The sequence below is a fragment of the Gigantopelta aegis genome, chromosome 11 (assembly GCF_016097555.1).
Source record: "Gigantopelta aegis isolate Gae_Host chromosome 11, Gae_host_genome, whole genome shotgun sequence".
Taxonomy (NCBI): Eukaryota; Metazoa; Mollusca; class Gastropoda; order Neomphalida; family Peltospiridae; genus Gigantopelta; species Gigantopelta aegis.
The window spans coordinates 5,166,821-5,224,320 of record NC_054709.1 but is presented as its reverse complement, the minus strand read 5'-3'; the positions used below and the strand labels follow the sequence as shown (position 1 = coordinate 5,224,320).

Genomic DNA, 57,500 nt, shown 5'->3' with positions numbered 1-57,500 from the left:
GATGTCAGACATTTGGTAATTCTGATATATAGTCTTAAACAGGAAACCCGCTACATTTTTCCATTGGTAGCAAGGGATCTTTTATATGGACTTTTACAAGCAGAACAGTACATATATACCACGGCCTTTGGTATACCAGTCGTGGTGCACGAGTTGGAACGAGAAATCTATAAACCTTTGTGAGTTGGATCATGTCTGTGGGAGGAATAATTAATTAATGAATGAATGAATGTTTAACGACACCCCAGCACGAAAAATACATCGGCTATTGGGTGTCAAACTATGGTAATGCAAATAAATAAAGTGATGATCAACATCAATATAAAAATTCAAGACAAACAAAAACAGTGTAAAGAACTGTGCAAAAACACAAATATCACAGAATTTTTACGGATACTGAATTTTACTTAAAACTTCAATTTTGTGCTGTATTGGCCATTCTCAAAGAGAATGTTACACCCCTGCACCACGGTGAGGTTACAGCACACGCAGGGGTCTGTGGGAGGAATAACCGATGCGGTAAAATCGGGATTCTTCTCTAAAACTAGACTATCTGTCGGACGTGATACCATTCTGTTAAATATTTAACAACCTCTGATTCAACAGTGTTCTGAGGTGGTATAAATCCGTTAAATATTTAACAACCTCTGATTCAACAGTGTTCTGAGGTGGTATAAATCCGTTAAATATTTAGCAACCTCTGATTCAACAGTGTTCTGAGGTGGTATAAATCCGTTAAATATTTAACAACCTCTGATTCAACAGTGTTCTGAGGTGGTATAAATCCGGCTAAATATTTAACAACCTCTGATTCAACAGTGTGCTGAGGTGGTATAAATCTGTTAAATATTTAACAACCTCTGTTTCAACAGTGTGCTGAGGTGGTATAAATCCGTTAAATATTTAACAACCTCTGATTCAACAATGTTCTGAGGTGGTATAAATCTGTTAAATATTTAACTACCTCTGATTCAACAGTGTTCTGAGGTGGTATAAATCTGTTAAATATTTAACAACCTCTGATTCAACAGTGTTCTGAGGTGGTATAAATCTGTTAAATATTTAACAACCTCTGTTTCAACAGTGTGCTGAGGTGGTAGAAATCTGTTAAATATTTAACAACCTCTGATTCAACAATGTTCTGAGGTGGTATAAATCTGTTAAATATTTAACAACCTCTGATTCAACAGTGTGCTGAGGTGGTATAAATCCGTTAAATATTTAACAACATCTGTTTCAACAGTGTGCTGGGGTGGTATAAATCTGTTAAATATTTAACAACCTATGTTTCAACAGTGTTCTGGGATGGTATAAATCTGTGAAATATTTAACAACCTCTGATTCAGCAGTGTGCTATGGTTTTCACGAAGAAATATTCCTTTCCTTTCTGGTTTTTTTTTTTAATATTTATTTTCTGCTGTTCCGGAACGTGGTATGTCGAGTGTTAGTGGCGCGCTGCTTGCGGTGAGTACAAAACTCTCAATGGCGACACTTTGCCTTGTGAACCCGACTCTCCAACGTCGTGTCGCCCACAGTCATCAACAGACGACAGAACAGCATGGTGAAGCAGAACAACGTGTCCTTTAGAAAGCTTTCTTCTCGTGCTGCATCTTCCGTGGATGCGTGGTGTGTGTTTTTTCTTGTGGGTTTTTTTCTTGATTTGTTTTTTCAATATCTGTATTTAAACAGTCGACGATATACGTCCGATGCCTAGTCATTGGCATTGCCAGAGCATGGGAGAGACGTACCTGAACCTTTTCTGGATAGAAAGAAAGAAAGAAATGTTTTATTTAACGACGCACTCAACACATTTTATTCACGGTTATATGGCGTCAGACATATAGTTAAGGACCACACAGATTTTGAGAGGAAACCCGCTGTCGCCACTTCATGGGCTACTCTTTCCGATTAGCAACAAGGGATCTTTTATTTGCGCTTCCCACAGGCAGGTTAGCATAAACCATGGCCTTTGTTGAACCAGTTATGGATCACTGATCGGTGCAAGTGGTTTACACCTACCCATTGAGCCTTGCGGAGCACTCACTCAGGGTTTGGAGTCGGTATCTGGATTAAAAATCCCTTGCCTCGACTGGGATCCGAACCCAGTACCTACCAACCTGTTGACCGATGGCCTAACCTCGACGCCACCGAGGCCGGTCCTTTTCTGGATAGAGGCACATTAAAGGAACATTCCTGAGTTTGCTGCATTGTAAGATGTTTCCGATTAATAAAATGTTTCTACGATTAAGCTTACATATTAAGTATATTTTCTTGTTTAAAATATCAGTGTCTGTATAATGGAAGTTTTTTTTTGTCATCTCAGTATTTGTAAGAAGCCCAAACTGGATTTTGTCTTCAAATAATTTCGTACGTACGAGAAAAATAGTTTTTAGGAAATGAAATGAAATTTAACCTAGTACAAATATAGAACGGTCAGAAACACGTTTAATATACAGCCACTAATATTTTATGCAAAAAATATATTTGATATGTAATTACAATCGTTAAAAAGTCTCTGTCAGTCGATAACATCTTAAAAATTGCAGCAAACTCAGGAATGTCCCTTTAATAAAATTACCCAGTTACCTTGTATGACAGGTCTCTTGATGTGAAATTCAATCTGGGGGTCAGTGACTTATGTGTTAATTTGTTAGGTGTCACTTGTAGAAAATGATTTGTTTTCTAGCCAATAATGTACCTTATTATGAATTTGTATCTGAATATACAACAACCATAAACTAAAATCCTATTAAAATACCCATTTTGTTTACAAGTGTTTTTGTGATTTAGCAGGGAGAAGTTAGCGTTCAGCAAGAAAAACTATTCATCTGTGCGTCTCTATCTGCAATACAAAATAAATATTAATATTAAATTTGACTTTAATACTACTTTTCCATATAATATTAATATACAACATTGATCATGCATGAGGGTGGGTGGGATGGGGTGCGACGTTGGTTTCAACTCCAAGATTTTGTAATGGTTTTGATATTATTTTTTTACCGATTTTATTGTCACTTTCTCATAAAAAATCTCTCCATTTGGAGTTATTCGCAACTCTATTAGCCCTCAATTGAACATGGGAGTTTGATTTGCTATATAACATTTTCAGTTAATTTTTAACAATAAAGCAATACATTTCCATGAGCGACAATTATTTGTGGCAAATATAACCCGCGCACCTAATTGGAGACATTTCGGCCGTTCATATTTCATAAGGCAATTCAATTTTATTACGTTTTCGACTGTTGCCTATTTTCGTACTTTCATAAAATGTCAATAAATAATTTCGAAAATTATCCCTTCACACAATCGAAATTATAACGTTTGTTGCATTTAATACATTTTTTACCGAAAAATTCAAGTCTTATTTCAGGGCGACTTAAATAAAGGTACGGTTATATTAGATGAATATCACTTTATAATAGAGTGTTCACAATAAAAACAACAACATTGTGCTGTAAATATATAAAAGATGTATTATTATGAGCGGCCGTATGTTTATCGTTTGATACAATTATTAACCACCGGTAACAATGAGGACTTGAATAAGCTAGGAAAATATTTAGTGCAAGCTAATACAATTAGATATTAGTTAATGCAGGATGATAGTTATTGTAATCAATGTAACTTATATCACTTTATTTGTCCATGATTATATAAACCACACCCGCCATTCTTTTGTACGTGTGCAGTTGTTTTTTGTTGTTTAACGACACCACTAGAGCACATTGATTTATTAATAATCGGCTATTGGATGTCAGACAGAAAATCCGCTATATTTTTTAGTAGTAAGGGATCTTTTATATGCACCATCCCACAGACAGGATAACTCATGCCTCGGCCTTTGATATACCAGTCGTGGTGCACTGCCTGGGACGAGAAATAGCCCAATGGGCCAACCGACGGGGATCGATCCCAGACCGACCGCACATCAAACGAGCATTTTGTATAACTATATTGTATTACATAAGTTATGTAAGACAAACAAATAACTTGAACTTGAACTTGAACTTGTTTTGATGCGTCAACAAGACTCGGCTCCTTGTCTACTGCGCGTCGAATTTGTCATTTCATGCGTATTTGACTCGAGCTGCCTAGACTGGCCTTAGTGGTGTCGTGGTTAAGCCATCGGACATAAGGCTGGTAGATACAGGGTTCGCAGCCCGGTACCGGCTCCCACCTAGAGCGAGTTCTAATGACTCAATGGGTAGGTGTAAGACCATTACATTCTCTTCTCTCTCAATAACCACTAACAAAGAATAACTAACCCACTGTCCTGGACAGACCGCCCAGATAGCTGAGGTGTGTGCCCAGGACAGCGTGTTTGATCCTTTATTGGATATAAGCACGAAAATAAGTTGAAATGAAATTAAATAAGCTGCCTAGTGATCGAGAATTCAGTTATTGAGTTCCATGTTGAACTTAAAAGTTTGAGGTGCATTGTGAAATATTTTCATAGTAAAAGGAAATGCAGCTCTCGTTGGTAGTATCAATACCGATATAGCTAGCCGACAGTATATGTTGCGTAGTGTGAAATAAAACAAGTTCCGTATCAAGCTTGAGGATGGAGGTTAACCATCAAATACTTTCAGACTAAAAACTAAAAAGAAATACATTGGTGATAAATGCGATATTCATTATTTGGGCAAATACTATTAATGTCTCCAATACATTAATACATTTTTATGTTGTTTAGTTTACATTAGAGGTGGAACCAGTCAGATCAGGTCAAGTCATAGGGTTTAACGTGCACATTAACGTGCACAATTTCAATATAAAATTTTATATAAAATTCGTTTTAAGACGAAAAAAGAAACCGTGATGGTATAGCCATAAAATCTGTTTATACTAGTATACAATCCAGAGTTTATTACTGCACTTCCCCCCCCCTGTTTTTTTAATGTTGAAATAGACCAACAAGTTCGCCTATTACATAAATAGTCTCGCCCGATATTTTTAGAATTTGTATGCTCCCGAATAACGCTATAAACGGCGAAGTGTAATTGGTCGATATTTGAATTGTTATTTATAGATGAAATGTCACCTGGACATGGGAGTCCACGCAATGCTGTTAGATCTACCAGGGTAGACCCAGTAGAGCTAATTTTAATCAGATTGAAGTGTCACAAGCATAAATGTAGCGCGTTTCGAATAACGCCAGATATATATCCTAATTCATGACACGCGCCGGTATGACGTCGATCCTAAAACTAGTTCTTCCGAAATCTAAGTAATACAAGATTTCACATTTAACTTTTTTCTATCTCTCTCAGTATACTAGGCGTCCCATTAAAGAACTCATCCCGAATTCGTTTCGTATCACTACTCGGTAGTTTTTGTTGTCAAGTATTGTTTTCTATGTTTTGTCATAGAGTCTGGGCAAATGTTTTAATTACTAAGTTTACTGAATTCCTAATACTATGTACTATTAAAAACTTATGTAACTCAATCAACCAACCAACCAACCAATCAACTAATCTATCAATCAATCAATCAATCAACCGATCAACTGATCAATCAACCGATCAATCAATCGATCAATGGGTCACTCAATCAATGGGTCACTCAATCAATAGGTCAGTCAATCAATGGGTCACTCAATCAATATGTCAGTCAATCAATCAATCAATCAATCAACTCTTGGTTTATTTATTGTTGTGTGATCACTGAAAGTGTTATTCGGAAATAGTTTGGATCTGTAAAATTGTGAATACGCTTAGGTATATTAGGTTCATTGTTGAAATTTTAAGATCGAAAGTGTACCTTTTTGTCCAGCTATTTTTACTATCCTGACAATACTAATATTATTGTTCTATGTTTGTGTAAGAAAATATTGTGTAAAATACAGTTTATTGGTATACATGTAATTATATCAATATTTACATATTTAGGACATTGCACATTACCACTCATTTTAGTAATTAAATATTGTTATTGTTATTATTATTATTATTATTATTATTATTATTAATATCATCATCATCATCGTCATCGTCATCATCATCGTCATCATCATCATCATCATCATCATCATCAACAACAACATGATTATGATTAGTATCGCACATTATTTTATTATTATAATCATAATAATAAAATAATATGCGATATTAAACTGTTACGTTCTATTGAAATTTAAATTCAAAACCGAATATCCATGAAACATAACCAATAGGCTATTACTAATCATAGACTATTATTGATAACTGCGAGTGTATTTAAGTTGTTATCTAACCAGTTGGACATTTATTGACGTGGGCAGGTATTTCAAAACGCCTTCCTCCTGTTTACCACTCCACATCATTTCGGAATAAATATAGGTTAAAAAAAATTATTGACGCTGTTAAAAAAAAAATTCGTTTCTTTTTAGCTGCAATTTTGCTATTAACAGAAGAAAGTGATCGATATTTCGACAGTTAATAACACATGATCTTTTTTTCTTACCTTATTAAAACATCAAACTTTACAAAGTAAAACAGCCTGATGCAATAGAAAGTATAGCAAAACAAACAAAAAATAATAATAATAATAATAATAATAATAATAATAATAATAACCCGACCAATATAGAAAAAGCAGCATTGATAAAAAGATAGAGCTCCATATAAAGTTGTCGAATAATATCCAACATGAAAGGCCGTGGTATGTGCTATCCTGTCTGTATGATGGTGAATATATATATGATCCCTTGCTAGTAATTGATTTTTTTAGCGGGTTTCCTCTCTATGGCTATATGTCAAAAAGTACCAAACGTTTGACATCTAATAGCCGATGAGTAATACATTAATGTGATTTTGCAAAATAAACTTTAACTTTTTAACTAATATGATATTATTTGTTGCATGAAATAGAGCTTGTAAAAGCAAAAAAAAAACCCAAAACAAACAACAACAACAACAAAACCCAAACAAACAAAAAAAAACCCCCAAAAAACAAAACAAAACAAAAAACAAACCCCAAGAAAAAAACGAAAAAAACAAACAAACAAAAAAACCCACCCCCAAAAACAACAAAACATGCACCCAAAGTCAGTTTCTGCGGAAAACCAAATACCCACGATCGATTCTGCACTTTTGATTACATATTAGGATGTGTTAACTTTCAAAAAATCGCTGATGTCTATTTGATTGGCCACAATGACAAATATGGGAACAACGGCATCATCACGTGCCATGACGCATATGTTCCTTTATTGTAAACACTTTACCCACGTTGGTCTTTTTACCCAACTCACTTTGCATCTGAATTAGAACACACACTGTTGACATTTAACAACAACAATCACCATATACACAGTGAGAACATGCAGGCTGTGTCTTTCTCCGTGGGCCGTGGTCTTCCAATGAACCCTAGGGTAACTACGCTTTGTACCTCTTTGAGGCAGGAAAACGGGTACACGCGTCCCATATTTGTTTTGCACGTGATCTGTGGTCATTTGGGCTCGCATATAAAGATTAAGCAACAAAGGCCCTCCGGTTTTACAGCACCGTGCTGCTGCCATCCCCCCGGTTCCTTTCACAGTGGAGCTAATGAGCCACGAATAGCGGTGCCATGATGTACTTACCGGCGAGCCGGCTGATTTATGACAAGGCACTGCGCGATGTGGGTACTTGGCAATTTATGATGCTCGTGCTGACATCTGCTGGACACGGTACAAGATTGTCAAAAAAAGAGCAACTCGTGTTTGTAGCATCTAAGCCGGCCTCGGTGGATTAGAAGTCATGTCATTGGAGTTAAAGGATGTTCGCATCCCGCATGTGCTCCCCCCCCTCCCCTACCACCACCGCAAAGTGAGATTTTACGGCTCAGTAGTAAGGTGTAAGGCATATACGCTGACTTCATTCTCACTACCAAATAACACATAACCATTAACTTAAAGGGAGTCTTATGTCTGATAGAATTTTGTTGTTGTTGTTATACAAATTAATCGTACATAAAACATTCTTAACAAAACTTACCACACATAAAACCATCTTAACAAACCTAACAAAACTATCAGATATAAAACTCTTAACTAAAAATACCAGATATAAAACTGTCTTAACAAACATACCAGTCATAAAACTCTCTTAAAATCATCCCAAATACAAAACTGTCTTAACAAAACAACCGGATATAAAACTCCCTCTTAATAAACGCACCCGGGCCCGTGCTTGTAAAACGTTTAGAGTCCAGACTCAATCTTTAATGACGTCACACGCATACACTTTGTATGGCGTTGTCATGACATTACTGTCCCTGACTCTATTGGAGTCTTGAGACTAGACTCTAAAAGTTTTATAAGCACCAGGCCAAATATAAAATTCTATTAACAAACATATCAGACATAAACCTCTCTTAACAAACATAACAGACATCAAACTCTCTGTTAAAACGAACCATACCTAAAAGCGTCTTAACAAAACTATGAGACATAAAAATGTCTGTAAAACATAACATTCTCTTCTCTTAGCAAACCTACCAGACATAAAACTATCTTTACAAAGGTCAGTCTGCGTCGATCTGCATCAATCTGAGTCTGATGTCAGTCTGCGTCGAGCTGCGTCATCTGAGTCTGCCTCAAATAACGTCAGTCTGCGTCAATCTGAGTCTGCCTCAACTGACGCCAGTCTGCGTCGATCTGCGTCAATCTGAGTCTGCCTCAAATGACGCCAGTCTGCATCGATCTGCGTCAATCTGAGTCTGACGTCAGTCTGCGTCAATCTGAGTCTGCCTCAGTTGAGGCCAGTCTGCGTCAATCTGAGTCTGACGTTAGTCTGCGTCGATCGGAATCAGTCTGAATTAATTCTGTGTTGATATGTATCAGTCAATATGTGTGGATATGCATCAATATCTGTTGATATGTTTCGTCCGTATTTGCTGATATGAATCAGTTTGAGACAATATGTGTTGATATGCATCAATCTGAGTCAATCTTCGTCGATCTGCTTCAGTCAACATCTACCAGCCTCGGTGGCGTCGTGGTTAGGCCAACGGTATACAGGCTGGTAGGTACTGGGTTCGGATCCCAGTCGAGGCATGGAATTTTTAATCCAGATACCGACTCCAAACCCTGAGCGAGTGCTCCGCAAGGCTCAATGGGTAGGTGTAAACCACTTGCACCGACCAGTGATCCATAACTGGTTCAACAAAGGCCATGGTTTGTGCTATCCTGCCTGTGGGAAGCGCAAATGAAAGATCCCTTGCTGCTAATCGGAAAGAGTAGCCCATGTAGTGGCGACAGCGCGTTTCCTCTCAAAATCTGTATGGTCCTTTACCATATGTCTGACGCCATATAACCGTAAATAAAATGTGTGGAGTGCGTCGTTAAATAAAACATTTCTTTCTTTCTTTCTTTCAGTCAACATCTATTTGTGTCGGTCTGCGTCAGTCTAGATATGTCTCGGCCGTTGCAGTCTGCGTCAATATGCGTCACTTAACTCTTGTATGAGATTCAGACTTTAGCAAAACTCGCATGATGTGGGAGCTCGGATAATGGGGCAGGGTGTAAGAATACTCTGTGGTCACAGGCTGCGGTAAACATATTGTAGAACTCGGGAAAATCTCACGGAAACACACATTGCCAATTAAAGAAATCTGCTGAGCATGAAAATAATTACATCTAATATTCAGTATTTTAGTTTATTTCATGGTAGTCGGAAAGACACTGGCGTTGAAAAACACCATAACAATATTTAAAAAAAAAACCCTATTTACACGCTTTTAAATAGTGCACATTTAATTTAATTTACTACCGCTGTCAACAGAAGAGGGATCAGATAGATAGATATATCAATATCTATCTATCTATCTATATACAATGTATATATATATATATATATATATATATATATATATATATATATATATATATATATATATATATATATATATCTACATCTATCTATATCTCTATCTATCTATCTATCTATCTATCTATCTATCTATCTATCTATCTATCTATCTATATATATATATATATATATTCCAGGAGAACATAATAATAATAATAATAATAAGAAGAAGAAGAAGAAGAAGAATAACAACAATAATAATAGTGATAATAGTGATGATAATAATAATAATAACAACAATAACAATAATAATAACAATATCATTAAGACATCAGCATCAATAATAACAATAACAATAATAATAACAATATCATTAAGACAACAGCATCAAAACAACAGCATCAATAATAACAACAACAACAACAACAACAACAACAATAATAATAATAATAATAATATCATTAAGACAGCAGCATCAATAATAATAATAATAACAACAACAACAACAACAACAATACAACAACAACAACGACGACGACGACGACGATAAAATAATAACATAAACAAACAAATATATAGTATTACGATATCACTATTATCACTACTACTACTACTATTATTCCTACTACATTGCATAGAATAAATTTTCCAATTCGTGTAATACAAAGATTCCTCTATAAGATTTTTACCTTCTAGTACACAAGTGCAGGAATGTTCATAACGGGACTTGCATGTAGAGCAATTGTAACCACCGAAAAAACCCCGAAATTTGAGCCTTTTAATTTAAACTTACTCTTTATAAATTTAAAATGATCCTTTTTAAATTAAAAATTATCTTTTTAAACATTTAAATTTACTCTTTTTTTTTCACAGTGAAAAGGTTTATATATTTCTGTGCCTGTCCTTTTTCTAATATCCCCTTCACCCTCCTCCTCCCCCTTCCCCTGTTCTTTCTTTAGGTACGGCCCTGACACGAAGACAAGTTACACGGCGATAGCGGGCGCCAACAGACTGGTTTTGTTCACTTAGGAGCATTCTCTGTCCCTCATATCCCGGGATTGTTTCACGCCTTCTAACGGCTACCTGTCCACGAAGTGTGAAAACTAGACATTGGAACATGGATTTGGTTTAAAAGACCCGACCTGTAAAAAGCAGACATGGATTTGTTTTGAAAGATCCGACCTGTAAAAACCAGACATTGGAACATGGATTTGTTTTGAAAGAATCTTACTAACGTGTTTGCGTTAAGTATTCAGAATCAGAGACCAAAAAGCGCCGTTAAACTGACCAATTGTTTCAATGAAAACATCATCAGACGGTAAACTGACCAATTGTTTCAGTAAAAACATCTTTCAGTCTTTTAAAAAAAACTACAAACCAAACAACAGAAACGTAAGCTGAACAGTCGCGATCAATCACGCTCGCTCGGTAGAATGAAAATAAATTTAAAAAAGAAACAGAAAAAAAGAGAAGAGAAAATCTTTGGTTGGAAGACCAAGAACAAATAAAAATTGTCGGCTTTTGTGTCATCTCCCTCAGAAGATATTCACTCACGTGGAACAATAAAATACCGTGGACGGTCTCGCTTGTTTCTCCGTCAGTTTATTTTCACAGAGGAAGAAAACCGCGGGTATTGTCTCGCGCTACGTCGACCGCGAAACCGAACAGCAGCCAATAGCCGTCGAGCGACTCATATCGTGGGCGTGGCTTGGTGAGCGAGATCTATGCATTGCTATATTTTGTGGGACGACTGTACTAAATTAAGTGATAGTTAGAAGAGCGAGCTAGTAGCAGCGAAGTGTGTTTTCTGATCGGCATTTTCGACGTATTTATCTGAAAATTACCCGTAATCAGTCGACGAAGAACACAAGCATGTTGAACATGACGGGGCCCATGGACGGGTTGGATCAGGAGATGGTCGGCAAGTCGGCCTTCATGGAACTACAGCAGCAGATGCCACCCGGGATGGGGCACCCGGCCTACCAGATCCGGACAGGATACCCGCCGCAACACGGCCACCACGACGGCTCGTACACGTCGCAGGCGACGCGGTCGCTCGGCTACCCGTTCTCCATGAACTCCATGGCGCCGACGTCGTACAACCCGCCGCCGCCGCATTTCTCGATGTCGCCATACCAAACGCCGTCCCCTCCTCGCGACGGTAAGTGTTCCTGGTTTGGTGGTGTCTTTAAGATTATGATTACGACGATAATGATTACAACGATTATTGTGATTACTATGATGATAATGATGATTACTAAGATTATTATTAGTAGTATTAGTAGTATTGCGATCGTGATTACTGTAATGATTATGCTGGTTATTTTTATGTTTGTTATGATTATGCTGAATGATTACAATGATTGTTATTACCATGATTATGATTACTATTATTATCATTATGATCATTATTTCTGTAATTATTATCACTGCGATCATGATTACTACGGTGATGTCAACTTCAATTATTATTAGTATTATTTATAATGATGATGATGATGATAATGATGATCAACATTATCATTATCAGTACTCCTACTACTACTCCTACAGCAACAACAACTACTACTACAACTACTACTACCACAACAGCTACTAAAACTACTCGTAGTAGTAGTAGTAGTAGTAGTAGTAGTAGTTGTTGTTGCTGTAGGAGTAGTAGTAGTAGTACTACTACTACTACTACTACTACTACTATTATTAGTTCTGAAGATACATTCTGAGATTCTCGAAGCAAATGATATTTTGGTATCTTCGATTTTAGTTTATAACTCAGTTCTGTAACTCTCTAAAATAATTCTAATTAATATAAAGTAACTTCGTCATAAAATACCCGTCTACAATTCTGATCGTCTTTTGTCTCTCCAGCTGGGTACATTTTAAGCCATACTTCGGCTTGTTCCGTGCGTTTCGTAAATATCTCGCCCCTAAATAGACTCAGTATTTTGTTACACTGCCGTCCGCGTTTTATACGCGGCCACTGAACCGATAAATGAATATTTCTTCAATTTAAAGGTTAGGTGTACACAAACACAAATGAAATTTCGTGTCGCACGTACAAAAGAACAGATTTCTTCAAGTATGGCGACACACATCATTATAAGGCGACTTTGTGTTGCACTGTCAATTAAGTAGGAAAAAAAGCAAACATTAGACGTGCAATAGAAAAATACAAAACATTAAAAAATATGTACCTTCGGGATATCAGTACTATGTATATTTAAAAATATGTACCTTCGGGATATCAGAAGTGTGTGCCTATAATTAAATGCCAAACAGTCTGTAACACAAAATATTAATAGAATATCAAAGACCATAAACTGAAAGGTAAACAAGCGGGTGTGCGGGCAGGCGGGAACGGGTGGGTGGACGGGAGGGAACAGGTGGGTGGACGGGCAGATGTGTAGATAGGCAGGCGAGTTAGTAGGTGGGCAAGCGACGGAGTAGGCAGAAAGACCGACGCATTTGTTTTTGTCAGTATCACTAAAAACACACAATAAGTTGATGTAAAATTTAAAACAAACAGATGTTGACAATCTAATAGAAACAGAAAGCATGTTATTAATCTTCGTTCTGACAGTTTTAAAAAGCTCTTACTACTCATGAAATATCACTTAAATATAAACGGGTCATGTTAACAAAATCTACTTTCTGAAAATACCGCTTACACGAATTTCTATTTTAGAATCCATTAAAATGTTGTAAGAAATAGCGTTTAATAGCCAAACAAAATCGATCTGTAATATAAAATCTACTTTCCGGAAAGAGCACCCATATTAACTACTTTAATTTTTACAATGGCAAATACAGTAGATGATCTACTAGCATTAAAATAAATATTTGTATTTAATTGTATTCACATTAATATCTACAATTCAAAGTTAACGATAATATATTAAAGGGAGATTCGTGTATTTGCTGCATTGTAAGATGTTTCCGACTAATAAAATATTTCTACGATTAAACTTACATATTAAATATATTTTCCGGTTTAGAATATCAGTCTGTATATTCAATGTGTTTCTGGTCGTCTTAATATTTGTAAGAAGCCCAAACTGGATTTCGTCTTCCAATAAATTCGTACGTACGAAAAAAAAAAGTATTTTAGGAAATAAAATGAAATTTAACCTAGTACAAATATTAGAACGACCAGAAACACGATTAATATACAGCCACTAATATTATATGCCTAAAAATATATTTGATATGTAATTATAATCGTTAAAATGTCTCTGTTAGTCGATAACATCTTTAAAAATTCAGCAAACTCAGGAATGTCCCTTTAAATACTTTGTCATGTTTAGAATATTAGTGTCCATATATCTGGTTAATCGTCATAACGTTTGTAGTAGCTAAAACTTCATTTTATTTTCTAATAAAAAAATCGTACATACGACAGTTTTGCGAGGTGAAATCTAATAGCGGCTTCCTAAAACATTCAGGCGATCGGGACCACCTTGTGTATACCGACACTTATATTTTAGTGTAATTTTAGACAATAAAATGCTCTGTTGATCAGAAACGTATTACAATAGGAAGAATCTCCTTTATGTCTACAAGTCAAAGTGAACCATACTATATTAATAATCAATGCATCATGACTGGTATATCAAAGGACGTGGTATGTGCTATCATGACCTGCGGCACGGTGTATATAAAGGATCGCTTGCTAGTAATTGAAAAATGTAGCGAGTTTCCTCTCTAATTACCAAATGTTTGACAATTCAATAGCCGTGATTAATAAATCAATGTGCTCTAGTGGTGTCGTTAAACAAAACAAACTTTAACAAACTTTAACTATTAATAATCGTTAAACGAGAATAACATTCGGACAAAAATTATTCAAGGTACAAGTCAAATAAACTTCTGATGAAATATTTGACATTTTATTATTTTAGGAAAGCACGTTGCGATTAAAGCGTTCAACAACAGTTTCACAATAGAAGTGTTTAATTAAATATTAACATCACACTGATGCAGCTGTTGACCATTTGATCAGTCGTATCTCTATATCAATACAATTATTAACCGAAGACAGGACTGCCACAAATAATGTTACGTGAACAATTGTTTAAAGTTTTAACTATATCCAAACTTTTCTCAGGTGTCCATTAATATAGCAATAGTTATCCGAGTCAGGTATTTGCAGTTAGTGTTAAGTCCTTAGATACTTATTTATGTATTCCTACTGATGCGGCGACCATTCGCTCGGCAGAATGGTTTCCAATCTAGGTGTGGGGGTTTTTCTGCTTGTAATTTGATGCTAGAGCGAATAAAGAGAACTATGTTATGTGGGAGTATTGGAATTAGATGGCATCTTATATGCAAAAGCAATGGAACAAAGTGTTAACGATATATCGCATAATCTACCTCAGGCCACAATTCAGGGGTATTTTAAATATTCAATACTGTGTAATCTAACTTATATCGCATATTCAGTGGTATTTTAAATACATGAATACTTTGTAATCTAACTGAAATCGCAATTCAGGGGTATTTTAAATACTCAATAAATGTGTAACAATTTAACACATTTAGAAATGTTTTCCATTGTTCTAAAGCCACTAAGAGTTTTACATTATTAAAATATGAAATAAACTGTTTCTTTTTAGCCATAATTTTATAACATTTCATTACGCCTTCATTGTGATGTTTACTAATAACACTGTATAGTCGAAATATTTGTATTCAAGGACCAAGCAAATAAAGCTATGATCTATCTATCTATCTATCTATCTATCTATCTATCTATCTATCTATCTATCTATCTATATATATTATGAATTTTAAAATTGAAATCTGCATTGTATTCACGAAATGCAAACAAATAATTTAACAATATCTTATTTCCTTTTTATATAAAAACTTAAACAAAATATATATATCTAATATTGCATAACCAGCTCCTTTTTAAGTATAGAGGTTTATGACACTGGTAAATTTATCTTCACTCTTTAGAAAGATAATGTACAAAACAAAAAGTAATGTTTGTTACAATACAATTATACATGTGAATGCCTAGCAGCTTAAATATTTTCTAAAGTAAACATGCATTCATCATGAACAACAATATTAGTATGGTTGTGGGGATTTTATCAACTTTATAACAACAAAAATAATTGTAAAACATAATATTTTTTATTAAAAGAATGAATTTAAAATTGAATATATACAAACGAAAACAAATATTTATTATATTATAAAATAATGTGATTTCTAGTTCAGTTAAATCACTGAATAGATAATAAGACACGCACGAGAAACTCTACGTATTTGAAATATAAAATATTGAAATCAATATTCATTACTTATTAATATTCATAATATATATTAAATATAAAATAGATTCACTGTGGGGGGAGAGAGAGAGAGAGAGAGAGAGAGAGAGAGAGAGAGAGAGAGAGAGAGAGAGAGAGAGAGAGAGAGAGAGAGAGAGAGAGAGAGAGAGAGAGAGAGAGATTATGAAAGTGAAACAATGGGAGTAAAAAAGAAAATACACAACTGGGTGCAAGAAAGCGAAACTATATACTATATATCATTTTAATGTAAGAATATCAAAAGTTCAGTTAGAAAAATAATGGGTTCGAGAAGCTACACAATATATATGATGATGATGATGATGATAAAAACAAATATGCACTAAATGACACTGCCAACCATGTATCTATTAAAATATTAGAAACCAAAGCGCGCATCTAACATTGTCTTTAATAAGTCGATTAAATCGCTTATCAATAAATTATATTAATAAATCAAATTATTCATATCACAATTTTCTTAAACAATTAATGCTGCTGCTAGTGATAATACATGACGAGCGACCGTGGTAGTTTAACAGATAAACACCAAATGGCCCTCGAGCATGTATTTATGACCGATACATACATAACAATCCGTTAACATACACACTTAGTGAAAATCATCCGTTCACATACACACTTAGTGAAAATCAACTTGATAATAAATACACAAGAATCGCTTATTCACCATCCCCTCGGATAACGCTTTTTTCTTCAAGTTTATTCACCATCCCCACCACCACTACAATCCGAATTGTTATTATTTATTTTTTTGGTTTATTAAAACTTCTGAAACAGTGCATGCAAATAGATGTATTTTGGATATATTTATTTAAATAATGTTATCTCTGTTGAAAATATATTACATGTATAACAATATACAGCTTCCTCGCTATTTCCTGAATCTGATTTTTAATAGTTCAAAAAAATTGTTAAGATCACTAATGTAATATGTAGGAATACAGAGTTGTCGCAAGACTGTATACAGTGATTATTCTATCAAAAAATAATATCCATCCTCAGTTACATGATACAGATACATTACAGATAAAGCATGTAGATTATATCAAATTAAATTCATTTTATTAACATGTTAGGGTTGACAACCCCGTAACAAGGAGCGTGGCACTGACATGTATACATACAACAGTACATTAAACATTTAACATATAAGAAACAATGTCCTGATTTAATGCATTATAATAACTTCATTAATTGCTACAAAGTAAATCATGAGGTCTGAGTGTTTCAGAGATAAATGTACTTAAATTCCAGTTTGTGTATGACGTTTTGTATTCAAGAAAATTATCATTTTAAATCTAGTGGGACAACACTTGTCATTTTGGAAATACATTTTCAGTTCTCAGATCAGTATAAAATGGACATCTAAAAGAGGAATTTCTCTTCACATACATCAGTAGCTACTACAGAAAACTTTAATAATCGTCTACATAAAGAAAAGAATGTCATTACTTATTGCTAAAATTACAGCCAAAAGTTGCCATCTTATTTTATCACGTCGCCAAAGACTTTTTTTAAATATATATACATACAGACATACACATATTTTATCGTTTTTAGTTTTACCTCTAAATACAACATTTCTGACAGTCTTGTAATAGTTTTGAAGTCTCTCGTAACTCCACAGGAGTGACTTGTGTATTGTTGTGTTATTACTGTTGAACTCTTGTTTGTATTTTAATCTGTACAAAAGGTGAGACCTAAATAATAATCTGTCTACATCAAGGCAATAGGGAATTTTGTTTAGCAAGCCATATCTGTATCTCTTTATATGTGTATTAACATCGGCCTAGCCAATGCAAATCTTGTAAGATTGTATACTTTCCAATTCAAATGTTTTTCTAACGGTATAGTTAATTTAAAAGATCAGAACAATTCATATCTATCACTTCTATTTATATATGTTAATATATATATATATATATATATATATATATATATATATATATATATATATATATATATATATATAATCCTAAACTCTAAAATAAACTGTCCTGTTTGAAAATCAATTCTACATTTGTCAATAATATTATGTATACAATGTCTAGATGGTATTTGTATTAAATTATATTTGATAAATGTCGATGTAATAAAACTCTTAAGAAATTACTTATTCGAGCTCGACATCCATATATTTTTTGGCGAAACAATAACACGCACAAAAATTCAATTCCAACACCTGATTGATTTAACACATTTCATACATGTAGACTCCAGTAAACTAGTTCTAGTAGTTGAAAGAAGTTTGAATATATTTCAGACAGCAGGGGTGGGGTGAATGGGTGGTGGGTAACCTAGTGGTACACCATTCGTCTAAATAGTGATGTGGATTACGCTCAATTGCAACTAGATTAAATCTGTTTCTCATGGTGTTTTATTTTTATTTATTTTGGTTTTTGTACTGCTCCAATGTACCGAGATGAAGTTTTAAAATTGCTTTCTTTTACAAACAGGTGTAGTTTAATATCTGCTCCTTTCTTTTAGAAATAGCCATAGTTCAAAATGTTTTGAGATGACGTTAAAAACAATTTCGTTTTCTTCCAGACAAGAGTCAGGTCGAGGAGCAGTTGCGAATTAACGGCAAGGGAAAGAAGATGAGGAAACCCCGAACCATCTACTCCAGTCTGCAGCTACAGCAGCTCAACCGGCGATTTCAGCGGACGCAGTATCTCGCGCTCCCGGAAAGAGCCGAATTGGCGGCATCTCTGGGTCTTACGCAAACTCAGGTAAATTTGGGGTGATTTGACTTTGTTGTGTTTTTATACGAATTAAAATCGTGACTCGAGATGGTGCTTGCAGATTGTTACGTTAAGTGCAAGCTTTGAATATTTGACATAACCAAGAGCCGGTTGAAACAGAGAAACAAACAAGAATTTAAAAAAAAAAAAAAAAAAAAAAAAAAAAAAAAAAAAAACAACAACAACAACAACAACCCACCCTAAACCCCAACCCTCCAAACCCCCCCCCCAAAAACCCCCCCCAAAAAAAAAAAAAAAAAAAAAAAAAAAACAGAACAACCCAACAACAACCAAACAACCAAGCAACCAAGCAAATAAACAAACAAAACCTCCTGCAAAAAAACCCCCAAAACAACAAAACAAACAAAAGCAAAAAAAACCCAACAAATAAACAAAAAAACCTTCTTCTAAAAAGATAAAAAGTGGAAATACGCAAACAAACAAAATTTAAGTTTAGAAGAAAACAAAAATGTCAGTATACAAATATAGTGTATACAACAACACGCATACTTTATACGAAATATATGAAAATAAATATACAAAGAAATAAATATAACAAGCACAGAAAAAAAAAAATCAATACATAAATACATTTTGTACATTAACCTTTATTGCAATGCCATTCATAGCCTATCCCAAATTTCCGCCTTGCGCAAGCAACCGAAACAGTAAATATAGTTCAGGCAGACAGTACTAAACAAAACAGAACTTTATTTAAACCCAGATCACAATACGGCGATGCAGAGGAGTCATTTTGTATAGCTCTAGTAGATCAAACATGACAAATGCAAAAAAAGAAGAAAGTATAATACAATAGACGGGTAAGGTTGTACATGCACCGCAGTCAGAATATATAGGTAGCGTAGGCGTAACACAGCATGGGTTGTTGTCTGTCTAGGACGACATGCGACCACGTTGGATGGATATCACCACGAAACATATGTTTATACTGGTTTTAACCTAAAGAGCTAAGTAAATATAAAAATAACTAAACAGATTTCTTATTGTATGAAAATCAATCTAATAAACGTTTTATTTTAAAATGTCTTCTTCATAATCGGTAATCCATAATACAACAAAGCCTGTTGATCCTTGTTGAAGTAGTAGCTTTTTGATGTCAATATATATCCAAATAATACGAGTTGTAGTTAATGCCGATTCATATCCGTATGATATAGATTGTAGTGAATGTCGATATATATATATATATATATATCCGTATAATAGGGGTTGCAGTTCACCATGCTCAATAAACTTTCAGAATAAATATAAAATTTCCGAGTTGTAAAATTTTCATTTCCGAATCGATATTCTCTCAGAATGAATATTAAATTTCCAAAATCGTGAATGCTTCAGAATAAATATTAAATTTCCAAGTCAGAAAGCACCAATGATCACAAAATAAATATATATATCCACACACGAAATCAGAAAACAACAACAACACACACAGATTTCACAACTCTTAATATCCCACGTGATCGTCTTCCGAACATTATATAAAAACCGAGCCAGTTGTCGGTAACTCCGTGCTTGAACCTTAATTGGCCATAGGTACGTTGATATGGTATCCCGCAACCTCGGCGGTAACTCCTTCTCGGCGCCACGTATGTAACAGCTTGGGTAGGCCGTTAAAAACATGTCGGCAGTGAACAATGTGACGGAGCGAACAGCGCGAGATCCCACGCCAGGTGAGAACGTCCCCGGGAGAGACCTCCGTCTCTCACTTTCCCCAGGTGTCACCTCATCTCCCGACAAGACCCGCATCCAAAGCGTTTATATACATGGACAAAATTGACCAATTTCACCAAAGGAATCATTTTCGTCTGTTTGAGAGACATTTACCATATTTGATTGGAGTAAAGTATTAGTTTTGTCAACAGCAAAATTTACCCTGATTAGACCCAATTTTCTCTAACGCCGAAGCTTAAAATTTCATAATAAGCCTTGATTAGGTATTTTAGCATTACCCGCTTAATTTATATGACAAGACGCGCCACTTAGCCCTACAAATGAGAAATATTTACGAAATCCTTCATCAACAAATAACAGGGCTTAAATACGATTGATTTTTGTCCAAATTGTAGTGTTCAAAATAATAACTGGAATAAAAGCGAATTAAACATTATTTTGTGTTATTTGTGCTGGGTCGATGTGTAACTGTGGTAGACGGTAGTTGAGGAATCGAACGATAAACTGCGATCATGGCATTCCCAAGAATCATTACGTCAGAATCCGCTCAAGTTCTTACCAAGGTGTCATGGTTCATTATACACTTGAAACAAGTTCTGGCCGGAAAAAAACTAATATTATCCGTGCAGGGTTTTTTTAACGGGTGTTGTTTAGCAATACTTGTATCAGATCCAAAAAAAGGTAACAAAAATAATTCTGATTTGATTTTTGTTTTATATTTTGCCATAAACTTGTTTTCACTTACAAGATCAGATTTGATCTACAATGCATGAAATGAATTTTAATTTTAGTAAGGTGGAGAGTTTTAAGTTTATTTTAAAATATTGTCTAATTTTGTTTAAATGTGTATAACATCCTATAAATAAACAACGAAATAAATGCTTTAACCCAAGTTTAGAAACAAAAAATAACTGAACTTTGAAAGTTTAATTTTAACGTATGCTTAACAACCGTTCAAAATTATAAATTTACAAACAGAACTATTTTGTGTATACCTCCTCTTAAAATCGTACACCCTGCTTACAACGAGTGCGCGCATTAACAGCTGATAATTATCAACAGCCTCATAAATGAAATAAATAAATATTATACATATATATATTTAAGTTTATTCTTCATAAATTGAAAAACAAATATCTACTTCATCAAACTTTCGGATTAAAGCAAAAAGTTAACAAAAATGCTTCAAAGCAACCTTTACTTTGGCAGTAGACAATAATAAAAAAAACCCATTTCTTCAAAACTGGTTATTTATTTTTGCATCATTTTACTTGCCTATATCCAATTAAGGTTCAAGCACGCTATCCTGGCAACAAAAGCCTGTAGAACATAGGGAGTTGAACAAATTGTTATGGCTTTAATTGCTTCGTTAGTGAGCTTTAATCAATAAATTAGTGAGTGCTTTAAAAAAAAAATTGTAAATAATTGGGCGATAAATTGTGACGGTTCCCTAAAGTGAATATGGAGGCATACATGTAGACCAATTTGAATACGTATCAACATTTACATGTTCTACCTTAGAAAATGCGCGCATACATAGACTACTTAACCGGTATCACATAGTAAACTGCTTTTAGGTTCTTAAACAGATGACGCGATTAAACAACGCAGTAATTATGTATGTACAATCTGCATTCCAGACACAGGTAGCTTTAGACTAAACCTGTGACTCGCCACTCGAGAACCAAAGAATGTCACTTGGCATAATTCTGTCGATTTCTCACCGTATCAGGTGTTAACCAGGTAGTCAGACAGCTCGGTTATCTCGAAGTCTAGGTAGAGCGGTGAACAGTTCTATTTTATCTCCCATCGGTCGTGGATCGTGCGTTTCACACGTTTCACCAGTCCTTGGATTTCGTAAAAGATAGTCAAAAGGCGATGACAGATGGAGGAATCAAATTTCATTAGTCAACAATAGAAAACGAACTTTTTTTCTCCTCAAAATTCTATTATACTTGAAATGGCTAAATTTAGTTTAAGTTTTAGAAAACTAATTTCATTCATTCATTCATTCATTTATTCATTCGTTTATACGCTCATTCATTTAGTTTATTATTTAATTTACCACCTCATCAAATGCGCTATAATTCGGTTATGGTTACATTTAAATCTAGATTTAAATATATTTATTTATTTATTTATTTTTTGTTTGTTTGACACCCAATAGCCGATGTATTTTTCATGCTGAGGTGTCGTTAAACATTCATTCATTCATTCATTCTTTCATTCATTCATTCATTCATTCATTCATTCATTCATTCCATTCATTCATCCATTCATCCATTCATTCATTCATTCATCCATTCATTCATCCATTCATTTATTACCGTTATATATATATTTAGTTTTATTCATTTATTTATGAATCCTTTTATTATTATTATTATTATTATTATTTTATAAATAAACATGCATATCACAAATAAATAATGAACATCGGCAATTTATATATTTGGTCATAATTAAATTATATTTAAATTTTAGCTGTTTGCTTTAATATTTCAGATAGCCAAATAATTATTCTAATATAGAAATGAAGAAATAAATGTCGACTAAACATCAAAGTTTGACAGATTTTTGTTGTTGTTGTTTTTTTAAAAATAAAATAAAGATAAAATAATATTATCTGTTTCGTGTGGGAAGAGTTGCCCTAAATTAAAATTAAATAACCAACAATATTCGCCTTGTCAATAGTGATATCAACAAAACAGTTAATTACGTGTACAATACATTCCATCAAACATGATAGTATTTATAGTAGAATCTTAATTTAAAAGTATCTTCGAATAACAGATTTGTTTCGTTATGCAGTACGTGTTCTGTAAGGGACAACACTGATATAACTATCCCCTAAACCCCCCACCAAAAAACAACAACAACAAACGTACACATACACACACACACACACACACAGACACACAGACACATATACACACACACATACATACACACACACTGACAGACACACATACACACACACACAGACAGACAGACACACACACACACATACACACACACCCAGACATACACCCAGACACACACACACAGACACACATATACACACACACACACATACACACACAAACAGACACACATACACACACACATACACAGACAGACACAGACACACACATACACACACACAGACAGACAGACACACACGCACACATACACACACACACAGACATACACCCAGACACACACACACAGACACACATATACACACACACACACATACACACACACAGACACACATACACACACACATACACAGACAGACACAGACACACACACATACACACACACAGACAGACAGACAGACAGACACACACACACACATACACACAACCCCCCCCCCCCCCACCACACACACAAAAAACCAACAACATGTCTTCATACGCTTTACGCTTTACAAATTAATTACGCCCAAAAAGCCATTTTGTACCCAATAATAGTTTATTATACATGTTTACCGGTTTCCGGTTTAATAACACAATAAATAACACGAACATAAAAAAAGAAAAGAAGAAAAAAGGTTACACAAGTTCATAAGTGTTTGACGTTGCAGTAATTGAAAGCACACTAACTGGGGACGAGGTTGCTTTGTACCAAATCAGAGAATTCCGGGTCAGAGTAAAACAGTTCAAAGTACAATAGCCCCAAATATTCACGGAGTAAATAAAGCCGCGGCAATGATTGGTAGTAATATGTGACATTGATTATTTGTTCAAATACTATTGTCTATTCCGAATAAATAAATCCATTTTTATTTAGTATAAAATTATTATATAGTATGGAGGTTGAAACCAGTATAGGATAGTATCGAAGAACGAAATACAATTTATGCAAAAAATCAGGGTTGATAATATTAAAACAAAGAAACAGAAACAATATTCTTAAAATCTATAAATACCATGTGACACCTCATTTTCTTGCAGTTGAATTAAATGTATCGTGTCATTCTGTTTAAAAAGAAATGTTTTATTTAACGACGCACTCAACATATTTTATTTACGGTCATATGGCGTCGGGTATATGGTTAAAGACCACACAGATACTGAGGGAGGAAACCCGCTGTCGCCACTTCATGGGCCACTCTTTTCGAGTAGCAGCAAGGGATCTTTTACATGCACCATCCCATAGACAGGATAGCACATACCACGGCCTTTGATGTACCAGTCGTGGTGCACTGGCTGGAGCGAGACATGAAGGGAAATAAGCTAAGAGGCGGGGGAGGACGTTACGTTAATGTAATGTACTTTTGCGGAGTTGATTAACAGGACAGTTTTGTGACGTTGATATTCCGCTACCTCAATATATAATTAATGACGCCTTAAAACATTTGTGTGGACATATGGATTCATGGAAGGAATTTATATATCACAATACTGGAAAACTGAGGACTTGTCGCGTATTTAAGAACTGGTTTGGCATTGAAAGATACGTTGAACTGTTAATGCCCGGCCACTACAGAATCTCTCTAGCCAAGTTTCATTGTGGTGTAGCACCAATACGACTAGAGACGGGCTGATATGAAAATTTACCTGCTCACGAACGTCTATGTCCTGTTTGTCCTAACCAGTGTGTGGAGGATGAATTGCATGTTTTTACATACTGTCCCCTTTACGAAGACCTCCGTTTTATTCTGTATCAACACGCACAAGTTGCCTTTATAGATTTTATGTCTATATCTGATTTTAATAAGATGTGTTGTTTACTGTATGAACCAAAACTTGCTTTTATAACAGCCAAAACCTGCCTTTTTAGCTCTACAGAGAAGTAGAGACTTTTTTTTATTATTCATGTGTGTATTTCATTTATTGTCAAAAGCTTATTTTAATATTAACATGACGTACCCATATGCACATATATTAGTATTAATATATTTGGTTTTTGAATTTAGTATAAATATGAATATTTGTTTATTGTATATATCGTCTCTCATAATTTCCCATGGAATGGCTTATGTACTTGTATATGTTTATTTTAAATGTAATTATGTTGTACATGAGGTGAGACGTAAATAAAAATGTCTGTCTGTCTGTCTGTCCTCACCTTATACAAACAGACAATTAAAACAAATAATAATAAGGGACCAAGATTGCATCTCGTGTACATCCACGTGTGTTTTCAGGCCCGTAGGAAGCCCAAAGTTATTGATAAGACCTATGTTGACTCCATCAGTACATCATTATTAAAATTAATTTAATACAGCAGACATAATGACAAAATATATATACACATCAAATTGTGAATTTACAGTACCACTTGCTTCTGTTCGGTACTCGAGAATGCCTGGGTAAACCCCTGCTTATTATTATATACACTTTAAAACTACAAATCAGACCAACTATTACCTACCCGGCCTTACATCTTCCTACGCGCTTTGATTTTAATAGAAAATGTTAACATTATCGGCAACGGCAATTGGTTTGGCTCAACATAACCCGTTCGCCACTTGGTTGCGAAAAGCATTCAGTTGTTTATTGTGCCTGTCAGCGGAGAGCTGATTAATTCGCAGTCCTTTGCGTATTGGTTTCATTTAATTATGCAAATTGCTTTAGTTCAATCAAAGCTAACAGAGACGGTGTTTAATCGCGTTTGAGGTTGTCAGCCACGCGCATACAGCACGACTATCGATTCATGATTGTGTTAATTTCTTTAACAAAACAACTCGAGTGACATTTTGTTGTGATACAGTTGGAAATTAGATTGTTCTAATGAGCATTCAATGAACCATCGAGACCACTAATTTATTAACTGAAATTCTACAAAGACTCGACTCGAAAACAAATAGGTAAAGAAACAACACAGACACCCCTCTCAAATAATAATAAATAAATAAATAAATTAAAAATGGAAAAACATAAAATCCCCCAAACCACCACCAACAAATAAATAAATATACAGAGAAATAAATATTTAAATAAATAAATACACAGACAATCATATAAATAAAGTAACATAAAGTAAAATAAATAAATACATTTATAAATAAGAGAAAACAACTAAACAAAAACAAAAACCATCACCATCAGCACCAACAACAAAGAGAAGGATGTCTCAACCGAAAAAGCCTAAAGAAATCTAATATAGTAGCCGAGACTGAGAAATAATTTACACGGCACTTTACTGTGTCATATGATGCCTATTTAAACAAGCAGTTGTGTTTGTTATTTAGATTTTTTGCATGTTAAATATTTTATGGAAGTGTCGACAACAAGTGTAATTGTCAACTGAGTTGAATACACGCCTGGTAAGGCAACCTCTTACTTGTGTTGCACAGAGTGAGTGTCGATATTACTATCTGCATCTATTAATTAAATATTCACAACCATGCTCTTTTCTCCTTTTGATAATAGCTCATTCTTTAGAGAATATATAATCTGCCATGAGACAAATGCCCGACCTTTGTAAAGCTAGTGTCTTTTTTTTTGCTACACGTGGCTGTAATACATCGTTTTGTAATGCCATTTTTCACCGACACAAGCAATTATGAATATAACTGAAAAAGACAAAACGGCGAATATGAATATAACTATATTTACCCCTCTGTTTTCAATTTAAAAAAACATATCTCCTCGAGCTAAATAGAAAGAGATTAATGTATATTTAAAAAAAGAAAAAGAGAAAGAAATGTCTATAAAAATTTCTCCTGGAAATAATATTTAAATGTAAAGTTTTAGGAGAGAGAAGGTGGCAATAAAGTATACTAATAAAATAGAATAGAATAGAATATAAATAGAATTAAAATAGAATAGAGTAGAGTAGAGTAGAGTAGAGTAGAGTAGAGTAGAGTAGAGTAGAGTAGAGTAGAGTAAGAGTAAGAGTAAGAGTAAGAGTAAGAGTAAGAGTAAGAGTAAGAGTAAGAGTAAGAATAAGAATAAGAATAAGAATAAGAATAAGAATAAGAATAAGAATTAGAATAGAATAGAATAGAACAGAATACAATTCAATGCAATTCAATGCAACACAATGCAACACAATACAATACAATAATATTTTTGTATCAATAGACAACATTATGAATTATAATGGACTGTTAGTATTACAATATGAACTAAGAAAGTACGAACACGTACACATAGTTATTCTGATCATGGGATATACAACTTTAATAATCTTCATTTAGATTTATTTTAGCAACAACTTATACATTTTGGAAAAAATCCCACCTAAAACAAACTCTGTAACAACTGAATCTACGAAATGCAGACAACGTTTTTAAAATTCGCTAAAAATATTAAGACTAATTAATTGAAAGTAGAATTGGCTGTGAGAACAATAACATGAATAACACTAACAAAAATATTGTCTGTCTTTGCTTACGTTGCTTTTAAACGCATAAACGCGTATGCGTTTTAAAACATCTTAATTTAAAGGAAAAACAGACAACGTTTTCGAACAACAGTATAAATACAAAGTCGCTTATACTAAACACAGAAAGAGTAATTATTGTTACAATATACTTTAACTTCCTTGCAGAGAATACCAATATATATTCAACGCATATTTGATCATCCTAATGTCCATAGTCCACGACAGCGTTCTCCGTCCAACAATTTCGTATACGAGTATATCAATTAAATTTGTTTCACTCTGCGCCAAACAAAATTTTAAAATAATGGAAATGTTATATGGGAGCTCCAAATGCATTTTACGATATAATGGTTTATAATTTTTCTACCCTGCGCCAAACAAAATTTTAAATAATTGGAATAGGATTATTTTACAATATAATCCTATATTGGAATAGGATTATATACATGTACGTCGCCATTGTAATACTGAAGTAATTGAAATGGAATGTTAATGCCTGTAAACAACTTTCTTTGATAAATACAATACATGAATGCATTTGAATTTGTTTAATATGTTTTATTACCCAGATGTATTACAAGTGAGTGTATTAAATTACTATCTACCTGTATCATGATTGCGACAAACTCATTAATAGTCTCTTGAACAGACGTGTATCAAAATGTGCTTATGTGTGGTTATACTAACATTTCTTTCTTTTTCTTCCAATAAAACTTGGAATCCGTTAAAGTAGTCGGTGGTCCTTGCAAACGATTTGTCAAGGATCTCTTAATGTTGTTTCCGCAGCACTCGAGCATCTGTACACGGCACTACGGTATAGAGTGAAAAATAGCGCTCGTCTTGTAAAACAGTGGGGTCGCAAATAGCACTTAAGGGCCGTGAGTAATTATGAACATCTTCAACATACAAAACGTGCTCTGTGATGGGATGGGGGGGGGGGGGGGGGGGGGGGAGGTGGAGGTGAGAAGACTACTGACAGCGTTCGCTTTTAAAAAAATACTTTGTCTATTAAAATAATTCTTGCAAAATCAGCATTTTTAATATACACCTTTAGAAAGAGAAGTGTTAGCAATATGGGCACTGGAAATCAACATTTTTAATATACACCTTTAGAAAGAGAAGTGTTAGCAATATGGGCACTATGGAAATGTGGTAATGCTAACAATAATGCGCCATCAGTTAAAAAGGCCATCCTGAGTCTGTAGCCATTTTACAAGAATTTCGGCAAATAAAACATTTTATATTATTAAAGGGTTATTCCTGAGTTTGCTGCAATTTTTAAGATGTTATCGACTAACAAAGACTTTTTGACGACTGTAATTACATATCAAATATATTTTTCTAAATATAATATTAGTGGCTGTATATCAAACGTATTTCTGATCGTTCTAATATTTGTACTAGGTTAAATTTCATTTTATTTCCTCAAATATTGTTTTTTCGTACGTACGAAATTATATGAAGACAAAATCCAGTTTGAGCTTCTTAGAAATATTAAGACGACCAGAAACATATTGAATAAACAGACACTGATATTCTAAACCAGAAAATATATTTAATATGTAAGTTTAATCGTAGAACTATTTTATTAGTCGGAAACATCTTACAATGCAGCAAACTCAGGAATGTCCCTTTAAAATTACAATGTTCTTACATTGTCTTACGTAGAATATGAATATTTTTATAACCAGTGCATTTCTGATCATCCGGATATTTTGTAGTATGTCAATACAGATTTTTGTCTAAAATATTTTCGTACGTACGGATTTACTATTTCTTCCAATGGCCAAACCAAAATTGAAATAATTCGACCAAACGTCATTCCAAAAGTATTTATCGATATGATGCTTTATATTTAAAACATGCTAAGTAAGGTAAGATGGTGCTTAAAAAGATGAAAAAACAAAACAAAATCAAACAGGGTGTGTGTTTATTTTGTGGGTGTGTGTGTGTGTGTGTGTGTGTGTGTGTGTGTGTGTGTGTGTGTGTGTGTGTGTGTGTGTGTGTGAACGGAAATCTTGCTTGAGCTAAAAACCTCAGGATAGGTAAACTATATTACTATGGAGTTAACATTTAAAGCAACATTATTCAAAAACTTGTTTCAGTCATTCATTCTCAGGCAATATATAACCTTTTCAAAGAAGTCAATATTTACAAATGACAATATCGTTGTCATTTTTAATACACGTTTGAATATTTTATTTATAATAAATCTATATGTGAAATATTTTGTCATATTTATATACTCTTATCTTTTATACAATCCTTGAGGAAATAATTAATGCATACACATCATACCAATTTAATAATATAATTTAATTACACAGATATCATCAGATATAATAATTATACACACATTATAAATATAAATGTATTGGATTTACTCATGCTAGATGTAAAAAAACATATTGGTTTGGGTTCTTAAATAAATAATTGATAAGACGAATACCGTTTTAAAGATCTATTTCAGACGTATTTGTTTACTGATCTAGTACATTTATAAATATAAGTTTTAATTTTCACATACCTTAGGACATGACTGTTTAATAAAACATGAACCAGCGATTTTTAATACGTTAATTTTTACAATGGACTAGTATAGTTTCTGGCTACTATTTAGGTCAGGTCATAGGGCTTTACGTGCACATTCAGAGCAAGCTGTTGTAGCGCACGCGGCTACTATTTAATTTGTTAAGATATAAAAACTACCAAAAGACAACGGTCACCCCACCACCTCACCACCTCAATACCCTCACCACCTCACCCTGTGAGGCGCCTATACAGGATTCAAAACGGTCCTGTTTTCAAAACAAAATTCGCAAAGTGTTTGTCACGTGCTTTGTGAAAAAAAAATCTGACATGTGCTTGATCAACGAGATACCCTATTCATGTTTTCAACTTGTTGACTGATACTCGCATTGTCTCTCAACCGGTGGTCAGATGTACAGGCGGCGTAACAATGCCTACATGTTAAAAGTCTCAAGAAAAACATGTCAACACGATCGGCGACATGTTAATTACTTTGTGAAATCAAGGCTCCCTTCTTTGCCCTGACACTTGCCACTAGCAGTGGGGTCGAGAAGACAGACGATCACACACAAAACGTGATTTGTGTTTAAAGAAAACAACAGCAGAGCATATCATCTAAATTGCAATTCCTGCACAGAACGTGTTAACTACCATCGGGGGTAGGTAGACGTGGTTCCGCCCCTGGCGATATGTTTGCCCAAAGATGGGATTATCGCTAAAAGGAGATTCAATCGTTTAGAACACCGATGTCAATAGCTGGCGGCGATAAATAAATCTAAAAGTGAAACGATGAAAAAATATTAAAACCTGAAAACGATACGCGAAGGATAAAAGAAAAGAAAAGATAGAAACAAAGTTAATAATGTCAAAAACAAGTCAGAATGTGCATATTAAACTGCTGAGAACAAATAAAGAAACATTAATTTATTCATCATAATTATACAAAATGTATTATTGAACGAAACAAAATCATTACCCATCTGAACTAAGGTTGTACATTAAGGCCATAAACACACATTAATTTCAGTTCATTTCAAATAAAATATATTAATTCAATGGTGGTCAAAGACGATCTATTTTTAAATGTTGTAAGGCTTAATATATTTTAAATAAAACGTTTTGGATAACTACGTTAGGTATTTTGTATGTTATGTCACACTACTGCCGATCTAAACATATAATTTGTTATTAAAAGTGTTGTTGTTGTTGGTATTATTATTATTAATAAATGTTTGGTTGGTGTTTAGTATTATTTTAAATTCTTTTCTGTCGCCTGACAATATGTATGTAATTATGTTGTCGGCAGAGAGGCATAACACGTTTTAAGTTGTTTTAAATTTTAACTAATAAATTCGTTTTGGCAGTAAGATTAGTTTGACATCAACACCGCCATGCATTGCTTTACCACCAGTACACATAAAATACAGTCAAAATAAAAAACAAGAGACATATTAAATAGCAAAACACAGTTGCAGTCTACAATAACTGAATAATTTTAAACAAACTAAATATAACTGAATTAATATTTGCGTTTCTTTTGCGGTTCAGTGTATATTAATACACATACACATATAGCTGGTATTTGGAGTAATCAAATGCTTTGTGCTAGATGAACTAATTTAGATGTTGATGATTTATTCTAAAACTTGAGCTTTACGTGATACTGTAAAACGGACAAACAAGGATGGATCGGCACTCGTCTTCTATTACATTCTTATTGTATCAGCAGTTGTATCATTTTTATTTTGTTTATTGTATTATATCTGCCTGTTTAAGTAGAGAGGTTATGTACAGATATTATATATATATATATATATATATATATATATATATATATATATATATATATATATATATATATATATATATATATATATATATATATATATATATATATATAATGGTTTGTATTAAAAGAAAATTGTTCGTGATGTTTGAATAAAAAACAATATTGTGGAGAGGTGACATAAATATTTACTCGACTCCAACGACTGGAACATTTTGGGTGACGAATGTGTAATTGCATCTATTTTATTGCCTATATTTTACACGAATGGAGGTAAATAATTTTCTGTTTCAAGCAAGACATACCTAACAATGTCGCAAGAGGACCATTTACTTGTAAACGATTATACATTCAAATCCCCGCAGCTACCACTACCGACTCACAATCTGTCGATTAAAATAATTATTAAAATCTATTGATGTTGCCAAATAACTTTACATTGAAAAAACAACAACAACATTATTTCCTATTCATTTACCCGAACACCTATGGTTGAAATAAAGAAAGAATAGTTTGTAGGAAGGAAATATTTTATTTAACGACGCACTCAACACATTTTATTTACTGTTATATGTCGGACATATGATTAAGGACCACACAGATATTGAGAGAGGAAACCCGCTGTCGCCACTTCATGGGCTACTCTTTTCGATTAGCTGCAAGAGGTATTTTATATGCATCATCCCACAGACAGGATAACACATACTACGGCCTTTGATATGCCAGTCGTGGTGCACTGACTGGAGCGGGAATAGCCCAATGGGCTCAGTTCGTATTACTTATTATAATTCAACATATCTTGTACTTTCTTAATCTTTTGGTGAAAATTACAGCACATCGTGTCTTTGGTAGTTAGGCGATTTACACCAGAATATATTACATAAAATAAGCAATAATTTGTTTATGAGAAAAATCCACAGCCATTTTAGTTTATGTAAAACTACCACTCATGATACGGCCAGCAATATTATAGATTAACCCTGGCCTGGGGACAAACGTCTGTTTAACCAGGGATGGATATTTAATACGCGAAGTTTGCTGTCAGTGTTATGTCGTCGACAGGCCCCCTGCGTCGCGTAAAATGATTTTTTTTGTTAACCGAGAACTCGGCGGAGCACCATTGTTAGCAGGGGATTGAGAAAGTAGCAGAGCGCGACATCTAGTAAAGTGAGCGCATCTTTTGTGGAAAAACCAGTCCTAATTGTCGCTAAGTAGACTGTTTTTCTGCTGTCGGGTCAACCCAGATTTGGGTGTAACCTTTTGCGTTGTAATTTTTAATGCGCACGAGAAGTGTAATTTGTAAATATATCCCCGTGATTTGAAATACTCAAGACGGCTCTTAAGGGTGGCTGGGTAAAGTGGATTAAGTTTTAACACTTCACAGGACGCGGTGTAGCTGTTGCGCGGAATGCTGTGGGAAAACGTAAGATTTAAACTGACAGCTATTACCCGCGAGTAATCCCAGTCTATTTTGCAGTTTTCTCTTACCTGGCGCATGCTCCGTATCACTTACTTGTCAGTGCATTTAATCACACGACATCAAAACAACCTTTTCGTGTAATATATTACGGTATTTTTTCTTTTCTTTTATTATTTGCACTAGAGATGACCTTGTATTTTTCCTGTAATGCATACATGTAAACGTGCTACAACTGCATTATTGTCAGATCAACGTTGTCAAGTTTTCACACCTTTTTGTTTAAAAAAACAGAGAAGAAAAACGTATACAATCCTAGCTATAAATTTAAATGTGGAATATCAGTTTGTTCCAGCCAGTACTTTATTGTAGAACGACATACTATATTATAGTTTCCTACACACCCCTTGTTGAGAACTCCATACATTATTTTTGATAACACATACTGATAACACACATATGTGCGATAACAGTTTAAAAACAAACTACACGACTGCCATACAATCCAGTGAAACAAAAGCACAATCAGAATTGATTGGTCTATGACGCGTAAGTTAACTACAAACGCACGGGCTGTAATAGGTTTTAGTTTTAAAACGTTTGTTTTACGATATGTAAGAAATAGAATACTACGTTCGTGTCCTAGATATTATATATCTTACAACTCGTTTACAAATGTAACCAAAGTATTACTTCAAGATGAAAGATCGATTACAACACCCCATCAAAACCCAAAACAGTAAAAGCAACAACAAACACAGAAATGAACACAAAACATGCACAGCCGACGAAAAAATCCCACTATATTATATTATATTTATATGTATTAAGATGCAGGCAGTGTTTTATTTCAAAAAGGCAGAGAAACATCAAATAGACTTTATTAATAGTCTATAAAAGTATTTGATTCTTCTGGGCTTTTGTTTTTGTTTTTTTGTTGTTGTTTTGTTTGTGTAATACAGCCATTGCAGCATTTGACTGAACGGAAATAGAACGCCGATTCGCATGATATACAGAATGCAATATTTAATTCGATGTTGGAAACAGTTTCACCTGTTTGAAATCAGTTCAACCGTGGTCATTTAAATACTCTTTATTGTGAAGAATTCAGATGCGGAAAAAATATATCGATTCTTATGGAGACAACGTCATTCAGGTACAACAGCGTTTGTAGCCATTTGTAAACAAAGCCACGTGCCTTGTCGCCATAAACCCTCTGGGGCAATAACACGTGCGTTTTTTAAAACGTGTATGGAGACCATTTGTACTGTCATTGTGTATTTCTTCACGTCATAGTGATATGTTTTACTGTATATTTTCAATTTAAACACCACAGAACATGAACAATAAAACCAGTTACCTGCGAGAGAGAGTGTGTGGCTAGCCCTAGGCGATTATCCAGGGTGAGTTTAGCCACCTATTTATCTTGAAGGTTTGCTAAACTGGGGCCAAATTCACAAAGGTCTCTTAGGCTCTGCTAGACAACAAAGCATCCTCTTTGTAAGTCTTTTGGCATTGCACTGCGAGATCGCAAAGTTGCGAGAGTTTATTAAAAAAAGGCCCGTTTTTACGCTACACATCAAACCAAATTACCATTTCGCGAACCAGTCATTATATTAGTAGTTCGCAATCATCTATCGAAAAACGGCTGACTGAACTTCGGTCAAATGTTTGTGTGTTTTGTTCAAATCACATTGATTTATTAATCATCGACTATTTGATGTCAAACATTTGGTCATTTTGACAAATAGTCTTAGAGAGGAAACCCGCTACAGTTTTTCATGGGTAGGAATTAATCTGTTATATACACAATCCCACAGACAGGATAGCACATACCACGGCCTTTGATATACCAATCGTCGTGCACTGGCTGGAACGAGAAATGGCCCAATGGGCCCACTGACGGGGATCGATCCCAGACCGACCGCGCATCAAGCGAGCGCTTCACCACTGGGCTACGTCCCGCCCACTCAGTCAAATTGTATCTCCCTTGTTAAAGTTAAAGTTTGTTTTGTCTAACGACAACAGTAGAGCACATTGCTTAGTGGTGTCAGTAAACAAAACGACCTTTGACGTTCCAAACAGATCAAACAAAAAACAGTATTTGAAGACTGTGTTGAAGGTATGAAATGTTATACACCCAATAGAGGATTATTTATTAATCAATGTGCTCTAGTGGTGTCAGTAAACAAAACAACCTTTAACGTTCCAAACAGATCAAACAAAAAACAATATTTGAAGACTGTGTTGAAGGTATGAAATGTTATACACCCAATAGAGGATTATTTATTAATCAATGTGCTCTAGTGGTGTCATTAAACAAAACAACCTTTAACGTTCCAAACAGATCAAACAAAAAACAATATTTGAAGGCTGTGTTGAAGGTATGAAATGTTATACACCCAATAGAGGATTATTTATTAATCAATGTGCTCTAGTGGTGTCAGTAAACAAAACAAACTTTAACTTTCCAAACAGATCAAACAATCAAACAGATCAAACAATCGAACAACAACAAAAACAAAACAAAACTTTATTTGAAGAATTAATCAATGTTTTCTAGGGGTGCCATTGAACAAACAAACTTTTAGCTTTCCAAAGAGATTAAACAATCAAACAATAACAACAACAACAACAACAACAACAATAACAACAACAACAACAACAACAACAACAACAACAACAACAACAATAACAACAACAACAACAACAAAACTTTAATTGAAAACTATGTGTCAAAAGTTTGAAAATATTTAAAATCAAAATAGCCGATGATTAATTAATCAAACAACAACAACAACAACAACAACAAAACTTTAATTGAAAACTATGTGTCAAAAGTTTGAAAATATTTAAAATGATAATGGCCGATGATTAATTAATCAAACAACAACAACAACAACAACAACAACACAACAAAACTTTAATTGAAAACTATGTGTCAAAAGTTTGAAAATATTTAAAATGAAAATGGCCGATGATTAATTAATCAATGTGCTTTAGTGGCGCCATTAAACAAAACAAACTGTAACTCTCCAAACAGATCGAACAACCAAACAACAATAAAAAAACAAAAACAAACAAACACCCCCCCCACCCCACCCCCCAAAAAAAAACCCCAACAACCCCTAAACACACCTGTATTTGAAGACTACTAGTATGTGTTAAAAGTATCAACATATTATACATCCAATAGCCTATTATTAACTAATTAAAGGGACATTCCTGAGCTTGCTACATTGTAAGATGTTTCTGACTAATAAAATATTTCTACGATTAAACTTACATATTAAATATATTTTCTTGTTTAGAATATCAATATCGGTATATTTAATGTGTTTCAGGTCATCTTAATATTTGTAAGAAGCCCAAACTGGATATTCTAGGAAATAAAATGAAATTTAACCTAGTACAAATATTAGAACGATCAGAAACACGTTTAATATACAGCCATTAATATATTACGCAGAAAAATATATTTGATATGTAATTACAAGCGTTAAAAAGTCTCTGTTTGGCGATAACATCTTAAAAATTGCAGCAAACTCAGGAATGTCCCTTTAATTTGCTCTAGAGGCGCAGCACCATGGTTTAACTTTCCAAACAGACCAAGCAATCAAACAATTAATCAAATAGCAACACATTTTTTAACTGAACGTGAAATATTTTACATAAAGATAGCCAGTGATTATTTAATCAATGAGCTCTATTGGTGTCATCAAACAAAACAACCCTCAACTTTCCAAACAGATCTCCAGGCCACATGGTTTTTAGACCGACAGATCTCCAGGCCACATGGTTTTTAGACCGACAGATCTCCAGGCCCTATGGTTTTTAGACCGACAGATCTCGAAACATAACACACACACATTTCACCAGGTACACGTTGTTTCGTAGGAAACAAACATCGATTGTTCTCCCTGTCACGTGACAGGTACCCGAGGAAGTACCCGCTACTCGCTAGACTGGCGACCAGATAGTGTCGATCAAACGTCGTGTCTTGTTACACCGGTCTATTCAGAGTTCTTGGAGATCAGGTTCAAATTGCACAGAAGCCGTCAACAAGTTCTGGCAATGCGCTTAGAGTATGTTGAAGATGTAGAGATAGCCCATCAGTAGATGTTAACTCATCCCCTCATAGGTCAGCGCATTCTTCTACCAGTTACCCGCTTTACGACTAACTTTGGAGGCATAGTGGCTACGTCCTCCGCTTAAAGGCTAGTAGATCGTGGGTTCGGACCCCGGTACTGGATTCCACCTCAGTTGTTAGTAAACTGCCATATGAGTTACTATGAGTTATCTTTACCAATTACTCTAGCATCCATGGGCGGACCCAGAAAACATTTTAGGGAGGTGACAAAGGGAGAAAGAGGACATGGAGCAACTCCCTGAAAAGGGCATTTCAATAATAATAAAAAATTATAAATAAATTCTTCAAAAAAGGGCATTTTATTGTTTTAGAGGGAGGGATCACCTGGATCTTCTGGATTATTTCTTTATTCCACTATAAGTTAAAAAAACAAGGTTTGTTTTGTTTAACAACACCACTAGATCACATTGATTTATTAATCGTCGGCTAATGGATGTCAAACATGTCGTAATTGTGACTCGTAGTCACCAGAGGAAACCCGCTACGTGTTTCCATTATCAACACGATATCGTTTATATTATGCACTTTCGCACACACAGGACAGCGTATATAACACGACCTTTGATATAGCAGTCGTGGAGCACTGCGAGTTTTAACGACTTGGACGAAGTATGAACAGAATTTGTAAATCATCGCCGATTGAATGTCAAATATTCCTTAATTGTGACTCGTAGTGTTCAGACGAAACCCGCTACGTGTTTCCATTATCAGCAAAAAGATCGTTTATATGCACGTCCCCATAGACAGGACACAAAATACCAAGGTTTTTGATAAACCAGTCGTGGAGCACTGCGAGTTGTAACGACTTGGACGAAGTATGAACAGAACAGAACCGAACTTTATTCACTCAGAACACCATCGGTGTTATATTTGAGGTGGTTTACAAACATTTTGGTGTACTGCTTAAAATAATAGTACAATCAAACATTCAACTAACTACATAACTAAATAATTTAACACATGGTTAATCACTTTCACACATGTACACATTAATATACAGGTAATATAATAAAACTTACAACTAAGTAACTTCAAAAAGTAATTGTACATAATTTCTTTATATTTGATACGGATCGATCCCCGTCGGTGGGCCCATTGGGCTATTTCTCGTTCCAGCCAGTGCACCGCGACTGGTATATCAAACGCCTTGGTATGTGCTATCCTATCTGCGGGTTTGTGCGTATAAAAGATCCCTTGCTACTAATGGAAACATGTAGCGGGTTTCCTCTCTAAGACTATATGTCAAATTATGAAATGTTTGACATCCAATAGCCCACGATTTATAAATCAATGTGCTCTAGTAGTGTTGTTGAACAAAACAAACTTTAACTTTAGATAGCTGATGTGTGTCCAGGGCATCGTGCTTGAACCTTAATTAGATACACGAACGAAAAGCAAGTATAAAGATAAAATAAAAAGAAGACTATTAATTACTCGCTTTACGACGACTTGCGTGATTCTCTTGTATAAATTGTTAATTCAGCCGTGAGTTAGGAGTGTAATGTCTATTTGATGTGCTTACCGACTGCCATTTATGTCCATTGTATCATCAGTTGTATTCAGTCCACACTGCCACGAATCAGTTCATAAAACATAATAACTGGAGGGATGGGTGGGCGAGGAATTTAAGATAACTAGAGAAGTAAATTTGAATCTGAATGGCCACGCCATTAATATATTTAATGGTACAAGTATTGTATCTAAATAAATAAATAAATAAATAAATAAATAAATAAATAAGAAACTAAACACTTTTTAATTGAGTACCGAGTGTGAATTCTATAATGTGATTCGCTCTTCATTTGTACTGCTAATTGTGCAACAATTTAAATCTCAGTACGGAAATAATTTTCAAAATGAATGGAACAGTTTTTAAAATTAATTTTGTTTTGATATCGTTCGGTCAACGTAGACTGGTGTCAGCAGAATCAATTGGATCGGTTGTATAATATTTTATTGCATTAAAACAAAAACCAAAAAAACCCCTCCAAACAAACAACAATCACACAATCCCCCCCCCCCCCCCCCCAAACAACCAGAGACAAACTCAACGAAATAAAATAAAACAAACGAACAAACAAACAAAAAATAACAAACAATAAAAAAACCCAAAAGGATTGAGACAACCTTTTTAACATATTAGTCCCTCTCCATAATATGAATTTTTAAATTAGAAATGATAAAGAGAGAGAGAGAGAGAGAGAGAGAGAGAGAGAGAGAGAGAGAGAGAGAGAGAGAGAGAGAGAGAGAGAGAGAGAGAGAGAGAGAGAGAGAGAGAGAGAGAGAGAGAGAGAGAGACAGACAGACAGACAGACAGGCAGAGATATAGAGATCTCTTTCCCAGAGTGTACCCACTACCGACGTGCTTTAATTTTGATTGGACGTAAGCACTGATCGAATGGTTGGTTGATTGATGGAAGCACTGTCTGGGGTGCCGCCAGTGCACTTTGACACACCTGGCGAGAGACACCTGACATTAAACAGCCAGGTAGCTGAAATGATCTCATCTGTGACAGGTGTTTCATTGATGTTCCTTTGATGTGTGAGGATTTCTCGAATACCTGGAATATTTAGACACTCTTGCTTACGTGAATTAAGTATTATACACAGAATTCGTTAAATGGTCTTTCCCTGGGATGCTAGACTTCACCAGTTGATTCGGGGCGTAGCCCGGTGGTAAAGCGCTCGCTTCATGTGCGGTCAGTCTGGGATCGATCCCCGTCGGTGGACTCGGTGAAAATGTAGCGGATTTCCTTTTTTGGACTATATGTCAAAATTACCATGTTTGATATCCAATAACCGATGATTAATAAATCAATGTGTTCTAGTGGTGTAGTTAAACAAAAGAAACTTCTGTTTTGATTTTTCTTTGGTTCATTATTCAAAGATTGATTGATTCATTAATTCATTCGTTCATTCATCCATCCATCCATCCATCCACCATCCATGCATTCACTCACGCACGCATTTCTTCATTCGAAATGACAGCTTCAAAAGTATTAATACAATGTAGTTTTGAGATGTTTCATTGAATATCTAATTAACACATTAAATTAAAAAACAAATTAAATTTAGTTTCGAGATGTTTTAACAAATGTCTAATTACATTTCCATATTTAACACATTAAAAATAGAATTTAATAAAAATATGGTTTAAAAATTTATATCGAATTACGTTATCATTTTTTACGCATTTTAATTATTATTTTAGGTAAAAATATGGTTTCAAAATTTAATTAACTTACGATATTCAACACGTTATTTTGTATTATTTCTGTTAAAACTATCATTTCAAAATCTAATTTTATTTTTGTTATTTCAGATAAACATATGGTTTGAAATATCTAATTAGATTACCACATTTAACATATTATATTTTTATGATTTAAGGTAAAAATATTATTTGCAAACATCTAATTAATTTACCACGTATAACGCATTTTGTTCTTATTATTTTAGGTAAAAGTATGACTTCAAATATCTAATTAATTTACCATATTTAACCAATTTTTTTTGTTATTTCAGGTAACATGGTTTTAAAATCTAATTAAATTACGACATTCAAAACATTTTTTTTTTTATTATTTCAGGTAAAAATGTGGTTTCAGATATCTGATTCATCTACGATATTTAACATATTTTGTTTTTATTATTTCAGGTAAAAATATAATTTCAAATATCTAATTAATTTACCATATTTAACACAATTTGTTATTTTATTATTTTAGGTAAAAATATGGTTTCAAAATCGCCGCTCGAAATACAAGAAGATCATGAAACACAATCCGAACGGGCCGAATCCCGCGCAGTCGCAGAACCCGCACCAGACGTCACCACAACCACCATCACAGCAGCAGCAGCAGCAGCAGCAGCAACAACCACCTCAGTCTCAGTCAGCTGATCTCCCCAGCCCGCCACAGGCCCCGACCCCCCACCAAGTGTCACAACCTCAAGCACCCCCTCAGGCTCTGCTTCCTGTCTCCTCGTCAATGAGTCCGCAACCCGTAGGTTCCTGGTCGGATATAAGCAACAACAACCCCTCAACAAACTCTTACATGTCAATGTCGCACTACTCGTGGTATGCTCAGAACTCTATGGTACCCCAGCAACCGTTGATAACAAAGACAGAAGTGCCAGGATTTTGAGGGTTTCTTTTTTTTTTAACAAAAAAAAAAGAAGAAGAAGGACTAACCGCCGCGCTGTGCGGAAACTTTGTGGGCATCCAATAGGATCGCTTCTTACTGTCTCTCCGAGTCTAGACAAGTCACCGGACCTCCTGATTGGTGCATTGGTGTATTAATTACCAAACAAGAAAATGAAATGTTAAAAGTGTATTCGCATAGCCAAACGATGAACAAGGTCAAAGAAGAGCGATTTCAAACTAACGGGGTTGTCAATTGTAGAATGGAGTTGTCAGGAGTTTTCTACAGTGAAGGTGCAACGTCAAACAAGGGGAACTACAGTACTCTAAATACATTACCATGCACCAATCATCATCAAGAGACCCTGATCAAAATATTATATCCTCCCCTTTTGAAAAAGACAAAAATCATTGCATCAATACCTTAAACAATGGATTTTTAAAGGTATTTGTAAATCCAATGAATGGGTGCGCAACGCCAGCCCCCTCCTCTGGATGCGCTCCTGACTCTGAAGTATTAGAAATGACATGCACAGAGGTGGAATACAAGCCGTAATGCAGGAAGACGAAGATATTACGGTATCTAAATGTTTGGACACAAGCGATGGCGGCGGGATCCTTATATTTATTTATTTCGTGTAATCACATGGTTACGCGATTTAAAAGCGAGTGCGATTTGAACATTTATGATCCACTGGGCCCATATTATCTTAGCGCTACGAAATCATAAAACCGTCGTAGGCTGTGACGTCACTATGGCCTGTGCTGTAGTGACGTCATAGCCTACGGTGATTTTCACGATTTCATTGGGCTGAGAGAGGTTTGAAAATCACTAGCCAGAATACAGGGTCACGCGGACTGAATAACCAAACAGTATTTATTCACTGTTAGACAATAGCGCCAAGCGATTGGTTGAAATAATCTCATTATGTTTGTCTTGCCATGAGCCTATGTAGTTTATTATATATGTGCTAGAGGTCAGGCAACAGAAACACAAAACAAAGAACAATGAATTCTATGTTGTTGCTACTCTGAGCGTCTGTATTGTGTGTGTTTATTATTTCTCTCATCCGGGACAGTTGTGCAAGTGTTTGTTGGGTTGTGCTTATCAGTGACATCTTTTAAAAAAATATATAAATAATGCCTGGTTTCCATAAAATTTGTAATAAGCCGCAGATCGTATTAAACTCTGAAGACTGAGTTTCAACTTTCGCAAAAAGGGAAAACGTTTTAATATAGGTATATCTATATAATAGAGTATAGTTTATATTCGCACATATTAATACTTTCCAATTCCCTCGCAACCTGTTTGCGATCAGACGGTCCCATAAAATATGTCAAGAGATCTGCGGCGTGTTCAAGATTTAAAAAATGGATTCCGTGCTTAAAGCAGAGTTTATTTAATATATCGACAGAGCTGCTGGTAATTTCAACCCCTTCTCGTTCAGATCTTTAAACTGTCAATGATCTGATATTTATTTAAAATGCAATTCAACAGCTGACGTCATGACTAGCGGTGTTATTTAATTTTTTTTAAAGTAGGCATATATATATATATATATATATATATATATATATATATATATATATAATTGCGTCAAACTATATACATGTATAGTTTCATTTATTAATTTAAGTTATATTTTTAATTTGTTGAAAAGACTTAAGTCAGAATATAAATAAAGTTGCCATTGCAGTTAAGTAATTCAATGAAATCTGTGATAAACATCGCACAGGTATTCAATATTGAGATACACAGTTTTTGTTTTGTTTATTTATATGTGCAATTTAATAATCCTCCACTATGAGTTTGTATATTCAGATGTATAGTGTTCATCTTCAAAAGGTAAACTGTCAGTTTGTTTTGTGTATTTGTGTTCTCAGGTATCCCTTACTACGTCAGGGGGCAAGTCAGCAGTTGTCGTTACGTCATGACTACGTCATGACAACGTCACATATTTCCAGTTTGTAAAGTATTACGTAGACAAATATTTCCGTATGTTTCATTGTATTTTCTGTGTGGCCTTGCATTGACGGTCATGTAGTGCGAGCCACGATGTGTAAAATACATTTATGATGTGTATGTCGCTTGTTTCTGTTTTTATTTTACGTTTTGCTGTAAATTGTGATACGGTGTATATGTTTAAGGCTTGCACACCACAGTTTAAACACGCATTATATAAAGCCTAAAGGGATAAATAAGAGAGACAGAGACAGAGACAGAGACAGAGAGAGAGAGAGAGAGAGAGAAATAGAGAGAATGAGACATAGAGAGAGACGTGCATAGACACAGAGAGAGAGAGAGAGAGAGAGAGAGAGAGAGAGAGAGAGAGAGAGAGAGAGAGAGAGAGAGAGAGAGAGAGAGGGGGGGGGGGGGGGGGGGGGGAGTGGAATATAACAAACAATGAAAATACAATGTGGAATTTAGCCTTCAACACATGTTTCCTCGAAAAGCCATTCTTCAAACCATTTTATAGTCTGTTTGTGTCAAAAGGTAACTGATGAATTGGAATTTACTACATACTGAATAATGGAGAGAAAAATAAAACTCGTATAAAAGAAGTAAACATATTATTAAGTTTTAAACTCATACCAACACTCAAACATTTTTTTTTTGCAAAACATGTTCAAAGTACAATTTAATAAAAATGAAAAGTTTCTTAACAAATTATCGTGAAATTGAATAGATGCAATCTCAAGTTTAATAGTGGGATGACGGGGGAATGCTGGAACAGCTTATGCAGTCGCTTTATACTTTGGCTGTTACAGCAATTGTCTTCATCCCTGTAACAGAAAGGACATTATCAAATTTGAAAGAAAGAAAGAAATGTTTTATTTAACGACGCACTCAACACATTTTATTTACGGTTATATGGCGTCAGGCATAAGGTTAAGGACCACACAGATTTGGAGAGGAAACCGGCTGTCGCCACATAGGCTACTCTTTTACGACAGGCAGCAAGGGATCTTTTATTTGCGCTTCCTACAGGCAGGATAGCACAAACCATGGGCTTTGTTGAACCAATTATGGATCACTGGTCGATGCAAGTGGTTTACACCTACCCATTGAGCCTTGCGGAGCACTCACTCAGGGTTTGGAGTCGGTATCTGGATTAAAAAACCCATGCCTCGACTGGGATCCGAACCCAGAACCTACCAGCCTGTAGACCGATAGCTAACGACGACGCCACTGAGGCCGGTATTTTTAAAGAATATTTTGCTTTACATTTATTTATTTATTTATGTTGTAAATAAAATGTTATAAGAGTTACATGGAACAAGGAGGACCTTACGGGCCGAGCCTCCAAATTAAGGACGAAAATACAAGTGGTTTTTAATTGTTTTTGTTTGGGGATTTTTTTGTTTGTTTTGTTTTGTTGTTGTTGGGGTTTTTTTTTGGGGGGGGGGGGGGGGGGGGGGGGGAGGGCTTGGTCCTATTTTGTATAAATAAATAAAACAAATTTGGCTTGTGTCCCTTCCCCGTCCCTTAGAGACTGTGCCACCAACTTTAGATATTGTTTCCTACATGCCTAAAGTTTAGATTTTTTTAATTTATTTTTTTGTTTGTTTTATTTTATTGATTTTTTTAAAATAATAAATCAAATTTAAACGGAGGTTTTTAATGAAAGTGACACTCCGTGGCGCATCCCAACTATGAAAAGCACTTTATCTTTATTCAAGAATTATCTTTCTTCATTAATATATTATTAATGGTTTATGTCTGCAGTGATTGTAAGTATGTTTACTTACTGTTTTGTGTTAAAAAATAGCGACAAGACTTGGGAGTTCATTCACTTTCGACACGACGCGGCGCGTGCATTGCGGATACAGAAAATAAAATACACTATTTCCATTAAAGGCTCAGACCTTTGTATCAGCTGTACATAGTGTAATGAGTTCTGTCCAATGCTAGGCTTCATTTAGTAATTTAGACTGAGAGTAGCAGTCGTCTTTGTGGCGGTTCAAGAGGGATGCAATCTCCAGTATAGGAACTCCTTAGGAATTGATGTCCTCCTATAGACCAAGCACTAAATAGTAAAGTTTGATTTGTTTAACGACACAACTAGAGAACATTGGTTAATTAATCACCGACTATTGGATGTCAAACATTTCGTAATTCTGACTCGTAGTCATTAGAGGAGACCCGCAACATTTTTCCTAATGCAGCATGGGACAGGCACTAGATAATATAGAGATTCATTATAGAATCATCCACTATTTTGTCAAATGCCTATTCGACTCTGTAGTGTGCAGAGATATTGCCCTGACCTTGTATTACGTTTTTATCGTTCACATCCTGACCGTGAAAATGGACACTAAGTTTGGTTAATCTACAAACCGATAAAAATCTGATAAAAAAAAGAGTAAAGTTTGTTTTATTTAAAGACGCCACTTGAGCACGTTGATTTGTTTTATCTTATCATCGGGTATTGGACGTCAAACATATGGTCATTCTGAAACTGTGTTTTACAGGAAACCCGCTGTCGCCACATAGGCTACTCTTTTACGACAGGCAGCAAGGGATCTTTTATTTGCGCTTCCTATAGGCAGGATAGCACAAACCATGGCCTTTGTTGAACCAGTTATGGATCAGTGGTCGGTGCAAGTAGTTTACGCCTACCCACTAAGCCTTGCGGAGCACTCACTCGGGGTTTGGAGTCGGTATCTGGATTAAAAATCCCATGCCTCGACTGGGATCCGGACCCAGTACCTACCAGCCTGTAGACCGATGGCCTCACATCTGATAAAGTCGTAATAGAGTGAAAAAAAAATCTGTTATGTGTAAATACCGTCCAGAAATAGACTAGAGCTTTGGCTAGATAACCGTTACTTCTCAGAGGTACGTTGTTTTTAGAATTATGATAAATGTATTGTTTTCTTTAACGACAACACTAGAGCACATTCATTTATTAATCTTCGGCTTTTGGACACGAAGTCTTAGAGGAAACCTGCTACTTCTGTCTGTTAGCATAAAGGTATCTTTGTATGGACTTTCTCACAGACAGAACAGCACATACCCATACCACGGTTTTGATAAACCAGTCGTGAGATTCTGGTTGGAGAAACATCCAATATGAATGATCTCCTATACTTATGAGTTGCACATACACAATGAACAATACCCGTTGATAGTGACAACAAAGGGGTTTATTAAAACTAGTTATCTTATATAAAATATCTCTTGCTACTAATAACAAAATGTTGCGGATTTCCTAATTAAGACTATATGTCAAATATTTGACATCCAATAGCCGGTGATTAATAAATCAATATAGTCTAGTGGTGTCGTTAACCCCCCAAAAATAACTTTACTTTGTACTTCTGTTGGGTATTTTGTGTTAGAGAACGCTTACGAAAAGTGGTTAAACCATCGGACGTAAGGCTGGTATGTACTGGTTTCGCATCACGGTACCGGCTCTCAGCCAGAGCGAGTTTAGTGACTCAAAGGACACTACACCGACTTCTATCTCACTAACCACTAATAATTAACCACTAACCAATAACATTTAACCACTGTCTTGGGCAGAGTGCTCAGATAGCCTAGGTGTGTACCCAGGAAGCGTGCGTGAACTTGAATAAAATAGAGCATGTCAAACACTTGATAATTCTGACACATAGTCTTCAGAGGAAACCAGATATGTTTCCACAAACAAAACAACACATGCCACAGCTTTATATACGGTGCATCATCACTATAATCAGAGAAATAAAAAAAAGGAGAGAGGCTGCACTACCATGCGTCACATATTTAACATGCTGCCTTCTTATAAAAACACACTACCATGCGTCACAAATTTAACATGCTGCCTTCTTATAAAAACACACTACCATGCGTCACATATTTAACATGCTGCCTTCTTATAAAAACACACTACCATGCGTCACATATTTAACATGCTGCCTTCTTATAAAAACACACTACCATGCGTGACATATTTAACATGCTGCCTTCTTATAAAAACAGACTACCATGCGTCACAAATTTAACATACTGTCTTTTCTACCATGCGTGACATATTTAAAAACACACTAACCATGTGACCATGCGGACTGCATTCTTTTAACATACTGTTTTCTAATAAAAACACACTACCATGCGTCATATATTTAACATACTGTTTTCTAATAAAAACACACTAACATACGTCACATATTTAACATACTGTTTTCTAATAAAAACACACTAACATGCGTCACATATTTAACATACTGTTAAAGAGAGAGAGAGAGAGAGAGAGAGAGAGAGAGAGAGAGAGAGAGAGAGAGAGAGAGAGAGAGAGAGAGAGAGAGAGAGAGAGAGAGAGAGAGAGAGAGAGAGAGAGAGAGAGAGAGAGAGAGAGAGAGAGAGAGAGAGAGAGAGAGAGAGAGAGAGAGAGAGGCAGGCGCAGGCAGGCAGGCAGGCAGGCAGGCAGACAGAGACAGATACAACTTATCGTTCCTCGTGCTAGCGCTCTACCACTGAGCTACACCTCGACAACGTAAACGTGCGCCAATAATTTGAAGCCTGTTTGCGGGATCTGGCTGAAGCCTGTGATCTCATGTTGTACAATGTTCATTGCCATTCAGTGTCAATAGGCCTCAACATTTGTGGCCACACATGTTGCCTCGTGTGTGCTGGCCTATACACTAAAAGTCCACTAAAACAAAAAATAGTTCATACTAAAGTTAGTATGTTTTTGTTTTGTTTAATAATTTGACACCCAATAGCCGATGCATTTTTCGTGCTGGGGTGTCGTTAAACATTCATTCATTCATTCATTCATTCATTCATTCATTCATTGTTTAACAATTAGATGCAAGAAATATTTATATGGGTGTTTTTTTTTCACAAACAGGACAGCACATATAAAACGGCCTTTGATATACTTGTCACGGGGTTATAAAAATCCCCAGTCTCAGGATGGGTTCCCTGAGGAGATTCGATCCTGCAACCAAAGAACCCTCCGGCTAGCGCCAGACTGATGACATTACAAGCGGTTTATATACGAAATGTAAGCAAATGTCACTAATAACAATTACGGAATGTTTCTTTGATATGGATTAGTAACATATCTATTATTTTTAAATTATAAGAATATATCAACTTTGATTTCCAATACCAGTGGAGTCTCATTACTCCTGATTACTGTTATAACATGTACAGCACATTGATCTGTTAATCATCGGGGATCGGATGCAAATATTTGGTAGCCCGTTGTTTTTTTTGCTTAAATGCAAATACATTTTTTATTACCCACATGGTTGAAAATATCTAGGTTCATATCAACGTGTTATGTCCCGCTAGATTGTCAAGTGGGGCGTGACACTTCGACGTCATACGATGACGTCATTGATTGGCGTTCTAAAACCTCACCGGAGCGTCAACCATACGAGATCAAGATAATAAAGATGATATTATACTCACTACCATTTCGTATCATGTTTATGCCCCTCGTGAAATAATAATTTTCAGTGTCGGTCCTATAAATATGCATTTTGCACACAGACAGGACACACATACTACGGCTTTTGACATAGCAGCCACAGGGCACTGGTTTGGATGGTGACAAACAGGGGTTAGATCTTAAGACCAGTGTACCACAGCTGAATACTCTACATATTGAGCTAGACCCCGCGTACCCACCACCACACCCAAACCGGGATGAAGTCTAGAAATAATTTCAATTAGTTTCAAGTTGCATATAAACGTCTATTAACTTGTAAATTAAAAACATAATAATAATAAAATAACAAATTGTACCTTTAATGTACAACTATCTAAGCCATAAATATTTCTGATACATATTTTATGACATTTGAGATGAGCAGAATTCAAAATTGTTCTGTTTGAAACTAATACAAATTTACTCGTTTTGTTTAAAGTAATTTGGTAATTAGCTACAACTTTTAAAAATAATGATTTAGAATAGGCTAATTAACTTAAGTATTTATAATAACAGATTTATAAAACTATATTTTTTATTTCAGATACAGTAATGCATGCACTTCATAATCATAAACTTATGCTAACACATTTTTTTCGTAATTTTTCCTTGTTTCGCCAAATTTAACATCGCTCTTTTCAAATTCAATTTCCAACTAAATTTAGTTTCAGAAATACCGAAAGTAATATAAATGTGGACACACAATCAAAATGATCATTATATTTCAAGATCTGAAGATATAATAACAGAACTCGAGTTTGAAAAAGCGTTAATGAAACTTATTCATCGCTGGAGTGAAGTCGCGTCCAACCTACGAAACACAACGACCATAGAAAACAAAACATCTGATGAACTATTCACGATCGCGCCTTAGAAGAACACGGGCAATCCTTTCATTTTCAAACTACCACCGCTACGACCGCTTTGCCTTCAATCAATATACAGACAAGTCATTTTTGCTGGATGGGGCTTAAGGCCAATAGATAGAAAAGAAGACATTTTTCGTTATTTGACAATCATTATACGTTTGGCTTGAAGAGGCGAAATTATCTCCGAGTTCTATGGCCAAATTAGCCTAAGGATCGATTTGAAATTGGTACCTTCGGATCCAACTGTCCTCTGATTGGCTTACTCTTCGGGAAGGGACCCGAAGCAGACGACGGCTCAATCCGGGCTCGTTATGCTGCGCGCGCGGTTTTGACTTTCAGCGCAGAGAGTATTTGATTGTGCAGTAAATTATACATAATGACTTTATAACTCAATACGGAGAGTCGTATGTCAGAGGCAACGCGAGCACGCGCGTTCGGCGGTTATCACACACGAGACACGCGATAGCGATAACCAATAATTTAATTTCTTCGCCGATGTGACAAGACACACATATCAGAGTGACAAAACATACAATTATATTTTATATTAGCCAAAGCACAAGCACACTAATTGTGGAAATGCGTAACGCTTTTTAAGTTTTAAATGTGTTTTTGTTGTGGTTACGTGTTTTGTGGTTGTTGTTTTTTATTTAAAAAACAAAAAAAAAAAAAACAACAAAAAAAACAAACAATTGTTTAGTCATTAACCCATGATATTGAAATATTTTAAACAGCACATGTTATACTATCAAATAACCTGAGACGAGAGCACCACCGTCTTAATTAGATCATACCAGGATCTTTTTGCAGGGGCAGGGGTGGGGGTGGGGTGGGGTGGGGGGTGGGTGTCGATCTAATTGCAACTACTTATAGTCCTTCCCATAGGGAACGCATTTTTTCATACTATGGAATTTACTACGAGTAATTTATTTCTAAGCCGATTGTTTTCAACATTGTACACAAAAATAGTGTTTGGTTTTTTATTTATTTCCAAAACACTTTCACTTTTCTTCTTACATCAAATCAAACTGAAATTATTTACAAGAACAAATTGTGTAGAAGGGTGGGACGGACTATAAATGGAAGTTGCATAATAGCGATGAACGCTTTTTAAAATAAGTAAAAAATACTTCTTCTTTTTTGTCGTGAGAAGATGGGGTCCGGACCCTAGATACCAAAGTTTAGTACACCATCATATGTCTGAGCGTTTTGTTTTCTTTTTTTTGAAAGCTTGTTCTTTCAAAACAACTGTCCTACCATTGAGACAACTCTTCCTGTCTGTATATTGACATATTATTGTTTAAATGTAACCTACTCTCCTGAAGCTGTGAATTTCACCAGACTGGAACACAAGAGCCGTCATCAGAAAGAAAGAAATGTTTTATTTAACGACGCACTCAACACATTTTATTTACGGTTATATGGCGTCAGGCATTTGGTTAAGGACCACACAGATTCTAAGAGGAAACCCGCTGTCGCCACTACATGGGCTACTCTTCCGATTAGCAGCAAGGGATATTTTATTTGCGCTTCCCACAGGCAGGATAGCACAAACCATGGCCTTTGTTGAACCAATTATGGATCACTGGTCGGTGCAAGTGGTTTACACCTACCCATTGAGCCTTGCGGAGCACTCACTCAGGGTTTGGAGTCGGTATCTGGATTAAAAATCCCATGCCTCGACTGGGATCCGAACCCAGTACCTACCAGCTTGTAGACCGATGGCTGACCACGGCGCCACCGAGGCCGGTAACCAAGGAAGGTGAAAATGCTACTAACATTCACACATATATAGTTGGTGAGTATGATCTATTCCGGAATTGGGGCGGGACACAGCCCAGTGGTAAAGCGTTCGCTTGGTGCGCCGTCGGTCTAGGATCGATCCCCGTCGGTTGACCCATTGGGCTATTTCTCGTTCCAGCCAGTGCACCACGACTGGTTTATCAAAGGCCGTGGTATGTGTGCTTCCCTGTGTTTTGGATGGTGCATATAAAAGATCCCTTACTGCTTGTGACGGTACATGCTCTTAATTTCTTTTCGCCTGTGGCGATATTAATTGTTTTAGAGGGCCGTGTGCAGTTCCAAATGCACTTAGCCCAGGTGGGCACCTTGTTACGTAATACCTTCGCGCGACCGTGCATCCCAATATGCACTTAGTCCAGATGTGGAGGCCATGTGGCCAGTAGTTACGTAATACCTCTGCGAGTGCGGTTTCGACGACTGTGATTTTGGCGACTGGCGACAGAATGTCTGGTCATCTGAGAAAATATACCGATTCTGGGAGAGGTGGAAATATCAGTTGATAGGTGAGGTACCGCGTTGTGCCCCCAGGCGATATTCGCTGTCTCTGAGAGTTTTGAATAAATAGCTAGGATTTTAGAGATATCGGGGAGAAACATAGGAAGGCTTCCAGGGATCGCTGTCCGTCCGGACTGGTAAATAATTTTATTTCTGCTCTGTTGTATAACCTTGATGTGATTGATGTGACTTTAAATATTTTAATACTGTAATATACCAATATTATTTAGACGGTGCTGCCGGTCATCTGACGCAGTAATCTGTAGGCTCACTGTCTAAATAATTATTAAAGCTTAGCCAGTCATCCTAGAGGACCTAGGTAAACTGTAGGTTATTGTCTTTATTGTGATACCAGTATTAATTCTGTGTTACAAGGTTATTGAATGAGTAGTTAGGGTTAATTAAAAATTAACCAGTTAGGAATAGAGTTGCAATTCCTTTATTAATTAAGTTCCCCTGGAAGCGTTACTCAATTATCACACATGTGGGTGTTGTGTCACGGTGAAGTGATTAGCATATTGTGTAAACTAGACACCTAGAGATTAACTAATTAAGTGATCAGTTCTGGGTTGTTATTATTTGTTGTTGTTAATTAACTACTGCGGCTGTACATTTGTCAGCGTAGGTTAATACAGTTTCCAAAGTGTATTGTGTTTTTATTGTGTTTTCTAGTGAACTAAACGTGCTATATTATATATACTTTATATAAGATGTATCTCTGATCATACCTAGACGAGCCACACTAGGGTATAACTGCCTGTTACAGAGAGATCTAATAGATATACAGTTAGGAGAGATATTTGGACAATCGTGTTTCATTCAGTTACGGGTATTATAGGATCCCCGTGACACTGCTAATCGAAAAGCCCATGAAGTGGCGACAGCGGGTTTCCTCTCTCAATACCAGCTTGGTCATTAACCATATGTCTAACGCCATATAACGTAAATAAATTGTGTTGAGTGCGTTGTTAAATAAAACATTTCCTTCCTTCCTTCCTATTCCGGAATGTGAAGGCCGTCCTTCGTGGTATCCAGTTTGAAGATGGCACAAATCTGAAGGTTGCGAAAATGATGGTTGGTGGACACCCAGAAGAACTCTATTTTGCTGGCATCAGTAGGCTAAAAGACAACTGGGCCAAATGCATCGAGGTCAAAGATGATTATATTGAAAACTAATGTAGAAAAGTTTGGTCTGTCATTGCTATCAGTACGTAGGTCAACAAACCTGTTGATTGTGTCTGGTATAATCCACGATTCGCCATTACGAATTATCACTTCGTATGTATGAATCTTTCCCATATGGTTAAAACTATCTTGGTACATATATAGGGATTATTAAACGAGCTTGGGTGTCGTACTGGTTTTATGAAATGAGTGTCAGGATTCTTGTATTGCCCTAGCAAGTCTGTTGAACGAAGGTAATACATGAATCCTGACACGAGTTTCGTAAAATCAGTACGACTCGCACGCGAGTGTAAAGATTTCTGTATTATCCATATTATTATTGTTATTTTTAATGAGTAACAAGGACCGTCTTAAAATGTTTCAATCACAAATAGCTGACAAGGAATACGACGTCATATTTTACATGCACAGCCTGAGCAAGGATTGGGTAACGTCATGTCTCTCGTGACATAAACAAGATACGAAATGGAAGCTCTTTTACTATCCTATAAATGCGAAAACGTATGATGGTGTAGCACATTTATTTTTGTCAATGTAAATTTGCATGTATCAGAAAAAATGGATATCATTTAGTTCTGTAAAAAATGTGTAAACATTTTTGTTTTAAAACCGCACTGAGGCCAGAAAAGTTTAATTAGTGTGTGTAATTGTTTATAATCTTTAGATAAGAAACGTGAAATTGTTTCGAACTTCTTTATACAATAAAACTACTGACATCGTCCAATACAATTTAATAGTACTTTAAAGGGACATTCTTGGAGTTTGCTGCAATGTTTAAGATGTTATCGACTAACAGAGACTTTTTAACGATTGTAATTAAATATATAATATATTTTACTGCATAAAATATTAGTGGCTGTATATTAAACATGTTTCTGATCGTTCTAATATTTGTACTGGGTTAAATTTCATTTTATTTCCTAAAACTCAGGAATGTCCCTTTAATACAATGCAAAACGAATTGTGTAATATGAGCACGAATTCGTAAACACGAGGACTTAAAAATGCATTTCACCATAAAATTGAAACGACGTTTCGGTTTTAAAAAAAACATAATGATAAAAAAGAATAAAAAAGTGACATGACGTCAAAATAGAGCGAATGCCCGAAACGTCATGCCGAAGTGTCAGTACGTACGACGGTGGAGGTGAACGAAATTAACTGCATTATTCCAGTGTTTCGTTTGATTAATTACGCTCGGAGCTGTTAAAGGTACGAGACACATCGGAGCCGAGTTTGAGAAGGGGTGTGTACGGGGCTATTCTGTTTCCACTCACTGTGTCCTATATCGGCCACGCACCGATCACCTCATTGTCTGCACCCGCGATGGGCTTTTTATGCACTCCCGACCCAACAGGGCCGCGAGAATGAGTTCGATTGTCTACAATCCAGGTTCGGATCGACGCGGAGTCCCGAACGCCCCCCGCCTACCTCTCTCCTCGCCTCGCCGATTTTTACACACTGGGTTTCGCCTTTTATGCCGAGCTTCGTGGAGGCTACTTATTCATAAAGCAACAGCGGGAGGGGAGAGCGGAACAATGGCCAGCAAAAACGAGCAACAGAGAAACATTTTACCGGGTGCTTTCACGCGAACTAGCCCTTGATCCCTGCGCTGTGACGCGGGCCTATAACGTTGTTCGCGTCTTTTGAAACTTTTCCCCATTTATCATCCCTGACAATGTTGTAAAATAAATATTTGCCGTGTACATTTGTCGGAAGCACTTGACAATGATGTGTCGGACTATAAAACAGCGGTGGAAGAAGCCCAGATAATTAAAGTCGTGTTGCACTTTGTGTTTTGATAAGCGGACAAACAGGGATGAAATTGTGAGTGAGATAATTGTTTGAACAGTCCGAAAGTTGGGCCTGTATAAAATGGACTATGTACGGAACTACCAGTACCGGCCTCGGTGGTCTAGTGCTAGTGGTTAGACCACCGGACTTAAGGCTGGCAGGTACTTGGTTCGCAGCCCGGTACCGGCTCTCACCCAGAGGGAGTTTAGCTGCTTAGTGGCTAGGTTGTTAGTGGTTAGTGAGAGAGAAGTCGGTGTAGTGATCTTACACCTACCCATTGAGCCGTTAAAACTTACTCTGGGTGGGAGCCGGTGCCGGTGAGCGAACCCAGTCCCTACCAGCCTTATATCCTTATGACAGTAGTTAGTGTTTAGTGAGAGAGAATAGGGTGTAGTGACCGTTAAAACTCGCTCTGGGTGGGAGCCGGTACCAGGCTGCGAACCCAGTAAATATTAGCCATAAGTTCGATGGCGTAGTGACTTTTGTAACCGGCCTGTAATTGCAACCTCCACCCACGGCAAGAATACGCCATCCCACGGGATTTGATATATCAGTTGTGGTGCACTGGCTGGAACGAGAAATAACCCAGTGTAATCGATCATAGACCGACGACCGCGCATCAGCCGAGCGCTTAACCACTGGACTACGTCAATCCCCATTCAACTGATTGGGTTTTTTTCTCTCATTCCATCAACTGGCCAAAGGTCGTGGTATGTGCTTTCGTCTGTGGGAAAGTGCATATAAAAAAAAAAAATGTAGCGGGTTTCCTCTCTAAGAATCTATGTCAGGGTTACCAAATCTTTGACATCCAACAGGCGATGATTAATTAAACAATGTGCTCTAGTGGTGTCGTTAAACAAAACACACTTTAACGTCCCGCCCTAGACTAATACAGAATCTGAACTCGAAAGGTTTTGTAAGCAAGGGGCCACGAATAGGAAAACTAGTTTTGAAATCAATAATATACCTTTTTTCCCCACAGTCATTTTTATTCGCAACCCTTTACAAAACATTTACTCCAACAAAATAATGTCCCAGGGCGAAGCGACCTTAACCCTAAGATCACCGCTACACCGCTACACAGCTAACATACGCACTTAAGGTGATCTTGGCGCTAAGATCGCTTTGTGGAACGGGGTCAAGGTGTGTAAGTTTGAACACAATTAAAATGACCATAACTTTCTGTAAACTATTTTAATTACCTCCATCCATCACCGCGTTGAATCGCGCTTACAATAGCAATGAGTAACGTTGAAACCTAGATCGGTTTGGACGAAGGACTGACCCTTTGTGTTCTCAGATGACCAAGATACTAATAAGGTGAAAGCTGTGACTGGTATCCCATGGCGACGGGGACAGTTTGTGTCTAAGAGGTGTAACTGTTAGTGTAACTGTTGTAGTCTATTGTAGTGGCTCGCCAGTTTGGAGAGATACCATCCAAACCACTTGGTATTGTTTGTTATTCGTCTGTTTGCATTCCTGGCTGCCAACTATTCGTCATCGTTTTATGCTCGATGGTTTCAATTGTTTTAAAGGGTAATTTTAAAAATCATTTCGTTTTTTAATTTTTAATCGTGCCTCTATCCAATTACGTAGCCCCGTGATAAAGTGCTCGCTTGATGCGCGGTCGATTTGGGATCAATCCCCGTCGGTGGGCCCATTGAGCTATTTCTCGCTCTAGGCAGTGCACCACGACTGGTGTAACAAAGGCCGTGGTATGTACTATCCTGTCTGTGCATATAAAAGATCCCTTGCTGCTAATCGAAAAAGAGTAGCCCATGAAGTGGCGACAGCGGGTTTCCTTCCTCATTATGTGTGTGGTCCTTAACCATATGTCCGACGCCATATAACCGTAAATAAACTGTGTTGAGTGCGTCGTTAAATAAAACATTTTCTTCCTATCCACTTAATGTTCAAACATATTGTCACGGGTCTCCAATATCTGGATTTTCTCTGCAGAACAAAGATTGTCCATCTGAACGTACGTGCGCATTTATGTATGGATGGATATCGATATATTGTATGCAAGTCGGGTTTGACTAGTACATACAAATATAT

The 57,500-nt window shown here is 35.7% G+C and overlaps 1 protein-coding gene across 1 annotated transcript; it reads left to right on the top strand.

The window, feature by feature from the left end:
- The first annotated feature begins 11,532 nt into the window (after positions 1 to 11,532).
- LOC121385182 (homeobox protein DLX-1-like) lies at positions 11,533 to 43,955 on the top strand. The gene is made up of 3 exons (XM_041515744.1): positions 11,533 to 11,937; positions 18,644 to 18,825; positions 41,460 to 43,955. The coding sequence occupies exons 1-3, from the start codon at positions 11,649 to 11,651 to the stop codon at positions 41,874 to 41,876; spliced, it is 888 nt and encodes a 295-aa protein (XP_041371678.1). The 5' UTR covers positions 11,533 to 11,648; the 3' UTR covers positions 41,877 to 43,955.
- Positions 43,956 to 57,500: the final 13,545 nt, after the last annotated feature.

Excerpts from the sequence above, each read along its gene's own strand:
- LOC121385182 (XM_041515744.1), top strand. The coding sequence starts at position 11,649 with ATGTTGAACATGACGGGGCCCATGGACGGGTTGGATCAGGAGATGGTC. Across the intron at positions 11,938-18,643 it reads GCCGTCCCCTCCTCGCGACG|ACAAGAGTCAGGTCGAGGAG; the intron begins GTAAGTGTTCCT and ends GTTTTCTTCCAG. Across the intron at positions 18,826-41,459 it reads TGGGTCTTACGCAAACTCAG|GTAAAAATATGGTTTCAAAA; the intron begins GTAAATTTGGGG and ends TTATTATTTTAG.